At 40.7% G+C, this 72089-nt stretch overlaps 1 protein-coding gene and 2 long non-coding RNA genes across 3 annotated transcripts; 1 reads left to right on the forward strand and 2 right to left on the reverse strand.

Annotated features, from left to right (window-relative positions):
* The first annotated feature begins 1639 nt into the window (after positions 1-1639).
* Positions 1640-4601, forward strand: LOC148157981 (uncharacterized). Its single transcript, XR_015764087.1, has 2 exons — positions 1640-2075; positions 3927-4601. It is a non-coding gene; the product is annotated as an uncharacterized LOC148157981 (long non-coding RNA).
* Positions 4602-5025: 424 nt separating this feature from the next.
* Positions 5026-7668, reverse strand: LOC148157982 (uncharacterized). The gene is made up of 2 exons (XR_015764086.1): positions 7227-7668; positions 5026-5864 (listed from the first exon to the last, which is right to left on the reverse strand). It is a non-coding gene; the product is annotated as an uncharacterized LOC148157982 (long non-coding RNA).
* An 18101-nt stretch (positions 7669-25769) lies between these two features.
* Positions 25770-30012, reverse strand: nptx1l (neuronal pentraxin 1 like). Its single transcript, XM_014972196.2, has 5 exons — positions 29356-30012; positions 28926-29133; positions 28154-28398; positions 27556-27735; positions 25770-27157 (listed from the first exon to the last, which is right to left on the reverse strand). The coding sequence occupies exons 1-5, from the start codon at positions 29800-29802 to the stop codon at positions 26936-26938; spliced, it is 1302 nt and encodes a 433-aa protein (XP_014827682.1). The 5' UTR covers positions 29803-30012; the 3' UTR covers positions 25770-26935.
* Positions 30013-72089: the final 42077 nt, after the last annotated feature.

Here is a 72089-nt window from a genome sequence, read left to right on the forward strand (position 1 = left end):
TTGCTAAGGTGGCAGTTTATCATGATTCAGCTAAAGTAATGAAATGATGAATTGCAGTCTGATTTTTATTGTCAATGTATTTCTACCTATTAAGCAGTGAAAGTAAATAAAACCTGTTACATGTCTTTTGCTTTAAGTATTTATTTACCGGAGGGTTTCTTGTTAGTGCTGCAGAGCCACAGCTAACAGCTAGCTCCTCACTTTAGCGGCTGTAACGGAGCCTGTGTCGTTCAGCAGCGCAGCTTTGTTCTTTGTTTCTATTGCCTATATTGATATTGTTTAAATACAAGGGTTTCTTTTGTGATTTTCTTGGGGGGGACAATTCTAGAATTTTCCAAGATTGGGGGTGTCCTGACCCCCCATGCTCCTGGAATATACGATGGATGGTGGATTCAAAAGGGAAACTGTATTTTTAAACCCCTTTCCTGCTCCCGTTGTATTTTTCCTTAAATGTCCCCACCACCCCCCACGGCTCTTACGTTAGTTTTACTGCCCCCCTCCTCTGACAGTAGCCGGGAGACCAACAGGACTCGCTATGAACCCTAGAGGTCAGCCTGGAGACCAACGGAACTCGCTACGAAGCCCTGGAGGTCAGCCCAGAGAGCAACAGGACTGACTACGAAGCCCTGGAAGCAGGCCGGGAGACAAACAGGACTCGCTGTGAACCCTAGAGGTCAGCCCGGAGACCAACAGGACTCGCTACCAAGCCACGGAAGCAGGCCGGGAGACCAACAGGACGCGCTGTGAACCATAGAGGTCAGCCCGGAGACCAACAGGACTCGCTACCAAACCACGGAAGCAGGCCGGGAGACCAACAGGACTCGCTACCAAGCCACGGAAGCAGGCCGGGAGACCAACAGGACTCGCTCTGAGCCCTAGAGGTCAGCCCTGAGACCAACAGGACTCGCTATGAACCTCTGGAGGTTCATTTCTTCACAATCCTTCAATCCAATACCTTAGAGTGCCTGTTTGGTACATCTTCAGAAATGTATTGAAGCAGCCTCTGATCACACGTCTGAATCGCTGTGGCTTCTTCTGTGGCTGGTCTGAAACCGACTGACTGTCTTTGTCGGTTTCCTTTTCAGATGGCTGCTGGTCTTGCTGTTCCACTAATTCCCTCAGCTTTTTTTTCAGCTGTTACCCAACATGAAATGCTGGTCCTCGTAAGGTGCTGTACCCGCTGTGATGAACCTGATTCCATCAATCCATCCATTTTCTGCCGCTTATCCGGGATTGGGTCGCGGGGGCAGCAGCTTCAGAAGGGAGGCCCAGACTTCCCTCTCCCCAGCCACTTCTTCCAGCTCCTCCGGGGGAACTCCAAGGTGTTCCCAGGCCAGTCGAGAGACATAGTCCCTCCAGCGTGTCCTGGGTCTTCCTCGGGGCCTCCTCCCGGTGGGACGTGCCCAGAACACCTCACCAGGGAGGCGTCCAGGAGGCATCCTGACCAGATGCCCGAGCCACCTCAACTGGCTCCTCTCGACGTGGAGGAGCAGCGGCTCTACTCTGAGTCCCTCCCGGATGACCGAGCTTCTCACCCTATCTCATCATAGGGGTCTATGACCTGATTCCTGATCAGTCCATATTCTGTTTCGCACAGATAAACAACGTTTCATCTCATCCTGTCTCCTGTATGGAAGTAAATATGTGCCATCAGAATTTGAATAAAAAATGCATCCGAATTCAATTTTTTTTTAAATTCAGTGTCATTATTTGTACATGTTTGCAATTTTCATATGTTAAAAAAATTCACATTCCTATTTCAAAGATAAAATTTTCAATATATATTTTTTCAGTGTTAAAAAAAATTCAGCATATAAAAAAATTCAACTTTTAAAAATTCAAATGCAATATTTTCAGTGTCCTAAAAATTCAACTTGCTCAAATTCGCCGTCTCAAATTCAGCGTCTAAAAATTCGCTGTACAAAAATGGCAAGGTTACTTCAGGTCACAGACATTAGCAATCGTTGTCAGATTTCAACACCCAGCCAATCACATGACGCAGGTGTCATAGTGAAGAAATACCAGCATCACCGAGGCTAGCGACCATGGAGGCGAATGCAAACCCAACCCCAACGGTGAGTCTATGCTTTCATATTTCTGTGGTATATTTTATTTTGCGCATGAGGTTTGATACATTATCTTAAAACTTGATTTAAAACACGGGTTTGGGCCGTTGTTAATCTTACACCATGTAATGCTAGCATATTAGTTCTCGCTACCTCCTAGAGACCCCAGTCCCTCCCCCCTTCTCCTTCTCTTGGATGTCCCACACCCAATGTTCCTGTGTTTTATTTCAAAAAGAAATACCACTTGCGCCAAGTCTAGAATCTTTTAAGATAACTGATGGATGGCGACTTTCCGGGTTTTGTTTGTATGCTGTCTTAGGTGAGACCGAGACAGGCAGTCTTAGTAAAGTCGTAATTTTCCGGGAGATGCTACCGCTAATGACCGCAGTGAAGTTAGTTTCAAGTTGGATATTCGATATTCGAGCTCCGGGGAGTAAGCGGCGTTTAGCTCAAGGTTGATCCGATTTATGAACGCTACTGTCGGCCAGCGGTTCTCCACCGCTCCCGGCCGCAGCGCCCGAAGGTTGACTTAGGGACTGTCAACAAATTACCGAACCAAACATTCCTGTCAAAGAAACGTTAATAAATGCCTTGAATTGTAACCAACGAACTAATTGTCAGTGCTAATTCAGGCTTTTACATGAGCCAAAATAGCATCTATAAAATTTTAAATTCAATATTTTCAATAATTTTAATATTAAATAATATAATGGTTTCTTCAATAGCTTCCAGGTCATGTGACCTAATGACTCAGAATCACTTTGAAATAATTATACTAGTCTCTTTAGATGAGGCACATTTGTTTTCCATTTTTAGCCATTTTCCATTTTTTATTAATTTTTTTCGTCAAAATTTAGGGTTTTTCTTCAATATCTTCCAGGTCATGGGACCTATTGATTCAAAATCACTTTGAAATTGTTTTACTAGTCTCTATAGATGAGGCACAGTCATTTTTTTTTCCATTTTAAATAATTTTCCATTTTTTAGGAATTTTTTTCACCAAAATTGAGGGTTTTTATTCAATAGCTTCCAGGTCATGTCACCTAATGACTCAAAATCACTTTGAAATAATTCTACCAGTCTGTATAGATGAGGCACAGTCATTTATATTCGATTTGAGTCCTTTTTATAATTTGTAGGTATTTTTATATTGGCTTCTAGGTCATCAATCAATCAATCAATCAAATTTTATTTGAACAGCACATTTCAGCACCAAGGCATTTCAAAGTGCTTTACATAATAAAAATATGAAAACACAGAGTCATGCAACAATCAAAGAAATTAAGTTAAGAACTGTCATTAAATTCGTAATTGATTACGTTTCAAATACAACTCTAAACAGGTGGGTTTTTAGTCGAGATTTAAAGGCACTCAGTGTTTCAGCTGTTTTACAGTTTTCTGTACGTTTGTTCCAAATTTGTGGTGCATGGAAGCTGAATGCTGCTTCTCCTTGTTTGGTTCTGGTTCTGGATGCAGAGCAGACCAGAACCAGAACCAGAAGACCTGAGGGGTCTGGAAGGTTGATGCAACAGCAGATCTGTAATGTATTGAGGTACTAAACCGTTCAGTGATTTATAAACTAACAACAGTATTTTTCTATTCTAGTCTATGAGCTACAGGGAGTCAGTGTAGGGACTTTAAAACTGGTGTTATGTGCTCTATCTTCCTGGTTTTAGTGAGAACCCGAGCAGGAGTTCTCACTAAACTTTCACCCAATTACTCGAAATCAGTGTAAAATTGTTTTAGTAGACTGGAACAATGAGGTACGCTCATTTTTAATTCATTTTGACCCATTTTATTATTTTTTAGGCAATTTTGTATTTAAAAAATATATTTCCTATTTTCTCTTCACCTCCATAGGCTGCCACCTTATCGTGATGAAAGGGTTTGAGTGCTGAAGTGACTCTAGGAGTTATGCTGTCAGGGGTTTCATACCCCTTGTAGGGTCACCCTATGCTAGAGGTGATGAACCAGACAAAGAGCAGCCCAAAGACCCTTTATGAAGAGCACAGTTAATGGATACAGTGTCCCCTCACCTGGACGCAGGTCACCAGGGCACCACCCTGGAGCCGGGCCTGGAGTTGGTGCTCCGTGGCAAGCATCTGGTGCCAAAACACATGGAGTCTGGCCAGGCTCAGCCAACAGTGGGTTCACCTTCCCAAGGGCTCACCAACTGTGGGCCAAAAGGGCTGGGTGCAATGTGGGATGTTAGAAGGCCGAGGGAGGGGACCTTGGCCATCTGACCCTGGGTGATAAGACTTTTTATCAGTGGGCATCACCTCTCTGGTGGGAGCCTGAGCTGGTGTGTGAGGTTGAGAGGTTCTAACTAGAAAGTCTCATCTCATCATGACCCGAGATGAGAGCCATGCGCTAATTAATGGAACATTAATAAACAATCTGATATGTAGTGAGAAAATGTAATGTTTCAGTTGTTGGTCGTGTTTCTATGACTTTGTATGTTTGTGTTTTTATGGTGTAAAGCTCTTTGAAATGCCTTGTTGTTGAAATGTGATATATAAATAAAATTTGATTAGATTTTTGGATTTGGGTGTTTTCTGTCCGAGGCCACGTTCTGCACAACCGGGGTTCTGAAGGGATCCATTTTGGTGGCCTTGGGATCACACCTCTGCTTTTGGCAGATGATGTGGCCCTATACTGGCTTCATCAGGTCATGATCTACAGCTTTACTGGAGCAGGATGCAGATGAGTGTGAAGCGGCCGGGAGGAGGATCAGTACCTCCAGATCCAAGGCCATGGTCTTGAGCTGGAAAAGGGTAGAGCGCCTTATTTGGGTCAGGGAAGATTGTCCTGACCCAAGTGGAGGAGTTTAAGCATCTTAGGATCTTGTTCACTGTTGGAGTTCATTCATTTCTGTCTCTGTTCACCACCCATGTCCGTTAACCAGTTTCAGGACCCGACCAGAACCACTCATCGTAAATGACCTTGAGAAATAATCAGATTTGGTTATATATAAAAACAAGCTTTAATGCTAAAAGATGATCAAATTCCACAAGCCATACTTATCATCCAAATGGAACATCATGCTTCTTATGTTACATTCACCGTCCAGCGTTGGGCCAAGTGAGGCAAAGATTGTAGCAAGTTTAGCTTTTTATTCATCTCTGCAGTCTGTACCCTCCCTAAACGGTACTCTAATCAGTTTCAGTCTGTTTACATGTCAGCAGTCACATATAAACATGGTTATGTATGCTGCAGCGTGTTAAGAGGCTAAAAGAGATGGAGGAAAATACAGAATCCATAAGAATGAGGGCAAAATGGACAGGAGATCAATAGAAGGATTGGTGCAGTAAAGTGGGCGCTGTACCAGTCTGTCGTGGTGAAGAGACAGCTGGATCAAAAAGCAAAGTTCTTGATTTGCCAGTCGATCTACGTCCCTACCTTCATCTATGGCATAGGCTTAAAGGTCTTGACTGAAAGAACAAAATCACAAACTAACGGCCAAAATTAGTTTTTTCCATAAGGTGTCTGGGCTCTCCCTTAGTGATAGGATGAGAAGCTCAGTCATCTAGGAGGGACAGAGAGTAGAGCTGCTGATTTTTCACTTTGAGAGGAGCCAGCTGAGGTGGGTCAGGCATCAGATTAGGATGCTTCCTTGACGCCTCCCTAGTGAGGTCTTCTGGGCACGTCCCACCACGAGGAGGCCCACAGGAAGACCCAGGACACGCTGGAGGGACGATGTTTCTCGGCTGGCCTGGGAACGCCTAGGGGTTCCCCTGGAGGAGCTGGAACAAGTGGCTGGGGAGGGAAGTCTGGGCCTCTGCTGACCCCGCAACCCGACTGCAGACAAGGGGAAGATGATTGATTGATTGATTGATTTTTCTTCAATAGCTTATGGGTCATAAGACCCATAAGTTAATCAAAATCAATGTGAAATTATTCTACTAGACTGGATAGGTGGGGCACACTCATTTTTATTCCATTTAGCCCTTTTTATTCCTTGTCAGTGGGTCACATGAAATTTAAGCTATTAAACACCAATCTTTTTTTTTTTAATTAGTAAATTTAAATTATGTAAAACATTGATAAAGATCTAAAATGGGGAAAAATGTGGGTGCCTCATCTCTAATGATTTGTAAAACAATTTCAAAGTGGTTTTGAATCAATAGGACACGTCTTGGAAGCTATTGCAAAAACATACTAAATTTTGACAAATAAAATTGCTAAAAATAAAAAAAAAATTTAAATATGAAACAAATGACTGTGCCTCATCTATACAGGATACTAGAACAATTTCACACTGATTCTGGGTCAATAGGTCACAAGACCTTGAAGCTATTGAATAAAAATACTAAATATTGACAAAACAAATTGCTAAAAGATAAAAAAAAATATGTTAAAATGGAAAACAAATGTGCCTCATCTAAAGAGACTAGTATAATTATTTCAAAGTGATTCTGAGTCATTAGGTCACATGACCTGGAAGCTATTGAAGAAACCATTATATTATTTAATATTAAAATTATTGAAAATATTGAATTTAAAATTTTATAGATGCTATTTTGGCTCATGTAAAAGCCTGAATTAGCACTGACAATTAGTTCGTTGGTTACAATTCAAGGCATTTATTAACGTTTCTTTGACAGGAATGTTTGGTTCGGTAATTTGTTGACAGTCCCTAAGTCAACCTTCGGGCGCTGCGGCCGGGAGCGGTGGAGAACCGCTGGCCGACAGTAGCGTTCATAAATCGGATCAACCTTGAGCTAAACGCCGCTTACTCCCCGGAGCTCGAATATCGAATATCCAACTTGAAACTAACTTCACTGCGGTCATTAACGGTAGCATCTCCCGGAAAAATACGACTTTACTAAGACTGCCTGTCTCGGTCTCACCTAAGACAGCATACAAACAAAACCCGGAAAGTCGCCATCCATCAGTTATCTTAAAAGATTCTAGACTTGGCGCAAGTGGTATTTCTTTTTGAAATAAAACACAGGAACATTGGGTGTGGGACATCCAAGAGAAGGAGAAGGGGGGAGGGACTGGGGTCTCTAGGAGGTAGCGAGAACTAATATGCTAGCATTACATGGTGTAAGATTAACAACGGCCCAAACCCGTGTTTTAAATCAAGTTTTAAGATAATGTATCAAACCTCATGCGCAAAATAAAATATACCACAGAAATATGAAAGCATAGACTCACCGTTGGGGTTGGGTTTGCATTCGCCTCCATGGTCGCTAGCCTCGGTGATGCTGGTATTTCTTCACTATGACACCTGCGTCATGTGATTGGCTGGGTGTTGAAATCTGACAACGATTGCTAATGTCTGTGACCTGAAGTAACCTTGCCATTTTTGTACAGCGAATTTTTAGACGCTGAATTTGAGACGGCGAATTTGAGCAAGTTGAATTTTTAGGACACTGAAAATATTGCATTTGAATTTTTAAAAGTTGAATTTTTTTATATGCTGAATTTTTTTTAACACTGAAAAAATATATATTGAAAATTTTATCTTTGAAATAGGAATGTGAATTTTTTTAACATATGAAAATTGCAAACATGTACAAATAATGACACTGAATTTAAAAAAAAATTGAATTCGGATGCATTTTTTATTCAAATTCTGATGGCACATATTTACTTCCATACTCCTGGCCCTTATTCACACAACGCAGAACTGATTTACACTGATCAATCATGATTATCAAGGTTACGTAGGACAGCCTTTGGACTACAGCTCTGTGTCCTTTTGTATTTTTGCTTGTCATGTTTTTTTCTTCAAGGAAGTCAGATTATCCAAACCACTAAACCACATTAATAAAATAGCAAAATAATACATTAAATGACCACTGAATCCTGAATTCTTAAAATATAACATTTTCAGTGATCTTGCAGCTTTCAATAAAATATAAATAAATAAAAATTAATCACAAAGGGAAAGGAAATGTAACTCGGCTAATGCTAATGGCTACTTCCGTTATTATTGTGGCGCTGGGATTCCGTTTTTAATCTTTTAAATTTAAAGCACTCATTTCACGAATAATTCTCAATATTTAGTTTATTTTTGATCAAATAAAAAGATTTTTGCCACAAAGCTAAATAGTTAGTGCCCTGTATTTAAAGAAATGACGAACAAAATATAAGCTGACAGCGAGAAGGATGGCAGCATTCCGGTCGAATGGCAGGGAGCATCAAAGATTCTAGGCACACCGGGAGCCATTGAAAGGATAATAATTCTGCTGTTCGGACACAAATGGAGGAGAATGAGCCACAAAACCGAGACAGACCAGCCAACTGGCAACATAACCAGTATGTGTTCTTATTACTAGTAGCGTTGGCTATTTTTCAAGACGACATTAACATGTTGTTGGTGTTTTTCTGGGAAATGTATTTTCTTTGATGTCTTTATGTGCAAACACTTCATTATTGATTTAACTGGTCATTTTTCCTGGACATGGCAAAGTTAACGAACATAGTGAGTCACCTGTTCTTTAAACAGAGGACGGTAGAGTACCCAAAAAATGTTCTCAAATAAGGGTAGCGTTACTTCTACATATTTTTACTCAAATACAAGTAAAAAAAATAGTCGTCCAAAACATCACTCAAATAACAGTAAAATATATTTGGTAGAATGTTTTTTTTTTTTTTTATGAAATACTGACCAGACACAGACAGGAATGGGGTATATGCCAGGAGTAATGGTGATGTACTTCCGTTTAAATTATTGCCACACAGATTGATTCGGGGTCCCGCTTGCTCCTATTGTTTTAAACCATAACTGCAAGAGCTGTACCATGATCTAGACCAGGGTCGGTCTCCTGCAACTTTTAGATGTGTCTCTACTTCAATACACCTGAGTCAAATAATGAGGTCGTTAGCGGGACTCTGGAAAACTAGACTGCACTGAGGAAGTGATTCAGCTGACGGATTCAAGTGTGTTGGACCAGGGAGACATCTAAGAGTTGCAGGACTACTACTGGTACAACAACTGAGTTTTGTTGTGTGCCGTTGTGTCCAGTAATTAGCCGGTACCGTCCGGTGCTTAAGTTTTTTTTTTTTGTTTGTTTTGTTTTCCATTTCCCTGCTGTTATCAAGGCGACAAAACGGACCGTAGCCAAAACTTAGCCACTACAGCTAACACACGGTTTGTAGCCGCCTGCTATTTCAAACTTGAGGATATTGAAGATCTAGCGTCAGAAATGGGAAAACGGAGATTGAAAGGGAGCTCTACGTGCTTCATTCAGTGCAATAACTTGTTGGAGGGAATAATGAGGGAATAATACGGGAATAGGCTGAGAACAGAGGCAGCGATTCAGCACAAGGTAAGTCAATGTGTGTGTTGATGTATGCGTTTGTGTTAAAGTCATATTCTGTGCAGGAAGGTCACTCTACTGTAAAGCAGCTGACTATGAACTACTCATTTCCGCATTACTTCATGTCCCTGAACAGCTCATTACTCTGCAAGGTATTTCTGCATCTCCACTCCTGTCACAGAGGGACCATAATTGTGCAGAAACCAGAACTTTTGAGAATCCCACATATTATCCTTGGCAAATAACGTGAAGACTCAGGGGAACCTGAGGCCAGACTAAAGCAAAAGCCGTTCTCATTAACATTTTCTTGACAAAGTCACTTGGTTGCCCCAAATGGAGAAAAGAGACAGAGGTCACGGTGGAGGGAGAGGATAAAACTAAGTGAGTTGGAACTTATTGAAGGACACTGCCACTTTTTAAAAGTTCACAACTGTAACCAGTGGTGGATGCTGTCAACTATAGTGAGTGTTTGTTTGTTTTTTTCTGGTTTATTCCCCTTTAGAGTCATGACATTGTTCATTTCTAGAGTTTAGATTTAAAGCCCAAGGCAGACCCGTTGAGTATAAGAGTAATCTCATTACCAGAACTCAATTATATTTGTGTGTAGCAGGTAGTTAGTTATGTTAGTGATATTTTTTGCTACAATTATTGACACAACATAGTTTTTTCCACTTTTACATTAAAGTAAAAACGAGGCCCAACCCCGAAGTGACCAGAAGCATCTGAGGCTTCAGCCTGTGATTGTGACAAGAAGTTAATGTTTGGGAAATTTACATCTGTGGGACTGTCTTGTCTGTTGCCCATTAGTGTTGAAAGCAATCATTGTCTCAAGCGTGAAATTGTCTCACTTGGTCCGCATGGAATATTTGCAGTTACATTGATCTCTTCGGCTTAACGTCCAGTGATAATGAATACCAAGTGTCGGTTAACATGGTGACTGTCGAGATCACAGCAATTCAGAACCGTTAGACTTGTCATCACACATTAAATAGAAGTTATTTTCTCAATCAACCACGAGGCATAGTCAAAACTGATAATACAAGTGCTGATGTGGTTTGACTGAACCAGACAACATGTGTTGTTTGTAAAGTATGAAAGTGGTTTAGTGTTGCTAAGCAAAAGCACGAGCAGTTTCTGACAATGATCAGAGTGTAAACAAACTGCTCAGTGTACTGTGAGTATTCATTTTTAGCTTCATGTATAAAATTTCTACCCTTCAGTGTCACTGATTGTCTCTGCTGCTAAATCGTTGCTCTAATGTTGCACATCTGCCATGACTGGCAGGCAGATGTAGTTTAGTATAATGTTCTGTCAGGATTTTTGTTCACATTTTATAATTTTTTTCCCCCTTTTGTCTTATCTATTTCACTTAGTTCTGCAGCTCAGTTTTATATCTGCTCTATCAGATCAGACAGAATTTTATACACCCTGTGTTTGCCTTTTGCTGATTCACTCAACTCAGTGTGAGTCTTCAATCAATATCAGATTTTCAACTTTCCATCTGTGTAAAATGCATTTGAAGTGAGAGGGAAAATCAGAAAACATGTATCTTCAAATCCTTTTTTACACAGTTTTCTAAACTAACAATGAATGTAGTAGTAACAGACAAATGGTTACCAAACTTTAAAAAGAAAGCAATTTAAAACCATTTACAGTTTCTAAATACTGTTGCTTTGATTTGAAGTCATTTAAATGAAATCACAGGTTTCTAAAGCTCATCAAAGCAAATGCATTCTATTTTCTTCACTTGAGAAGAGACATATTCAGCTGCTTAAAAATTTTGAAATATCAGCTCTACATAATAAAATGGCTGAAAGCATAGGCAAATAAACACTCGAAAACCACTAATCCATTTAATAGGCGCTTATTCTATAGCTGAGTTTACGCACTTGAATGAAAATAAATGCTAAAGATAATGTTTTTATACTAACACAATAGTGTTTTAACAGCAGTAAGAACGCCTCCTGCTTTTCTGCTTTAAGTAAAATCAGTCAAATCTTTTTACATATACAGAATTTGCTTAGAAATTTTGGAAAGGCGACATAAAAACGTGATCTATCGTCTACCGAATCAGGCAGCCAACCGTCATCAATTATATGGTGTCAGGGTGTTTAAAGAGTCATTATGAGCTGAACATACACATGACTCATGTTATCCTGTGCTGAAGGAGCTGCAGCTCTTCAACAACCGTTTCACAAATCAACACAGACGGTGTTGAATGATCTGACACAGTTTGCAAACAACCAGGAAATGTGTTGGAGAGTCGGCGAAGGAGGCAGAAAGACGAACCCAAAGTTTGCGAGTTATGCCACACAGATGTGATCCCTGAACTGCACTGCTGTGGTGCAGACTACATATAAAAGATGGGGCAGTCGTCACTGGAGGAATGTTCTGCGGCAGGTGAGGCAGATGCTCCTGCTATTATAGTCTCCCTGTCAGAGACACTATATCTGGAACATCGCATCACTTGGAGGTTTTATTCTTTCCTCTGCAGCAACTAAAAAGAGTGGGTCCTGATTTACTGCTCCTCATCCATTTCACAAAACTGTTTCCTCTCAAAAATCTGTACATTGCAATTGTCAACTAATGCGTGCGTTGTAAAATTTAACCAAGTGTATTTGGTTTTGCTCCTGTAGTCTTCCTTTACCAACAAACACATCCTCATTTGCTAAGACACAAAGAGAGGGAAAAATTCAGTCGACCCTAAATCCGCTCTCTCGTGCAGAAACAAAAGCTGTGTGTTGAGGAAAACAGTTGCAGTCGTTGTTGTTGTCCAACTTCTCCTACCTTCTGGCGAGTAAATGCAGACACTGTTGTCTTTGTCTTGACAGTTTGCTTTAGAGGAAGCCTCTCACGAAGCACCCAGCTCTGCTCCCGGAGCCTCTCAGGTCATGGATTATTCATGGGATGTGGAAAGGGACGACATAGTCCCAGTGTGTAGCTCATATGCCAGCAAGCCTGACAGCACTGGCTGCCTGAGGTCAACAGAAAAAGATAAAGCAACATTTACTCGCATGGAGTTCATCATACCGAATGATTGCTGATGATTAATGGGACTGACTGTGGTAATGTTATACGTTCATGCATCATTGATGGTTTTAATGGATGGAAAGCATTAGCATAAGTACTTTTTAGGCAAGTCTCCATCTAAAGACTTAAGTTGAACGACAACAGAAAACAGAAGCATCATGACCCAATGACAGGCCAGCTTAGGGAAAAAAAAACATGTTAAGTTGCCTGTTCTGAGACAAAACAACTGTTCACTTTGTGTGGATTACATAGCAGCAGGAATTAATAATTTTTATTAAGATGGCAGGAAACTAACTTTTGCTCTCTCAGGGTGGAGGGACTTTGAAAACCTAAAACTAGTTGGAAGTACGACATATCAGTAAGCAACAATCGGTCTTTGTATTTTGTTTCTAAGCCAATAGATAACTTAACATTTTATAACACAAAAAGATAATTTCGTATTAAAGTTGGGTATACACTTGCATAAATGGGTGGTGAGGTAACTAGATTACTGTTTATCTTTACATCATCTGCAAACTCCTAACCGTTATTGAGTAACAGTTCTTAAGTAAAACAATAAAATACAAACGACATCTTGAGCAGGTAGTCAGTAGCCGGTCCATCAAGGTGACTTGGAGTGTTGTTTGTGAGCACAAATTCATAAAGTCAGGTGAAAAAAAGTTTTCAACATGTCTGGTCAGAGAAAAAAAGAATGATGAATTGATTCCGACTCAATTAACACACATCAAAACTGTGTTATTTCAAGATTAATGTATTACCTAATTTAAGGATGGGTTTTTATTTGGAGTCTAATGAAAGAACCAGACAAAAATTTCTAAAAAAAATTGCTTTTATCGATAATAGCTGAATGAATACAGCTCAAGATGGAGGTTTATTCTTGCTTGATGACAGGGTGAAATTATTTTTGATGAGATTTCCATAGATGAGATATAATTGCTGGGTGTGTGAGTGAACCGGCTGATAATATTGAACTTCCATTATTCACTGCCTATCCTTAGGTGGTATGAAGTTGACAGACGAAAAGGGTTTTGTGTCGATTGTGTTAGGATGTTCACGGTTTGCTCCAATGGAGGAACAGAGCAGCGGGTCACCAAAGACCTGAGATTAAGTGAGATGTTTCCATAATACAAGAAAACAGAGATTTAACGACAAGAAATAACTTGAAGGAAAACGATTACAACTGCTTCACGTCTGCCAGGCTGGCAGCTGAAGTAAGTTACCAATGGTCCTTTTAACCAGTGTGGCTTGACAAGCGGATGTAAAACAAGGGTGGAAATCAGTGCAGCAGGAGCAGCTCTGCCCTCAAGGAGCACGAGGAAGGAACAGTGAAGAAACGGAAGACGGATACAAAACACAGCTTGTACTTCCATGGAGCAGTGAAGCAAGCAGCGGAGGAAAGGCATGCAGATCCTCTGGGAGTGGAAGCTGCTTCTCAAAGTCACCTTTAATGTCTTCACCAGGTTAGAAGAGAACTGACGGACTTAACCGTGTGGGCTTTGAGAGGTGTCCATCCTGTCCTGATTAATAAGCACAGTGTCTGACTTTGAGTTTTGTCAAAAGTCCATAAAAGTGAAAAATTCAACAAGTTGATGCGTTCAATTTACCACAAACTTATAAGTTGGAACTTCAGGCTCAGAATAAACATCATAATAAATTTTCAGTTGCAAGTTGTCAACCAAGTGGAGTTTGCTGATTTTCATGCTGAGTGACCAGGATGACTTCAGTTAATAATGCATTTCCTGCAAACTCTGAAGCGACTTGTTGCCCGATACGGGCTGTGCAGACACATGAATGTGACTGATTTAATAAGACACAAAGAATCAATAGTTCAAATAAACTGATCATTATTGTAACTACTTTAACCTCATGGATTGCTTCTATAAGTTTTCCTAACTTTGCTAGGGATTTTCTCATTTTGTGTCTTTGTTGATGTTCTTTTCCTTTTATTTCTCAGTTTCTCTTGACAGTGCATGACCTGTTTTTGAATCTGTCTCAAAGGTTTTCAGTCTATTACTTCACAGACAGATTGGTCTCATTAAAGTAGAATCTTTTAACACGCTGTCATATATGACTTCATAATAATGAGTTCTTTTATCTCTTACATGGTTTCAATCCTTTATTTCACACACTGCATGATGGTGGATCATTTCTTTGTTTTTCTTTGTTCATGCGATGAAACTGTGTCTTGGTTTTCTTTGGTTGAATCTAACTTCTAGTCATAGTCCAGTCTGGCCATTCAACTTCCCTTTTTGAATTGATTTCAGTAGCCATGCTGCTTGGACTTGACCATCATCAAAGTTTTTCTCCTTTTTAATTTTCCTAAGCTGGCGGCATGCAGTGTTCTTGTTTTTCTGGTGATATTTTGCAGCAAAAACTGCTTGGGGTTTGCAACTCTGCATATTTTTGAATAAAAGAACAAATTTTTTGTCAAAATATTAGCCACTATTTACTGGAGTTTATTCAGTTTTTTTGTTGTTGGATTTACATTCACTGAGCAAAAATCTACAAACCATGGAATACTGTCACTTTGTTTTTCTTCTCTTGCTTTCTTGATGATGGAGTATTAATGCCATTTTTGCCCCAAAAAAGAAATTGCACAGAGGAGAAAATATTTGCCAACTAACTAAAAAACTTGAATATTCTCTGAAGTTCAAATGTTACAAATCTGCAAAAAAGGGAGAAATTTCCATGAAACCAAACCAACTTATTCTCTGACCTTGTAACTTCTGAATTTTTTGGCAAAGATTTTCTCCTCTGAAGCCACATTTTTTCTTTCTTTGATCTACCATGGCACTAATACTCCGTTGTGCATTTTGTAAATTTTTTTTTTTAATGTAGTGCAGAGATTTTTTAGGCCCGAGCAGCTAAGCGCTGCGAGAGCCTATTGAAACTGTGCTGTAAATTATTATTCTTCCGTAAAATAAATTGGCTTTTTGGGGGCTTTATCATATTCAAAAACTCACCAAACTTGGCGGGGGCATAGAGCCCGGTGAAAATTTACGTATTTTAAGGTCCTCGGAAAAATCGCACAAGAAACGGCTAAAGGGCGCCACCTAGCAACTTTCAAAAGACCCTTTCCTATTCACTTGCTTCATCGTAGAGACTTGAAACTTGGTACACTTGTACAGCTCCCCAAAACACTCAGAATTTACAATTAATGTCATAGTGCAAGTATCACAGATTGTCGGCCATTTTGGATTAAAGTTCCGATTTTGACCCGATTTTGGGCGTTTGCAGGGTTCGCATTTGATCGAACTTGTCCTAGGGATTTCGATCGATCGGCTTCAAACTCGGTCAGATCGTTCATAAGGCATGGCCGATCCAAAGTTATCGTAGGTTTGCGTTTTCGGGCTTGCTGAAGGGGTCTTTCCGGGGGTCAAAGGTCACCGATTCGCCATGAAACATCAAACTGTTATAACTCTTTGAAAAAAACTCATAGAAGCACCAAACTTTCAGTGATTGATCATCATGGGATGCTCTACAATACCCAACGGTCAAATGATGACGTCACTTAGGCCACGCCCCCTGAGAACAGGAAGTGTCATTTTTTACGCTGAACGGTCGCTATCTGACCCCTTTGACCTAATCGAAGTGAAACTGTGTCCACAGACAGAAAACATGTTGGTGTGTTGAGGATTCCAAGCCAAGCTCATTTGAATCCAGCAGGTGGGCGTGGCGGCGTGGCGAAGTGACCCTAAACGCCGTGTCCTTACGTTTGGCTGTGGATTCCACAATTTTGAGGCCAGCTGCACCAAACTTGACATGAGTGATCCTGGTAGGGTCCCCTACGATCCTATGTTGTCATAGTCTGACGTCATCTAAGCCCCGCCCCCTCAGAACAGGAAGTGCTTTTTTTTCCATGGAAAGCTGCCTTTCTGGCTCACTGCACCTAATCAACATGATTCTGTGTTGGATGACAGATAACATGTTAGTCTCACTTGCTTTAAAGCGCCAAGAGTCTTCTGTAGAGGGTGTGGCCGTGGGACCGCGGCGAAGCAGAGGTAACGCCGCCGCCATACGTTTGGCTCTAGATTCCACATCGTTCAGCCTAGCTGCACCAAACTCACTAGGATGCATCCTTATCCATCCCCGAACAGGAATCCATAACAGTCGTTGATGGGCGTGGCCTAATTTCTCTACAGCGCCCCCTAGAAATTTTTAAATGATCAGCCCCAAGCCATGCTTTAACCTAGAATTATGAAACTTGGTACACATGTGTATCATGTCAGGACCTACAAAAAAGTCTCTTGGAGCCATGGTGCAAACCCAACAGGAAGTCGGCCATTTTGGATCAAAATCAGCCATTTCCTCTTTTTCATAGACATCGCATCTGATCTATCTCCTCCTGCAGCTTTTGAGATAGAGACTTCAAACTCAGTCAGCAGAGACTTCAGACATTAAAGATGAAAAGTTATCGTAGGAATTTTTCTATGTCAAAGCATGTGGGCGTGGCTAAGTCCCAAACTTTGACTATTCGCCATGAAACATCAAGATGCAATAACTTCCACAGAGAAGGTCACAGCTGCATCAGACTTCCTATATCTGACTACAGACCACCCCTCATCACATTGAGATGGTCAGTTGATGACATCACCCTAGCCCCGCCCACTTCCGACAGGAAGTAACCTCTTTCTTCAATTGTATGTCTTACTTTTACTCTCTAATTCTTATGGGTTTCATCCTGTGCAGGCTGACATGAAATGACATGATGATGAACTCTCCCATGATGAACTCTACTGACCCGTGGGGGCGTGGCTAAGTCCCAAACTTTGACTATACACCATGAAACATGAATGTGAAATAACTTCCAAATGCCAGGTCAGAGCTGCATCAGACTTTCTATGTCTCATTATAGATAAGCCCTCATCACAGTTATGTGGTCGATTGATGACATCACCCTTGCCCCGCCCACTTCCGACAGGAAGTCACCTGTTTTTTCTACTGTATGTCTTACTTTTTCTCTCTAATTCTTATGGGTTTCATCCTGTGCAGACTGACATGAAATGAAATGATGATGAACTCTGCCGTGATGAACTCTACTGACCCGTGGGGGCGTGGCTAAGTCCCAAACTTTGAATATACATCATGAAACATGAATGTGAAATTACTTCCTAATGCCAGGTCACAGATGCATCAGACTTTCTATGTCTCATTATAGACCAGCCCTCATCACAGTTAGGTGGTCGATTGATGACATCACCTTAGCCCCTCCCACTTCCGACAGGAAGTCACCTGTTTTTTATACTGTATGTCTTACTTTTACACTCTAAAACATGTTGGTGTGTCATGGATTCCAACCCTGTGCACACTGACATAACATGAGATGATGATAAACTCTGTCAATGCCTACAGACCCGTGGGGGAGTGGCAAAATGGCTGTCCCTCGCCATATGCATACGATCGTCTCTTATTCACAAACGCATCATCCTATTTGCACCAGACTTTTTATGAGTGAAACTTGTGAACCTCTGAGGAGCCCAATACAGTTTAATTGCAATTTGACTCCACTGCGCCCCCTAGGTTAATCAAACAGCTGTATCTCCTTGCCACATGGCCCAATCTGCTCCAGATTTTGGGTGCATGGCCAGTGAACGCTGCCGAAGACATCGAAGCGGATCGCATGGAGGATGGCGCGCGAGCGTCGGCGGTGGCCAGCGGGAGGCGGTGCTGGAACATCCGCGGTGGCTATAGGCTTGAGCGGCGCTTGGCTGCGAGGGCCGCTTGAGGCTCCGCGGAGCTTTAATTTTTTATTATTTTCATGGTAAGGAATATGATTTCTCGCCTAAAATAAAGAAACTTAAGGATATATGCAATGGGGAACTTCAGCACCAGCATACTAAACAGCACTTTCAAATAAATTGTTTCATAATTCCAATATTATAAAAAGTTTATTACTACAGCAGGTCCTGTAAAATTATATATTTTTAAAAAAATATATGCTTCTAGCTTACCTTGCATAGCTGTAGTAAAAGTAACTTGAACTGTGGTGAGTCACTTAATATTTCACATTTTCATCTTCGAGTATATAGGAGCACAAAAAGTTTGTACACGTTCTTTCACAATGCATTTTGAAAAAAGTATGGCCTTCACTGGCTTGACATGGCTGAAAAGAATGAGACACTTTGTTTTAGATGGTATCTCCAGTGATTGTAGATGTAATACAGCTCACCTTGATGAGAAATTGCATTGGAGCTTTTCACCATTGCCGTAACATCTTCATGAACCTCTGAATGGAACTCGGAAACGCGAGGACAAAAGGTGAAGTAAACACCTGTGGAAAGTCAACGTAGCGCTGCCACAAAGGCAGAAGGGGGAGAAAGAGCTTCCTCACGTTATAATGTAAAAACTTTATTCTAATCCTTTTTATGTTTGTACAAGAAAGTTAACAGGTTGACTCTTAATCAAAAATAAAAGCGTTTCATTGCGTACTGTAGCAAATAATTAATTACTTTTCAGGCGAGACCGCAGGGCTGTATTAGCAGCATGAACTGTAAGTTCAGCACTGGTTTGCATCTGACCTGGGCTACGTCTGTTGTCGCTTAATTCAGTGAGCAGACCTCCACGCCGAGCTCCACCTGAAGCGTGCTGAGGTGGATGTTGGGGGCAGGAGCGCTGTGATGTGGGTGTTTGTGTCTGACCTGATTATGGAAAACAGACTCTGGCTCCGAGAGAGAGAGAGAGAGCCGAGTTTGTGCATGGCATCTCTGTGAAAAGTATCCCTGTTGTGCCAGCTTCTGTCACAGGATGCCTGTGGATAAAGACCAGCCGTGGCAGAATGCCAAGAGGGAGTGTGTGAGAGGAACAGGGATGAGAGGAGAGGAAAACATTCTGCAGCTTTCACACCGAGACAGATTTCTTCATTATTATTCATGTTGGTAAACTGGTGTTTAAAAGTCGAGCCGTGGCTGTTGCATACTTTTCTTTTCCCTCTTTCTCTTAAGGTACAGCTGGAGTGTATCAATACTGAGCTTGACAATCTACTCCATGTGACCCTGAAGGGAATGAATGTGAAAATATCCAAGTGTAACTACTTCCAAGCTTTAAGATGCTTAAGTTCAGACTTCAGATGTTAATCAAAAACTGATGCGTTGGTGTGCACCAAGAACAATTTTAACATCGAACCCATTTTGAGACTTAATGCTCTGTTGTTATAAACGCATCGTCACCATTCACATAATGATGTAGCGTTGCACAATGCATGGTTGCAAAGGCTCTTTTTGTATCAGAAAAGTGCATTTCAAAATTATTTAGTTTTAACCCTTTCATGCATAGTGGTCACTACAGTGGACAGCTGTCTAAAAGCCATTGTCATGTGCTGCTTGTAGATTTTTATGTTATAAATGCACACAGACCACTGAAGTGGACACTAATGCATCATAAAATACCTATCAACTACTGGCCGTCAGTTGCAAATGCAAAAGATTATTTTTGTTAAATCCAATATGGCCGACATGGGGGGGGGGAGAGAACAGTGATTTCTTAATGTACTTTATCATTGTTTAGGCTTTGAACATAAGCATGAACAACTCGTATTTAAGAGGGAACTGAACAACTTTTAGCAGTGACAAAAAACTGATCACCAAAATATTTTTAAATACTGAATTATTTTTTTTCTTTTGCTTTCCTTTTGATAAAAAAAAAAACAACAAAAAATTTAACATGTTTTCTTGTGGTATAAAAAAATATATTAAAGTTTGCTTTGAATCAGAAGCCTTCGATATCTGCTGAGCATTACTTTAAGACCTCGAGTTTCCTCCAGGAGCACTCAGTGGGTCACCTGAGTGAAACCGATAGTGAGTTCAAGATCTTAAGAAGCGGTGACCTTTGAACTTTAGTCTTGAGACAATCTAGAATAATCCCCCCCTCCCCCGAGATGTGATTATGTACCAACTCATCTGGCAAAGTATCGTTCCAGGTTTCACGTTTCCCCCTGGAGAAGGTGCATTTATGCGTACTTTTGAGCCGAGGACACACTGGGTAATAATGCAGATGGAAATTTCCCGTGTTGGATTGAAATCAATTATTCATCGAGGACTGCTGCTGAAGTAGCTCTGAGATTTAAGGACAGCTCTGTGTGTTTCCTCTGCACGTTGTGTTTCCTAACACTCTTGTCTGACTGGTCACTCAGACCCCTTTTATAAACGAAGAGGTTTGAGGACAAATGTTAGATAACTCATCAGAAATTATGCTTAGAAGTAATCTTGATGACATTGAATGAAGAGGGGGGAGGGGAAAAAAAAGCAGCCTCGTATTAATGAATAAATATCGTTAGAGTTTAATTTAAATGGACAGCAGACCTTCATGCATCAAAGTTTCAGCAGTCTCAGTGATATTGTACTCAAAATAGCAATAAAGGAGCTAACAGTTTATCCAGAATGTAAAAAAAAAAAATATATATGATATTGGGTTTTCAATATGTGCAGTAAATCTCTTGGCCATGAGAAATGTTTTCCTGCAAACAACATTTATCAACAGATGGCCTACGCCATCAACGTTATACATTTTTTATTAGCTTATTTTTTTCCAGTTCAGTATCAAACGAATATTTACAATTCTTTCATCCCTACTTTCAAGGTTTGTTTTATCCGACTAATTTTTTTAACATTTCAGAGAGCATTTAGCATTTTCTTGAAACTGCAAATGGAAGAAATGTATACAAATTACACATAGCACAAGTTATGTGCTAATGAATCTTGGTGTGTGTGGACTTCTGAGTTTAAATTAAGTCGAAGTAGTTATCTCTTTCATTATCTTGGAAGAAATGATTTTGGTGGTCCAAACTGACAAAAACTGGAAGAAAAAAAAAAGTTAGCTTGAATTAATATCAGACTGTGAAGTAAAACTGGTGGCTTCATTTTATGAAGTGGGTGTAAATTCCTGATTTCAACTGTATTGAGACTCTTAACTGAGTTCTTTTTATTTGTCTGAAATTAAAAATAAGCTTTTGTGACAACACGCACTCCAAGTGGGTTTCTGGCAAAACAATCAGTGGATCCTGGAACAACACCTCATTCCTGCTCTCTTGGCACGGTGGAGGATCTGTGGCCTTATTGTCTTTCAAATTCCCTGGATACGTTGTTAGAATGGCTGACATTAACTACTTGGAAAAGGAAACGAGAAGAAAAAGAGAGCATGATGTGACATAAAATAAATTATTTTGTGAGGGGGAAAAAATGGTTAAAATGCAAGAATTTCTTGCATAGGTTTGATGTGAAAAACTCAAAAGACTGGATTAACAAGAGAACTTGTGCAAAAAGTAGTCGGCAAAGATTTCTCTCTGTATTTCTTCCAATCTTGTGAAATGTTAAAAGTTTCTATCATTGGATTTTTCTTCCCCAGCAATAGAAACATTGTTTGTATCACTGGTAAATAAATAAATGTTTACCAGTGAGTCCATTAAATGTGACCGACAATGTAAGGTCTCCTTCTGCTGTCACCTGCTCTCCGTTACCCTTAAAGACGCACCGCCAGGACCTATGATCTCTTCAAGCCTATCAGGACATCAGCTTATTTACAAGAGTTCATAAACATGCCAAACATGCATAAGATTGTCTGAAAGTTCAGCTGGGTGTTGAGATTATTAAAAGAACATCAGAAAAAAGTAGATGTGTACTTCTCAGAGTTGAAAGCAACTCCAAATCATTAAAAGTGGATGACAAGCAGCAGCATTCCCGGTCCCCCGAGTCTCCCCTCTGTCTTTTATTTCATGTTGTTATCAAACATTGTTTGTTTTCCGTCTTCGTTGAAACAGCTAATTCCTGTCTGTGTTCCCCATTTGTCTTGTCATAGAAAACTGAATTTAAAAATCTGCATGAATTGATGAGCATACGGTATTTTAATAATGCGGCCGCTTATCTAAAGCGATATGCTAGATACTGTAGACAAAAGTAATTGCATATTAGACCTTTTCTTCTGAAGCATGCGCAGATTCAAACCAGTTAGAGTAGGGATACCGAGGCAAGGTCAAAAAGACCGGTTATTATGAGACAAGTTCAGGTGAGTACTTTGCAAGATGGAGGGGGGGCAAGATTTGGGTCAATTAAAAGACCTTAATCCAGCAAAGGTGGTATGAAGGTCAACGAGACTAGAAAGAGGAAATTTACTTCCAGTAAAGACTAAACTGACGTATCAGGAAACCTCCTTGCCCTTAGCGTGTATTTGTGCGTTGGTATGTCCCAACATGATGTTGTGAGGAGCTGCAGGCTATAAACAACATGAGAAGCCATCCCCAGGTGGGTTCCTGCACCTATACCTCCTCTGGTAATGTGATATCCATGAGCCGAGATGGATTTGCTGTCTGGGGAGAAAGGTTTATTGATCTGAAGATGTAGAAGAAAGGAAAACCAATTTGCGGGACATATGACCCGACTGCTGGGGAGACCTAACAACCTGTTTAGCAACAGAGGTGAGACCCTCACACGTGGGGTACGCTTGCAGAGCTGTTGACTTTTTCGCACAGAAACTTTATGGATTGTTTCCTCTCTGCGGCAGTCCTTATTAACTTATTTAATGAACCAATAGAGAAAGAGAGGGTGTGTGTGTGTAAGTAGTGGGACAACTATAAATCTGAACCGCATACCGTGTTGTATAATATACGACCTTGTTGACTATATATGTGATTTAAAAACTTGTTTTTGTATGTATATACTATACAAAGTGGCTACATTTTATATTTCAAAATATTTTTTATAATCTTAATCCGTGCATCTATCCATTTTTCACCCATAACATTTTAATTAAATTGGTTTATTTCATGAATTAAATTAAATTTATTTTTAAGATTCTGATTCAAAACAAGACATTCAACAACAACAAAAAATCAGTTTACATACATTAATTCATAGTCAATCCAATCACATATTAAGTCAGTTGCCTCCATCAACATTTCACACCAAGTATAAAAAAAAATTCACTCACGTTCGGTTCATTATGTCAACTGGTAAATGCTTTCTGCATAAGGAAATCCTCTCGTCACTTACTTTGCAGCAATCCCCAGCTTGTATGTTCATCCTGAGCGTGAGGCGGCGGAGTGGAGGCCAACTCCTCTTCCAGAACATCCGGGACGATCTGGCTCAGTGTGAGCGGCCATCTGACGTGACAAACTGTAGGTTTGAGAAGGCGGAGTAGGCCCGCAGAAACACAAGAGCACTTCCATGGGTGTACTTTCTCTGTTAATGAAAAAGTAATGAGTTCATAGCAGGAACAAGCTCCCAAGAGTAGCTGCTTTGTAATGGCTTCATCCAGCAGAGAAACAAAGCTAAACGGACACACTCTGAGCCATTAGTGGAAAAACTGAGTACATGTGATTAGTCGCAGCCAAACTGCTTGTGTTGTTTTGTGCATACGAGACGAGATTAAACCCAGAAAGATGGCGGCAAGTGCATCGTCTTATAGAAAGGCAACAGAAAGCTGTTGGCAGCAATAGCTCAGGCGATAGCTCCCTGCAGGAAGATGTCACAGCTAAACAGGAGCGCCAGGCCAGATGAGACTTCTGTGAAATTTAAAGAAGAAAAGAGGGAACGAACATAAAGTTAATGGCAGCAATTACTGGGGAAAAATCCATAACTTAAGAGTTATAGGAGAAAGTAGAGCAAGGAAATGTGGTCAGTGTGTCTGTCAGTAGCCTCAGTCCTTCGCAGCATATGGAGATAGTTTAGGACAACATAAGCCGGTCTAGCTATATAAACTTTATCCAAACTGAACATTTTAAAGCTACTCTCAGTATTTGGCAAGGTTCCACAGAGGAGGCGTCTGGTAATTAAGATCTGTGTCCCATTCTACTTTGTAGGAATCACCAGTAAAGCTGTGGTCTGAGAGTGAAGTGCTTTGTTCGGGACGTGTAGAACGATCACATCTCTAAACTAACGAGGGAATTTTACATTATGTTCTGCATTTAACAGAGAGGCGATAAGGAAAGCTAGAATTGATTGTAAAGAACTGCAAGATTCCAACATTGAAGAGGCAAATCCGTGGTTATATTTGATATTTACTATAACACACAACCCTATTTTTATGTTCTGTTTATCATACCTGCTATTGTCCACAGCTGGATTTGTCAATCAATTGAAACATCATAATCGAAACCAACGTAAAAATATAAAAGCATATCTTTCTTGTCAGCAGCAACTGCGATAACGTCTTTAAGATGGTTGAGTAAGATTATTTCACTGAAGTGTAAAGCCTTATTAAAATCCTGCTACTGCATCTCAGCTGAACTTTGACTAGGCCTATCCAAAAAGTTTTCCTTCCCTTGTTGTTCAGTTTTGTATGTTTTTATCATTCAGAGGAGGTCTCATTGCTGTGTTTTGAAATCATTGTCCTGCTGCAAAACTCAAGAGTTCTTGAGATTCATTGGTGGATTACAAATCTCAATCTTCAGGGTTTTCTGCCAGAGATAAGACTTGGTTCCAGCAGTCATAAAATGGAAAATGATCCCAGACCATCACAATACCTCCACCGTGTGTGTATTATGTCCTTTTTTAATGAGACGCTGTCTTAGTTTTACACCAAATGTAATAGGATGCAAACTTTTTATAAAGGTTGCTTCTGGAAAATGTTAGTGTTTCAGTGAGCAGAGGCTTTTCTCTTGGAACTGATACAACTCATGATTGTTGCTCATGTTCAGCTTCTTTCTCATCATTGAGTCTTGAACACTGACCTTGACTGGAGACGGCTGAGGCCTTCTGGGCTTCCTTTGACATCTTGAATGAGCACTGTTTGCAGTCTTGGAGTGATTTTGATAGGCTGGCCAGATCGGGCAAAGTTTAGCACTGATCCATGTTTTCTCTATTTGTTGGTAATACAGTAGCTCTGACTGTGGTTCTCTGGAGTCTAACCTCTGTCCAGATGGATAGATTTCAATAAAACATTTTCTATACGTTTGACTTTTTAAAATGGCCTACTTTTAGGTGGTCAGACACATTAAGTCTTAAAGTCTGAAACCCAGTTTTCTGTAAAACAGAATCTCTTTTATTTAACAAACGGAAAGGCAATTACTCTTTCACTTACGGCCAGCTTTTCCCGCCATAAATCGTCATTTGAAAACTGCATTTGTTTTTTACTCGGATTCCTTTTGGATGTAAGTTTCCTTGGAAATCTGGGTGGAATTGAGTTGCTCCCTACTCGGGATAGAAATTACGACGCCGCCTCCTGGGGCTCTCCCCTCAGAGGGTTAGTGAGGAGGAGCAGCTGAGCTGATTCCTGGCTCGACCCAAACTGGCGCTCAGTGGAGGAATTATTTCTCCCAACTGGTTGGAAAGGATCTGGATATTATCCAGCACTGAGCTGGAAACACAGAGCGTAACTCTACTCCCATCTTTTGCCCCACTTCTTCCCTAAAGTTGGACTTTAATGGTTCGGAGAATGGAATGGAAATCAATGAGTTTGATAATAACCGTCAACATTTGCATCAGTAACAACTTTATTCTGTTCATCATTTTTGCACCAACTGTGACCCAAAAAGAGCTCTGACTTTGTCACATTTGGTCAACTCATTCGACATACCAAACATGTGCAAAAATAATTATGTATATATCCACCTGCCTATGGTTCAAGTATCACAATTTATTACAAAAACTAGATTTTTTTGTTTTGTTTTTTTTCATCATCCGTCTGTGTCGCCATGCTTTAAGCATATAACAATACAGTATAAAAGCTCAACTTAAAGGTAAGGACAGTAAAAGCAAAGAATAGAGATGATGTTGCAGCATCGCAGAAGTTAAGACATGCTTGTTACTGTACAAAAAAAACAAAACATTTCCACTCAAATTCGAGCAACCAGGAAAAAAAATAAAAATAAAATGCAAAACGAATTGCATTTTACAGCATTCAATCTGGTCCGACTGCATTTCAAAGCGTTACAAGAAAGACTGCTTTTGAAAACGTTTTACAGGAAAATTAACACAAATGATAATGGATATGCTGAGATGTTGTTTTTTTCCACAGCCCAAGGCACTCAGGCTCATATGTTGGCAATGATCAGAGTCGCTCTTTGCACAAAAATCACGTCAAGCGGGTGGTTTTTAGAGAAAGGAGAGTGGTCGAGAAACGCTTTTGTCTTTTTCAAAGCCTCCAAAAGCAAAACTTGCTGCTAGATGAGTCCACCTGCGTGTCCTCCACAGTGCAAACCTCTGACAGTCGAGACAGAAAAGACCGCTGGAGATTCATTTGTTTTCTTTGAATTGTGTGACATCAGTTTTCTAAAAAAAAAAAAAAAAACCTACGCGACCTTTTCCTGCTGCACGCTTGAACTCGGCCCGCTATTTGTTCACCTTCACGCTGCGACTTCTTCCTTTCAGAAGTGCCACTGCCTACTTTTTTCCCCCAAATGAAGCCACATGTGCTGACGAGCAACGCCGGATGCCAAAAGTTGACCTCTTCAGTGACCTCCTCCCACACCAGAAAATCGCGCAAGAGCCTCTCACAAATAAAGTTTTCAAAACACCTATGACAAAAAATTCCAGTTCGTCTTCACTGAAAAAGTCTCCTCCTGACCCTTCAGGCTGGCTGACTAACCGCCGTGGCAAAAGTGATGTTTGCAAATGTTTTATTCTTCATTCGCGGCTCAGTTCAGTTGAGATGGCGGCAAGCTTCGAATGTCCACTTGGAGGCTCCGCCATAAATGTCCAGGCTCGTCTCCATCCACGCAAACACGTTGCCCACTTGAGCTTTGCTGCTGCAGGTTGCCAGATTGTAAATCTCCCCTTCGGAGAGCTTCCGATCCCAGATGTGGAAATTCGCCAGGTCTCCGACGAAAGCCTGTGTGGCGTCGAACCCCCCGCCATAAGTGTCCTGTGGTAAGGAGAATCCATTTTTAATGAGGCTGATCACGAGGTTGTATGAACACAAAGTGAAAGAAAATTGTGCATCATAAATGGAATTTAATTGCCTTTTTTTTTTTTTGCACCATAATTCTGGCTTATTATGATGTATGTGCTGCTTTCATAGTGGTAAAACTTTTGAATCCAATGAAAAATTAAGGTCACGTAATTGCATTTCAAATAAAGCCTTAAAACACATGTGACCAATGTTTACCAGATTTACATTCAACTTTAAATATAAGAGTATATGCTATTGTTTGATCAATGCTTTCAAATCAAGAAGATGACTTGAAAAATTATTTAATAATATCCAAGACGGCTGCACAGGAAGAGCAGGGAAGCATTAAATCCACACCGCTTCTTGTTTACCTGCTCTTGGCCAAGGATTAGCAATCCCTGGGGTTTGATTGGATGATACGGCGCCAGATTCTCTCCGCCTCCTCTTTTGACGCCATCCTGGTAAGCTTCCCAGACCCCGTCCCGAGTCGTCCAGGTTACGCAGATATGGTGCCACTTTCCGTCATTGATGAGAAAGGGCAGCTTTGCAACCTTCGAGGAGACGCAACACATGATATGTCAGAACCATACACTGTAAAAAAGAAACTTTTAGAGAGAGCTTTCTGTTAATCAAGCAAATTTAAAAAAAAAAAGTTCAAAATATGCCATCAAGTATCGTTCTAATGCTACTTGTGTGGTTTGCAGTAGAGGACAGTAAGGCTTTGCTTTCTAACAGGGGAATAAAAAGTTACAAAAATGTGAAACCATTTAAGTTTTCTTCTAGCTTAGCAACAGCGCTAAGGCTAACGTCAAACTTGCTAACCAACCCGGCTTTATAACCCTTGAGTGGCGTGTGCTTCTTAGCTGTGTGTGTCAGGTATACAATTAGCATATTTTGCTTGTGCACAAGGTGAATATCTTTGACTAAAATCAGTGAAGGTCAAGAATTTGACTTCCGTCGAGCCCATACCTTGTCGTTTATCAGTATCTCCATTGGGTTGTTCCCCCATTCTATGAGGACCAGCTCATTGGCCTGACCCGGGACCGCGTAGGAGAAAGGTGTCCCCACTCCAGGCGACGCATTGGACTTCAGCCACATGCACACGGTGAGGGCGTACATCTCAGGCAAGCTCTTCTTCACTTTTGCATACATGTAGTTGGTCCTCAGAGGGAATGTGAGCTGGAACTTATCCAGGGGCCTGTTTTCTCTTTGACCTGTTGGCATCAAACACGAATTGGTGACCATTATACATGCTTCCTGTTTCTCTCTTTATTGTTTTTTTTTTATTATTATTTATTTAGCTTCAGTTAAACACCTATAATTTACTCAGTTTGCACACAACCTCGGGATTTGTATTGGAATTATGCGTTACACAACAAATCCACAATATTAGGGCTCCAGATTTGCTTTAATCTCGTTGCAGATAAACCCATCACTGGAGCAGTGACGTTGGTAACTGAAACATTTCTCTGCTATACGCAATTATGCATGTATGCATGTCATCGCAGGGCTCCCAAACAGATGATGCATGGTAGTATTACCATTTTTATTTTTTTTATTTTTATTTTTTTTATTTAATCTGCAAAAAGTGGAGCAGGATGAGATTCTGCTCTGATGGCAAGAAATAATCATCTACAGAGTTCGTTTCGTAAACGATAGAATATAAACTAATGATTAAATCACTTTCCATCCTGAAATATTACTTGTGCATGGAAAAGATCAACCCCCTCGTCCCATATACCTTTTTCTAAATCCGTGATCCTTTGGTGTAGGGAGGTGAGCGTGGACTCCACTCTCCCACGCTGCTCGGTCTCGTTCCTGAGACCGGGCTTCCCTTCCTCGATGCTGTTCACCCGGGACAACACCTGCTTCTCCAAATCGTCGATTTTACTTTGAAGCAGGTCCTTCAGGCTGTTGGTCTGCACCGAGTTGTTGCTCCTGCTGAATTGCTGTCAGGGAGCGAAACCTCATTAAGTTCAGTTATACAATTATTATTATTTTATTATTATATTATTTTAAAGTGAATGTCTAAGCGCAAACTGTATATTGTGTTTTTAAAATACGAAAAGAAATGTTTTGATTGTTGCAATGACTTATAGGTTATTTCTCTTCAAATTGAGCTTTTGCGCAGAGCTGATGCGCCGAAAACGTCTCCAGACGCATCACCCTACCTCCAGATTCTCTAATCTCTGCTTCAGCGACTGTAAAGTCTGAGAGAGCTGCGTCAAAGTCTCCGCGGGGCCTCTGGACACGTCCCCCATGGTGTTTTTGGTCCCCGCTTCTTTCCTCCTGCCCCCGGGCCGCGCGTCCCCGGGCTCCACGCCGCCGCTCTGACTCTCGCACCGGGCCAACTTTGAGGTCAGCTCCCGTATGGTCTCCTTCTGGTTGATGATCGTCTCCTTCTGCTGCAGCACGGTCTCCCGCAGCTGCATTACGGTGGTCTTCAAGTCCTCCCCAGGTACGCTGTTCTGTAGCGTGGCCGCGCATATGTCCACATCCTTGGGCACGGACGTGCATATGAACTGCGTCTGTCCGACAAAGTCCTGGGATAAACTCTCCAGAAACACACAGGAGAAAAGCAAAAGTCTCCAGGAGAAGCCGCTCCTCGTCGCCCACATCCTGCCGTAGTGTGCGCCCGCTTTTTTTTTTTTTCCTTTCTGTTTTTAGTTGACGAGCCGCAGTGAGTGTGCTCCTGTTGTGGTACTCCGCCTGTGCGAGCGCAGCCGCTTTTATACGCGACGTGCCCGGTCGGTTCTGCGCAGAGCAGCTTCACTGCATCACAACCCGGAGGGGCGGCGGGAAGCGCGCTGCCCCGTTTAGAAAGAGAGAAAGGGAAGAGAGAAAAAAAAAAGAGTGGCTTTGGATTCGAGGGATGAAACCCATTTTCCTTCCATAGTGCCACATGTTAAATCTTTGATCACTTAGACTGTTTGTCATTTCTTAGCTCTGTATTATTCATCTGGGGAAAAAAACAAAACAAAACATGGATTTGTTGGAAGGGAGGAAGGCAGGGACTTGAGTGTGGCGCTTGGCCAAAAGGAGCCAGCTGTGTGCATATGTATATGTGTGTTTATAATATATATATATATATATATATATATATATATATATATATATATATATATATATATATATATATATATATATATATATATATTGTTCTGCATGCTCTGGGAACTGTAGGTGGATGAATCCAACACACAGCAGAAGTTTGCGTTCAGAAATCTCAGCACCAAGGACAGCTCCAGCTACCAAGAGCCAATTTTCTGTCTTTCTTTCCAGATCATAAAAGATAAACTGCATTAGCATAGAGTACTTAGCAAAAAAGAAAAAAAAAAAAAAAAACACCCGTACTCCCTGAACTCTTCTCTATGTTCAGACGAATTTAAAGTATAGTCCACAGTCGAGTAGTGGAAGCAAAAGTGTGAGGCTTCCATTGATTTACAAATAAAAGAAACGACATCCGCCCCTTTACTCCGATACAGCTTAATAAAATCCTGCTCTAACCTGTTGCCTATGAAAAGTCACTTATAAAGCTTTTGTACTTGTTGCAGTCAAAGCAGAGTTGATGCACATTCGATCATAAAGTGTGAATTACTATTAAGATTGTATTTTTCATAAAACCAAACAGGCCAATTCATGCATTCAAACCCCCAAACACACACACACACACACACACGCACCCACGCACACACACACACACACACACACACACACACACACACACACACACTGTCACACGAATGAAGCCAGAATTCATCTGACGCAAGGTCGACTAGTTCTCTCTAAAGCTCTAATATTTTAATATGTAATGAAAGCATGCCAACTCTCAGATTAAAACTGGCTCAGGAGATAAAGTGTGTGCATGTGGGGGGGGGGGGGTAGGTCTGCATGTGACTGTTTTAATAGTAGGTTAAAAAGTTCTCTGGATAATTACTCCCATCTATAATAGGTCAGTGAAGCCGAACGCTTTGGAACGCCTGAATGTGGAGCTGAATGATTAAATGGTTCTCCGGAGGGATTATTTCACATGAAAGCTTTAAAATAAACCAAAATGATTATTTTATGGCCAAAAAAAAGAAAAAAAAAACCTTTTATCTGCTATACCGTGCTGGTTTTTAACCTGTCTCGGTTTTCTTTATTTTCAGACCTGTTTTTCTCAAACATTGATGACTTTGATCAATGTTTTTTTTTTTTCCAGACTTTCTGAAGATCGTTATGATTGCCAGTCATTGTCCCCTATCTATGTGTGTTTTTAAAAAGCAAAGAAAATTGACTATTGGGAGGAAAAGAGTGAGAAGCTGTGCCTACAGCAGATCAATGAGACACAGAGAGACCAGATGCCTAATCACTCACTTTATCATCGAATGTAGTCCAAGTTTTACCCAACAGTTGTTGTTTTTTTCTTGGGGGGGATAAACTTGTTGATACACGAGGTTCCTTGAAAAACCATTTATGATCTTTTCAGCTTTTCATATTTTGTGTCATTACAGTCACAAAATGCCATTAGTTTTTATTATTATTATTATTATTATTATTATTATTATTATTATTACTATTATTATTGTTGTTGTGTTTTTTAGCATTTGGACTAAAAACAGGAAAGAAAAGGACAGCACACCTGTCACTGCAGGTACAGGCTGAAATGTTTTCGCCAGTCTTTCCCAGCATTTTTTATCAAATTGGTATCTGTCCAATGAGTAAAACTGCTCTGATATTAATAATCAATGTTTATTCCCATGTCGTTCCTGTTTGAACCGCCTTCTCATTCCCAAGTCTTCCTTCAAGTCTTGGAGTTTTTAGCTCCGCCCATCTTCCTGTTGAGCCTGACAAACCTCCCTCTTCTAGCCTGAGAAAAACACTTCCACAGAATAATCCTCCAGCCACCATATGTCACGCTTAGGGTGATGTAATTATACTCAAAGTTTTGCATATAAGCCTATAAGTTGTGTTTTGGTTCTCCACAACACTTTTGTTCAAACGTTTCCCGTGTTCACTATCTACATGGCTTCAGGCAGAATGTGAACAGGGCTTTTTATACGGATTTTTTCTTCCCAAATATGTGGACACCTAATAGTTGTCGAGTCAGCAGATTCTCCAACCTCATGTGAGAATCTCTGCAGCTCCCCCACAGTTACCATGAGTCTACCATTAGGCTGCTTTCTTATCGATGCTGTCCTTGCCCAGCGTAGGTGGACGTTCCTGTCTTGGCAGGCTTGATCTTGGAAAGTTCAAATAATATTTTATGAATACAGTTTTACCACATAAGCTGCTGTAGCCTTCTTCTCAACAACTTTCTCCCCTTCCCGTCTTGCTGCGTTTACTGGTTTTTGTTTGTTCGCCGCTGTTCTCTAACAAACATCCGAGGCTTTCGTTCACACAGAGGATGCATTCCAACTCCATTTACAGTCATGACTGATTGTTCTCTGAAAGGAACGTATTGCACTGGAGTTAATTTTGGGATATCACTATTTTTCATTTTTTTAGACTTTCATATATGAAAAAGCAAATGTGTGTTTTTCCCCCTCATATCATTATGTGCTCCTTTGTGTCTATCCATCACATTAAGTCCCACTAAGACACACTGAAGTTGAAGATTGTAATTAGTTAAAAGGGATATAAAAAGCTTTGCAAGGTGCTTCAGTGTTTTTCTTTTTTCTCAAACAAATTCCTTCTTGTACTTTTTCTTTTTTTTTCTTTTAGACTCAGCTGAAGCAATGGGAATCATTTGTGTCTTAATGACAGAGTGCTAACAAAGTGCTAAAAATATTTTTTCATTACTTTCACTACTGTCGGAAATGAAATCTTTCTTTTCCAATATGTTTGTGTAAAGACACCAAAGGTTTTCTTTTGTTTGTTTGTTGTTTTTTTTACATCCAAGTCTGGAAAAGCTCAAAGATCTGTTTATCAAGACCAAAAGAGACGATACAAGAACCTCCGATTGCTTGGAAACAAAAGGTTAAAAGGTCATGGACGACTCCTATTGATAAAACAGCATTTATGTTGTTGGTATTGCATAACAACTTCGATAACACAAGACCGAATCGATGTTATGTGTTTAACATAACATGTATTAGAAACGTGTTTTAACGTGTGACATAACTTGCTGTCAGAACTTGTGTATTTGTTGCTTTACTGCCCCCTGAACACTTTGTTTTCCTCTGGATTACAGAAGATTTGAGTGCTGCAGCCCAATCCAAGGGAAATGAAATGGGACAGAGGGAGAGCTTTAGCGAGTTTCCTCCCGGTTCTTTATCCAGAGTAGTTGAAAAGTCATTGATATTATTATAAAGGCAGATCAAAAAGGTGTACAGAAGCACAGACAACGGCTTTTTGAGCCAGACATGAAAGTGATAAAAATAGACGTTCGGGTGATGTAACAGTGCGAGATTTGCAGGAAGGCTGCTTATAAAGGAGGTTTTCCAATAAAAAATAAAAATGGATCGATATATAAAAAAAACATTGGTCAAAGATCGAGAACGGCTCGGTTCAGCTCACTTAGATCTGACTTCAGTAAAACCTTTCCGTTTGTCTTTTCGTTTGGTCGCAAAAACAAACAAAAAGCAGCTCATGATCTGCTCCACTGGAGCAGAATAACTCAGTTGGATGTTTCGTATTTGGATAATGTAAGACAAAATGTTTTCTCAACTCTGAACCGTTTTGCTGGTGTCATAAATCAAATTAGCACTTTCTTTTTTTTAAAACCTCCAAAAAGTAAAAGGAAAAAACATGAAAAAAATTATGATATATGCATAAATAATGAAAGTATCAAGCAGAAAATATAAGTATATGAACAATATTTTTGCTGTCCATGCTCTGCCACCTCTACACCTTATTATAAATTATTGGTGGGTCTTTAATCCAGAGAAGGGTTTCTTTTTTTCTTTTTTTTACTTTTCACAGGAGTAAAACTGATGCATCAATTGCGTTTCTGTAAATTAAATTTCACTTCATTTTCCTGCGCGGTCTGCATAATCAGTCACAATAGTCCGGTTCCAGTCCACCCAGAAACAAAAGAGAAACGCACTCAGTCTGTCAATATAACATAATTATTCAAGGCCGCCCACACAAATAAATCTCGGAGCCATATGCCCGAGGTCTAAAAAACAATCGTTGCTGCCGCAGAAACAAGCTGCACCTCGGCACGGTCACCTACTCCTCCCAGACGCGCTTGGCTGCCGTGTCTTCATAAGGGCGAGTTCAGCCCAAAAGCAAACTTGAGTTGTGCTGCAATTTAAAAAAAAAAAAAGAAAAAAACTGTGACAACTGTTGAACTTCTAAAGCATTTAGCCGCATTGCTCATGAAATAATAATAAGCTCGGATGAAATGATGATTTCTTCTGCAAGCTGTTTCTGCTGAATGTGGCAGCGCAACAATCGACGTCGATGAAGCCGATCTTACAAAACAACAAAAGCAGCAGTTTCGTAGCTCCTGTTCTAATCGCACCCTCGCCGTATTGCTTCGGTTTTGTCAAAACTTGGCCGCTCTCCGTCTGTTGTGTTGAGCACTATTCTCTCAATAATGCATTCATACACAGAGGAAATGCATTGGCCAGCACCAGAGATCAATAGCTGTAATTTCACATGCTGGCACTGCGCCCCCACTGGATTTCTCTCCCTGATTTATTTTCCCCTCACTTCTCCAGAGCAGATCATTTTAGATGGACGAATGTTCTATGCGACTCTGTGTCTGTTCAAAAAAGACGAGAGCAGACGCACGTCTTTAACCCAACTCCATGAGCCTCCGCGTTCTTATCCAGATACAAAGTAATCGAGGCGCCCCATATGGTATATCATAGCACTTTATTTCAGTAACATAATTCACAAAACTCTCTGTTTGATCAGAGGTGGAATGAAAGTACAGCTCAGCTCAAGTTATTCATACTCAAAGCAGATTAAAACATAGAACAATAATTTCAGCTAATAATATTAATTCTGAATCAATTCAGTTTACTTGGCACAAGTTCACAACACGTCATCTCAAGGCACTTCACTCATATAAAATGATACAGGTATCTACTAAGATAGGGTTTTCTTTAAATTACAATTTATCTATTATTAGTATTATTAGCAGTATAGTAGTATGATTATTCTCTTTTTTGATGGAAGAAGCTTGTTAACTTGCCTGTTTTGCCCTGTATTGTAATGCATATATATATATAACAACAAAAAACGTCAAAAAGCTCTTCATTGTGTTGACGGTATCAACACATCTTGTATTTGCTTAACTTGGCTGTTTCCACGGTTATTTTTGATTTATATTTACTGATGAGCACCAAGTCTCTCTGAGGCTGGAAGGTTATCACTCCCATCACCCTAAACGCTCTTCATCGGAGTCCTGTTAGTACTCCGAAATGTTCATGTTACTCGCAGTCAACAGAGATGTTTTCATCTTTAACTGGTGTCAGATTTATTACATCACTTTATATTTAAAGCTGTTGTTGGCGTGAATAATTTGGGGCTTAGTCTTTCCAAAACACTACTCACTAATAGTTGCAGAAAAAAAAAAAATAGAATGACACTCTTTTCTTGAATTGCATGTTTTTCTATGTACTGTAGTGGGGAAAAAAAAAAACAACAAACGCAAATTACCACAGTCTCACTGCATGTAGTAAAGTTACAGAGCTGCAGCAGAACTGGAACCTGGGGAACTGCAGTTCTACTGAAAATATATGGCGGTATTCAAATCATCAAATAGTGTTCATTTAAACCTCCACAATATGTTTGATTTTTGCAACACGTTATTGTTTTTTACTGTCTTTGTGTGTTTCACAGCAGAAAAGTAAAGGAGTCAGAGTTTGTTACATGAACGTTTTTAAAACTGGGATTTAAAAAAAAAAGGATGCTATGAGGAGTGAACCTTAGAATTTAGCTATAAATGCAAAACTATAGATCATAATCAGTGTAAAAAAAGAAAAAAAAGAGGCTTAAACAGATACAGAGACGCTGTTTAAATCAGCATGTGAACCATCACAGTATGCAGATGTTCAATGCGCTGCACGTCCGAAGAAGCTTTACTGGCTACTCCAAATAACGCCATGTTTTACCAGGCCAGCAGCGTGTGCTATTTGAATAATTAAGTTATTTATAAATTATGAGCAAAACCTAATTAGCTGGTATTTCGGGTCTTGGGCCACAGCCACCCCGTCCGAAACAAAGCAGGGGAAGAGGCTGCCAGTTTCAGGGTTGCTGGAACTTGAGTATGCAGTGGCTGCATGAGACGAGGGAAACGTCTGGCAGTGGGTCGTGAAAAAATAAAAACTGCCCAGAGAGGCTCATTAAGACAAAACATTTTACTTACAATTCCTCACTGTTTTCTTTTTTTATGTTTTTCCCTTGCGGTCCACTAATGGACTTTCTAATATTGTTTTTTGATATCTTATTTTTTATTAAAATTTATGATTTTTTTCTTTTTTTTCCCTTGCTGCACAAAAAATCTGAAATTGATAACATGTATGAGTTGACTGGAGTTTCTTCGTAGGCAGTCCTTACTTGACCCTCTCCCCCTTTGCCCTAATAACAATCATGTCAAATAAACATGAGGGGGGGGGGAAATGCCTTTTTCTTCACAAACAGCATAAAGGTTTTGTAAACATCGAGATTATCCTTGAAGTTTAGAAAAATCCAGTTTAGATTTGATCAGTGGAAGAGCTTTAGAGTCAACGATGACGCATTTCTCATAAATATAATCACATATTGTGTTTCTTTTGTTTGTTTTTTTTTTTTTTTTTTTTTTTTCTTCCTTTTTCAACTATAAATAACCACAGCCAACAAAACCAGACCAGAGAGAAGAAATATGAAATTCCGCTGCAGGATTCTGCTTTGTGTTTATTTCTGTTAATATCGCAAGAGGCACAGGATTGGAGTCGATAAACTGACAGCAGTACAAACATGGCAGAGAAGCTAAACTATTTACAGATTCCAGCATAGATTTGATTTGGGTTCCAGTCTTCACTGGTCCTCCTTACAGACTTTCAGTGTGCCATATTACTGCTTAATTTCCCCCAACTCAGCGCAGTGTTTTCACATATAAATAAGTCATTTTACTGCCTCTGTACAGATAAGAAGCAGGAATCTGAATAGAACATGCCAGGAAAATTTAGAAAATAAGAAAATACATGTGCACATACTCAAAGACCCAGACTGCTAAGCTGACCATCTGTCTAATACCTCATCAAATATCTAACACGACATTGATTGATTTTACAGAAAAGTCTGAGTAGTAACTTTAAAAACACATCTCGTGCTGAAATGCTAAACCTGTTTCTTGCAGCGCTTACACTGCGCACGACGCAACAGCTTTAGCGATGCGTCAGAACGAAGGTTTGGTGTCCGCGACCCGTTGACTGGAAATGCAAAAATGCAACAGAAACTTGTCAGGGCCAAAGATGACTTTGGCAGTGAGCCACATCGGACACCACCAGCAGCTAACGTGGTGTTATGTCACTGCTGAAGTTCACTAAATATATGCGCATAAATCCTGCATTCTTTTTGTGCTTGTGGTTTTAATAATCTTTCTACAAAATCTCTCAATGTCTGGACTAATCCACTGTGAAATCTTGCATATTCATAGAATACTTTGATATGTGTGCAGAACAGAAATTAAACATTTTTCTTATTCCTCTCCCACCACGCAGTGTTTTCACTGTTTGAAGTTTTTTAGCGCTTTTACTGCCGACTTCATTTTTTTGTCTCTTATTGTGGTTCTACTCTGGCATTAATGCATGTTTGTGATTTGTAGTGGGCTGCACTTTTGCACCTCGACCTCTTTGAGAATTTTTCAATGAGTTGCTCATTTTCTGTGTCACGTTAACAAACCCTTCCATCATTCAGTCGGGTGCAGGAATGCACACAACTTTTAATTCAAGCTCCCGTTAAAATCTTTTACATCTTCTAACATTGTAGTCGCAAACTTGATTGTACTTTCTTTGCATTTCGTGTGGCAGGACAACATATGATGGAAGTGAAGAAGTGGAAGGGGAAAGGTTAAATCGCTCCCATTTAAAAAGTAAAACAGGTTCGGGGAGTGGGAGATGGATGACGCTGAATATGAGCCATTAGTGAAAGAAAACCTGCTAGACGTTGTAAAAGATTCTAGACTGGAGGAGGGAAATCAAGTTTCAAAGTGGCAACCGTTTTGAACATTTAGCCAGAGAAACAATAGAATGATTTAGGTGAAAATGAGACTTAAATCAAAACTGAAAATATGTGACAAGTCTTGAAAATCGCTGTTCCCTCCATCTAGTCAGATTGAGCTTAAGCTGATTTGCAAAGAAGAATGAGCATCATTTTCTGTAAATAAATGTGGTAAAACTGAAGGACACATCATCCCAAGACGGATACAGTTGCAGCAAAAGAGATTCCCATGACAAGTTTTTTAGATTTAGTTGTACTTAGCAACGTGACACTACTTTGTTGTGCTCGATCACAACAGAAACACACCGAAGTTAGTGGCTGGGATGGGAAAAGCATGGAGAGATGAGGCCTCTTTAAACGTAATCACTTGCTTCGCTCTGCCCAGTGATCATTCGTCGTCCTATCACCGCCGCTGCTGCTCTGCGTGCCGTTTCGATGAATTCACGAGGCGCCGTTCTCTTTCGGCACCTGAAGGGAACGCTACATTATGAATTAAGCATCAGACGCTCTCAGGCTCACATCACAAATCGCCCTGTGGATTGGATTTCAATCTCGGCTCTGATTCTTGCAGCACTGTCGAAGGCTGACTCCCGGACTCTTCATTACTTTAAATCAAACCGTTCTTGTTGGCTATCCTCCGGAAAAGCTGCTCTCCCAGACACGCATCAGGCGAGAAATTTGGAATGATTTGCCACACGAGGCTTTCCAAGTCATTACAGAGCTGCTGTTAAAAAAACGAAAGAAAGAGAATCCAAACAGTTTGGCAGAGATTTGCTGAGGTGTAACTATAAATGCCACACACATGCAGAAGCGAAAGTTACAAAACATCCAGATACGTTGCTCAGTTTGCACTATATTTAGTTGATTTCAGCGTAACGTTACATGGAGACGGTTACTATATGCTCCTGGCATGTGTTCGTGACGCAGCGCAGCTCGCCATGCATGAGCGGCGTGTAGGTGGGGGGCTTGCGCACCGCTCAGCTGTCAAAGAAGCTGTGGAGGCATGAAGCGCTGTCAAAAGATGCTGTCTAATGAAGAGACAGATTCTTGCTGTGCAACACAAAAGGAAAGTGAGTGACTTGCTCAAGGCCTCTGTCTGGCATCGTTTTTTTTTTTGGTTTTTTTTTTTTGTGCAGGAAAGACTGAAAACATCATGCTGAAGCACCCAAAGTAGGAAAGAGAAAAAAAATAAAAAATAAAAGTTGAGGGCTGGTAAAGAAAAAGTTGAGCCTTAAAGCTGCAAAACTTGAGATTCACCGCCACCTACACTTCACTCGCTTTGATCAGCATGAAGTTAAACAGAGCCCTTTAAGACGCGGTGAAACCGAGACCCATGCTTTAAGGCCTTCTTTGGAGGAAGCAGATGTTTGTTAGTTGTAGTGTGACATATCCCTAAACAACAGAGGATTTCAAAAGTGTACATTCACACACACACGCACACACACTCACTTCGGTTAAAATGGCAGCCGGCGCAATGATGCAATAGCCAGGTTGTAATGCAGTAAACGTGCACAAGCTGTGAATAATAATTTAGAGAAGGACATTTTTATACAGTAACACCATTCAATCCAATTGGGTTCAGACTTGGATTTAATTTATTTATTGTTTTTAAATAACAAATAGTTTTGTTGTCCTGATCCTAAGAAATACATTCAAATCAACAAAAGAATCAGATTTTCTAGAGAACAAATAAAAGAAAAGAAAAAACCTGCAGCCAGAGTTACAGGAGATACTGTCGATACACACACGTGTCCTAGTGTATGTGGTGTGATAACAGGTCTCGACTTTAGCAATCAGATGCTTTGTTTAGTCACTTTTGACATAAGCAGGTCAGCCACCTTGAAATATTTACAACCGTGCATGTAAAAATTAATAAATAGCTCGGGGGAAAAAACCCCCTAAAGTATTACAGTCTAAATAGGTCAAATATGAAGCGATTCTTGTTTCGGCGCCTCTAATCTGATGCTAATCGACGACCTGTGATAAAACACCGCCGGTCCCAAGACGTTGCATAAATTAGCACTTCACAGTTTCTCGCACATATCTGCGCTGGAGCCATCAAGCTTGCACGTCCGGAAGGCGCGCGTTCGTACAGGAGAGCTGCCCTCCGCGCGTTCGGCGAGGAGCAGACTCGGTGCCTCCTCTGTGATTTCTCTGCTGGAGGAAAGCCAGCCTCACATCTGTAAGGAATACTAAAACCGTTACAGAAAGTGCTGGCAAATATTTCTGTGCACCAGCTCGGTCCCTGTGGGGAGTTGAGTCCAGACGACTGCAGAAATCCCCTTCTTCTTTTTTAGAACTTCCTCCTTTAATGCTTCCGGGGTTTCCTCGGTCTCTCTGGCCAGATTCAAATGTGATTTAGTACTATTTTCCCCAGATAATTCACCTTTTTCTGCCCATTATGTCTTTTTAATGCATTGGCCTCTCACCAGAGGCAACTACCACTACACACACACACACAATCGCACGGTGCTTTTCTCTCTGCCCCCCCGCCCCCCCGGAGGGAACCAGAAAGCCCCCACTTGCACAACAACATCAATAATACAACCGCAACACCCCTCACCATTTGCTTCTAAAATAAGACCTCCATTACTGATTAATCTTTCATGTGCTTCTTCAACCTCTCCAATTGGACTTCTTCTGTGTTCTTTGCCTCCAAATAGGTGAGGATAAAAGATAGCAACAAATACGTCCGCACTCCCAACTAACTTTAGATCAGTCAAATAACAGGTCTTTGAAAACACGCAAAAGGAGTTTGTCCTCGGTTCAATTGTCTGAGGAGTTCTCTCGAGCCTAAAGGGAGATAAATATTCTAAAGGTTGCCGGTCGAAACAAAGATAAACATGGCAGTTTATCTTTAGCACAAAGGGAGTGGTTTCTTCTGAGAAAGAAGCTTTCCGAAGAAGACGCCACCCTGTCACCTGAGGAGATGACGAGTCGAAATAATTAATGTCACTAAATGAAGCGATGCAAATTTCATGCCTCAGATTCCCGAAGGAAAGAGCAAGCCTTTAGTTTGTGTTGCACAACGGTCTGTTTTCATGTTGAGTCCTGAAAGTGCTAATATCAGATCAAGTGAAGATTGATCTCCCTCCATGTCAGTGCTCTTTTTGATTAGCTTGGTTTCCACTCACAGTCCAGAAACATGCATAGAAGTTTCGTTGGCCTTATGAGATTACGTCTAGGTCTGAGTTGTTTGTCCTGTGTGTCCATGTGTTGTCCTCATGTTGGAGCTGGGTTCAAAATGTTTAAGTCTTGAACTTTGTCCATGAATTATTTTCAACTTTTTGTTAACCTAGCTGACCTGAATTTAGAAGCAGGTCTTGCAGAGAATAAACTCTGCACAGAACTGCCCCCACACACACCAATGCAAATGATCCAAATGGTTTAAGTTCCACAAACACAAGTTTGTCAGGACATGTGGCGTCTGCATGTGGAGGGTCGGTGTCCGTCAAACTGAATTTCTTCCTTGGCGTTGGCAGGTTTTGCCATACAGCATTCATTTGATTGATTCATTTGGATGGACTCAAAAGTTTGCAAGCCACTCTGGCCCTTGAGGACCAGACTTGCTAAGCTCTGCTTTTTGGCATTTGGAGGGGAAAAAATAGCAAAAAAGGAAAATAAATAGCTTAAGAGAAGAGGTGAAAGCCAAGCAAATTTTGTCATGATTAATAACGCAGTTCCTGAATCTAAGTTAATGAGCTTTCAGAATAAACTGTATAAATGTTTCATTCCAAGTAAATTATATATTTATGTGCTACTGTTCCCATCCTTTTGATGTCTCGTAAGTTCAAACCACTTTAATGTCATTTTGACTGCGTTCTTCAAACATTGCTCAACTTTAACATATGCCAACAAGCTTAGATAGATGGATATTTTGATTTAATGTTAAAGAAAGAGAGAATGTAGATAACGAATGACAGGAGCCCCGGTCCAGAGCCCTGTGGGACGCCACAACAAGTATGTGTAGCCGGCTACATGGGATATTTGTGTGTATAATTTTGAGAAAACAGAATTTAATACAATTTGGAATAAGGCTGTAGCATATTGAAATTAGGAAACGTGAATACTTTCCGGATGAGCCGTAACTTTGACGTTCATTTGGCTCTGTACCGTCACGTTCACCTTTGTAAAATCCGAGTTTAGCTATCCACCATGTTCATTACTCATCTCCTTTCGGCCGCCTGCTGCGCTACACCAACTCCAAAATACTACCAGCAGCCAGTGATTTAATTTGCGTTGTTTGAGCCTCATAAATCATCTGAGATTACGGTTTTAACATGCTCACAAACAGTCGCAGCGTAATGAGATGTGCAAATTGGTTTCGGCAGCTTGGATTTCAGCAGCGTCTTTATTGTTAATATTGTTCTCTCAGCACGAGGTGTGACTGAGCATCTTAGCGCGATGATGATGGACTTTATTTTACAGCAGAACATTGGCTGGGCAAGTTTAACAATCAGGTGGTTTTCAGAATCGTGAATGAGGCAGGAAACATTTCAGTGTAGCTCATCAGCCTCTTTTGTGGGGAATACTTTGTTTTTATGCTCCGTACCGTTTTGATGAAAACAAATATTTAAAGTCCAATCAGTTCAAGGGGCTGAGACTATAAATACCACTGAGTTGCAGGAACTGACTTGCGGTATCAGAAGAGACTTTTCAGAAGGGATTGATTGCGACCTTCTACCTACATTAAAATCAATCACTGCTTGAAACTCTTTTCTCAAACGACTAAACTCCTCTCTTCGGTTTCGCCTCAGATGCATCTCGCTCTGTAAAGTTTCAGCACGTTTCAGTTTGGAAATCTAAATCTTTTGGGGGGGTGGAGGGGGATTTCTATTAAACAGTTTAACACCTTGTAAGATTTGGAGTGAAATTCTCTGACGAACCTTTTCCAGAGTAGTTGAGCGAGGATTAATGGACGGATCCGCTTACGGACGGCGCCGAGTTCTGCTGCGTTCGGTGTCGCATGAGAGCCAGGGAAGTGGAAGCGCTTCAGTCTGAAACTCTTTGTTTCAGCAGTCAGATCTGATCAGTGAGCACAGAACGAACGCTCCGAGCTGCGGCGCAACAGCAAGTGGGCAGAACAAGCTGGATTAAATGCAGTTCACTCACTTCGGCGAGTAGAAATTTGTGTCTTAGGTTGTTTATGCACGGTAAGAGGAAAGCAAAAAACACGTTGCAAGAAAGTAACGTTTTAAACTAAACCGAGTCAGCCGAAGGGGGAAAAAAGAAAATGTTTTATTGACGAGAAACAATTTCGTTTTCGTTCTCATTCTCACTTCGTGACCCTATTATTACTGCCTGATTTGTAGTTATAAAATTCACATAAAAAGTGGTCTATTTCTATTATTGGCAAGCATACTGAAATTAATCCAAGAGTGCGATGATGATTCGTCCAGGAGATCATAATGAAACAGACACCAGCATCTAGAGGGCTGCAGGCCTTGTTGACCTCGGTTGAGGTCAGTGTTTATAATTCAACAACAACAAAGAGAGATTATTTGAAATGACAAAACTAATGTGAAAGTTATTCCAATTCATGCACGTCTTTACATTTTGGGTAAAATTAACTGACAACTTTAGGAGACCCTCCGGTGTTGATGCAACAAAAACAATCCTGCAACTACGAGTGTGTCAAAGTTTTTTTTAGCCTTAATGAGAAAAACGAATTGCCAGTTTTTGCTGCTGATGGCAACACAGCTACATGTTCAAGAAGGACAAGGTGGGTTTGGCTAACCTTCATCTTAATACATTTTGTATTTACTCAACTCTTTCTTTCGTTGCCGTCCAAAACTGTTTGATCATAAACCTTTCAAGTGTGAAAAGCAAAAATAAAGAAATTTCTAAAGGTCCAAATGCATTTTCACCGCGTTTTATCTGCAGTTTCATCATCCATAGTTTTTCCTAATCACGATTCTTACCTCTTTCTCTGTCCAAATTAAAATCAAATATTTATAGTTGATTGAGTTCACTGGACATCACATTGTCCATGAAGATGAGGGGCACACTGAAGAGTTTTAAGCTTAAAACTTATGTCTCTGTCCTGTATACTGAACTCTGTTTGTCACTTTGCGTATATATTTTCTGCAAACTCTTGTCTGCATTTCCAATTATTGCAAAAATAAACTACTTTAAAAGTAAAACATAAAAACTAAAAAGTATGTCAATAAACCATTTTATGGAGGGCAATTAAACAAAATGTATTTTCAGGAACTGAAATGTTTTACAGTTGCATGTTTAGTTGTTTGGATCACAAACTTTTACTCTTGCAACCCAAAGCTTGTAAAACTGACAGAAAAAAGGATAAAAATTACAACGCAGAGCCATATTAAACAATGTTTTGACAAAAGTAAAATGAACCAAGCTGAAGAGAGAATGAACACAGTGCATCAGGGGAGGCTCCCTTAACAGCCTGGCTCTATAAAGAAAATGACCGTCTATTCTGAAACTAATCAAAACCTTTGAATGTTGATGACCACCACTAATCGTAGCTGAATACGCCAAGATCCGACCGTCGAGATGACACAAATGTCTGTTCTGCTCGATACAACAAAAGAGCATACTCCACATATCTGTGGAATGTGCTCACAGATGAACATACTCCACAAAGCAATTACGTTTCACTGAAATGGATTTTTAGGAAAAGGAGAAATGTCTTTTTTTTGTTTGTACAAAAAGAGAGAGACCCCTTCCCTCCTGGCCAATCTTAGTCATTTACCAAGACATTTTTTTCCCCTCATTTTCATTCATCTTGGGTCATCTTCAGGTTTCTGCTTGTAAATCTTTCTTCTGTTTTCTGCATTAAGCGTGATTTGTTGCAGCCGTGGGATCGTGTAAACACAGGGCGGCGGCGGGGTGGGAGGTTGGATTTCATTAGCAATCATCCCTCTTAGCTGTGTTTCAGGCTTGCAAAATGTGCTCAACAAGAACATGAATTACATCAGGAGTTCAGAGGCGCTCAGGCTGACTGTTTGTGGTTACACTAGTGGAGTTTCATCACTGTGTGTTCCTGGATATTTGTGCCCAGGCGAACACTAAAAGCTGCGTTTTTTTTTCGTTTTTTTTTCCCCAGTAGACTTTCCAAGGCCTCGCCATATGCTGCGGCGGTGCATCCTCGCGAACGGCCTGCGGCTGCTCTACATGCACATAAACACTGCGCCTCTATATTTACTCTTTAAAAGCCAAGCTCATTGAGAATTCAGTGTACTTTTGGACCCAGCCTTGCAAAAAAATAAATACATTTAAAAAAAGGAAAAGGGAAAAACATCTTTTAGAGAAGAAAGTCTTCACTTGTCTGTGTTTTTGTGAAAAACATGTTCTTTCCATCTGCATAAGCAAGAAACCTTGATACTATTTTGCTCAGGAGAGTAATTATTCTCGCTGCAGACCCAGTACCTTGCAAAAGTATGCAAGTATTTAATCATGTTCTTGGGATTTTATGTAATAAACCAACACAAACAACTGCATAGTTGTGAAGTGGAAAGACGGAAACAAGCTGGGAGGCGAACCTCTGCTCTGAAGTCTGTTGCGACCACCAGCAGGTTTCCTTCCAGGGCTTCACCGTATTTACCGTACATGCCATACGCTCAACAGATGCCGCTTTGGCTTCAGCTGAACCTAGCTTACTCAACGTCGTACAGGAATACGGGATGTTTCTGAGGCTCTGCCTGCTTACACTTGAGTCACATCCCTGAGCCGAGAAGCTGTCAATTCGAACTCGATGTGCCTCAGCTCCACTCTGCCTCTCATAAGTCTCTGTGCATCGATCAAAGCTAACCCTCTGCCTGGGATTTAGAATGCAGTGCTGTGTATCTCTGCAAAGTCAAACTGACCAGCCTTCCAACTTACTGAGGAGTTACTGAGCCAAGATGAGATGGCAAAAAAAAAAAAAAAAACATAGTGGGAAGTTCAGACATAGTGTACATATCCCTTCATTACCATGCACAGTCAGTGTGTGTGACTGGTACATGTAGTGTGTGATGACAGTCAGAAAGCAAGTAGAAAATTAACATAATGCTGTGCAGTGCAGCTTTATTTTTTGACATTTTCTTTTAAGAAAACAAGATTGCTTTGCAAAACTAGCCATGCTTCTTGAATCTGCACACATTTTATCAAGTTAAAACCACAAAGTTCAATCAATTTTGTTGGGATTTCTTATGATTGACTAACACAATACGATAGTGAATTGGAAGGGAAGAGCTCAGCTGGCTCAGCAAGAGAAATCTGACCGTCCTCAGTCGACCTGGCTGAGCTTGCAACTTTGCTTGCAAAGAAAACCTGTAGAAAGTACTAACAGAGGAAGCATGAAAAGAATCGTGCCACGCTTTTCAGATTTTCATTTCTACAAGAAAAAATAAAGAACGAAACAAAAAAGACACGGCCAGATATGAAATCTTATTTCTTTTGTTGTTGTCATGGGGGAAATATGGAAACAGTCTAGGGAATATTGCTGCAGACATTATTGATAAATAGCTAGTAAGAAGTCTGAGCTGCTCAGCGTATTGATCAGACGTGACAAAAGTTGGTTCCTAAGAATAATAATGACATGGCTTGCGTCTGTACCAAGTGATTCATAAAAATAAGCCTTTTATGATTTTTTAATTGCGAGAAATTTAGTATTTGAGGTGAATGAAGAGTAAAAGTTCAGGGTATTAAGTCAGAAAGATTGCAGGAAAGTTGCAGGAATGCAACTCGCAGGTTCTGGAAAAGTTTGAATTATGTTCAGTAACAGTAACCAGGAAGTTCCTGCAAGATGCCAGAAAGCACCTGGTAGTTTCTGGGAAAGTTTATAGGAAGCACGTAATACTTTCCAAAAATGTGTTTATGTTCCGGAAAGATTGTGGGCTGTGTTCTGCTGTGCTGGTTTGAGTTTTAATGAGAAGTCTCAAAGTTTTAGTTGGTCTCATTTATTACCCCAAACCCTGAGGAAAAAAAAATTCATCCACTGAGCATCGTTCAAATCTTTCTGAATCAGTCAGAAAGATTTGATGATCCCCTGGCTTTTCCTCAAATCCTTAAAATATTTTTTTCCTCCTTTAACTTGTTAAATATTTATCATTGAAATTCTTTGAACCGATATTAGGATTCAGCAGACTGTTTCTTAATTGCCTTGTCATAACCAGCATGGGGTAAGTCTTGAAACCCCAGACAAATTTCAGGAGGGTAAAGTTATCAGTGAAAGGCAGAATAATTAAAAACAAAACAAATATAGCCTGCTGTGGTGATAATCAGAGATTTCTCCAAAAGTAGGAGGGGAAAACATTTCTTTCGAAACAAACAGAAAAGCTTAAACCATGTCTCCATTTCCACGGCGGCTCAGGATGCGTCTGTTTGTTCTGTTTAGCGGGGAACAGATGCGCCGCGTGGCTTCGCGTGTCCGTCTGATCTCTGCTGGTAGAAGGAGCTCTTGCTACGGGGTCGTGACCCTCCCACGTAGCGGCAGAGGTGTGGTGGATGTAAACTGCAGACAGAATAGTGCGGCGCACAATGCCTGGTCTTTCATCGCAACGCCTAATGCAACCAGGTAGAAACACCTGCCACTCGGAGGCTTTCATCTCGTCGGCCCGAGTGATCTGGCAGAACGTGTTCGAGTCTGTCGCATGGAGACTATTGTGAAAATGTTTTGCGTCTAGTCAAGCACGGCGTATTTAAATTTACATTTTCGGGGTTTCATGAACGAGTGCAGCGCTTTTAGAGAGTGAGCAGGCAGCTAAAGAGACCCAGTTTGAGTTGCTTTGTTTTGTTTAAAACCTTATCAGGTCTGACACTCTCTGACCGTCTTTATCCCCAGCAACTCTTGACCCGAACCCACTCTTCTTCTGTCTCTTCTTCTCTGTTTATCTGACCCACACTTGGCTTGAGTCTCTGCAGAAACTGGAAGACAAAAAAAAGAAGGTTTCCTTCATATTTATCTGCAACAAAACCATCTTGGGAAAATATTCTAATTTTGGTTTTGCATTCATGGGATTTTGCCAGAAATGTTCAGTGAGCAAACTTACATTAGTAATTTATCATCAGCAGTGATTGCTGCTCTTGTTTTTCCCTTTAATTTGGCCTTTTATTGCAGGTTAGCCGGCGCCTACGAGTTAAGGAGTGAAGCAAAACTGACACAGTAGAGGATGAATGTGTCCATAAAAGTGATCCCGACCTTTTCTGTGTTTTTAAAGGTCGTCCTCTGACTGGGAAAAAAAAAAAAAAAAAAAAAAGCTCATCAGAGATGTGGATTTTAGATAAATCTAACATGTTCCTATGCACCTCACGTCACACTGGCACAGAGCAAAAAAAAAAAAGTCCTTGAAGCAAATTGTGTGTCTAATTAGAGGATAGCTGAAGAAAGGCCAAAAGTTAGAAATGGAAGCTCTTCTTGATTCTTTGTGAATGTGTGTGTATCTGTCAGTGTTGAACTTATCATGAATTATTATGAATATGTTGCAGCCGTCCCGACATATTGCTTTTTTCTTCTTTTTTTTGACAGCAGGCTGCATCATAATCAGTTTTCTTTGTAAGGATCAGAACAGTTTATTGTATTTTTGGGGGGAACTATGTAAAACACCTAGTTACTTATGAGCGTCTTATTTTATACTCTTCACATGCTGAAGAGGGAAAGTACTGGGTTTCGTATGAGGATGTGACAAACTGAGTAAAGCCGCACGTATCAGTGCTGCAAGAGGATAAACCACACTCTCAATATTTAAAGTTGGAATGCAAACTTTTGTGATCGCTTCACTATGTTTTCACCAAGAATGAGTGATCTGTAAGAATCAATTATGTTATGAACTGCTGTTAAATATTAAGCCCACCTGCCTTTTCCTCTCGTACGTTAGTGATACGTTAGTGCTGATGTAAGAAAAATAGCAGAATTTGTTATCATTTGTTATATATTGAAATGTACAAGAGAGAAGAAAAAATAAGTGAAGTCATTCTTCAGGTGTAGAAGATCAAATATAACGTGGAGGGCAGCAGCACCTGCATTTTTTTTTTTGATGCATGTTCAGGAAAAACGTCTTCTTATCAGTTTGAATTCAGTCTTCATGGTAACCAGCCGTGGTGCTGCTAACTAGACAGGTTTTCTCAACTGATTTCATTTCTACACTATCAGGATATGATTTTCAAAGCGTTGTCAATTGGATGGAAGATTGTCATCTGAAAAGCCAGATGGTTCAACAAACTATGTTTAAAGATGCTGCTAAATGGAAACAAATGAAACGGTAATATCATACTTGCAGGTTTTACATGCAAAGTGTGCAAGCGTACACAGCTGCGGATCGGCTCCAACGGTGGCCGTGCTGTTCAAGCGTTCCTAAAGTATTCTGTGCTTTCCCAAAAAGGTCAGCTCAACCGGCTGAGTTGCATCCTTAGCAATTTGTCATGCAGTCCCTCCCCCACAATAAGCTGCCCACCATCCATACATCATTTAACCCTGTGAGACGCAGAGCTAGATTACTACTTCTGTAGTTAAAAGAAAAGACAAAATGACAATTGTTGACTTTTTCCTCTCTCTCCCTTTTTTTTTTTAGCCAAACGTGGAGTGTGAACATTGCTGTTAAGTCTAGGGAGGCCATTGGATGGAAAATTTGCATAAAACTTCCTCCCAGAGGGTCACACAATACCACAACTTGGAATAAAAAAAACCTAGGCCGTGCAAGATCTCTGTGACTCCCTGTACTGGATTAATCAAAAAGAAAGTAAAACGTCAGTTTAAAACTTTTTGGGTGACCATTATGCAACATAATGAACAAAATGCAAAATGACTTTACGTTACATTAACCGCTATGTTTTCATAAAACCCCTCCAAAAATCTGAAAACATCTTATTTTCATCTCCAAAGTACTTTTTGCAAAACCATCTAAAAGGTCTTCTCCACCTTGCAGGGACTTTTTCCCTCCTTCACAAACGAGAAAACTCTCTGCCAAGGCAGATGAAGCAAAAACATTTAAGTTATAAAACATTTTTTCCGGAGGCCTCTGCAAATATGTGTGCATCCATATAAGTACTTAGCAGCCGAGTACTCTGCAGGGAAATAATGCAGAATAATTTGCAGTTACCCGGCAAAGGGAACCGTGGCTGAAACGAGCAGCAGCGATGCTTCGCTTTGGAAGCCACTTGTTTGCATTTCATATGCTGTGCCGTACTTTGCCTGGTGCAGCACTCGGATTTATTCATCAATGAGTGATATATAAATCATGACATGAGGATCATCGGGGTCATTTTGTAGTGGAAACAAAACCATATTGATGTTTCATCGTGAAAAGAGAGGAACTGCAGATCTTTCCTGTAACGGCCTAAAACGCCACCGTCTAAAGTCCTAAAGCTTTAGATTGGAGACTTCTGGTTTGAAACTTTGCAAAAACAAGGAGGTCATGACTGAAACAACCAAATAGACAACTATCATGCACATCTTGTCCTCCTCCTCTTCTTCTTTGGTGCAGTAATATCACAAACTGCAAGTTTGTGCTTTCTTATTATTTTGTTTTCAGTAATCCGCCATGAAAACCGCAAAGCAGACAACACAACAGAGAGAGAGAGAAAAAAAAACTATTTTAAATCAAAACATTATATTTGTGCAGCGTCTAAAAGCTTCAAAGAGTTTCACCACTGGCCTGGCAGTGCAGCTGCACAAACAGCTTTGCAAGCAGATACACGCCAATACAAAGCACAGAGAGAGCTGATCCAACATGACGCCATGTGCACCCTGTGCACAATTTGATACAAGCAGATCAATTAAAAATTGACTTAACGTCATCAATACACCTGTAGAGGGCCGCTGTAGTCGTGGTAGAAAAGCGCCGAGCCTGAGTGGTTCCCATGGAAGCGCCGGTGACGGACGGACGAGAAACTGCAGAGACGTTTGTCAGATTCTGTTTTTAGGAAAGCCTACACGGAGCATCTTCAAAGTTCAAGCATTTGAGCAGAGGCGTCTAATGCACAAGAGCCATGTGCGTTCTCATTCACATGCGCCGTCCCTTTTGTTTATTCATGAGTTTATGTTTGAATCCAGGGAAGGAAGAAGTTTCCCCCCAAGAGACGGAGGAAGGCCGAGCAAATGGAAGTTTAAAGTGCTCATTCACCAAGACGTGACAGACTCTCTCTCTCTCTCTTGCTCTCTCTCTCTCTCTCTCTCTCATTTTCTATCACACCCTGGGCCGTGTCCGTCCAAATTTAAAGGACCGTGTCGGATCATAATAAGGGATTCTCCTCATCAGCACAGCTGTGAGTGGGCTGCTCACTGCGGCTCCTTGGAGACGCAGCAGACAGACCGCCTCTATATCACCTTTTCATGTGCGCTTTCACGTACAGCTGGAGGCAGAATATACAGGCAGCCGAACTTCCACCCCGGTGACATCATTATTTGAGAACTTCAGAGAGGCACCGGTGAATCAGCGCCACACTTGACTCGTCATTTTGTCGGCGGTGCGGGTCGGCGCTCGCGCACGAGGTGACAAATCCTATAACGCGGCTGGATCCACCCACAGCTCCAGTCATCCATACAGCACTCGGCATGTAATTGGTGTTTACCCACAGTCACGATGCGAAGCGGAGACAAAGGTGCACCGTGACTTTTGTTTTTTTCTTAATTAGTTTTTTTTTTTTTTTTTTTTTCTGACTCCTTCAGCACATTTGAAAACACCCGCTTCAGCTTCTGTTTAACGTACAGAAACTGTTCATGTTCCCAGCAGATCTACCAGTTTCTGAGTTTTACAGTTTCCAGGAATTCCTGCAAAATGTGCAGATGACGAGGGCTTTCTCGTTTAAAATATGCAATGAAAAATTGAGCTTCTGCTTTCCTGGGAGATGTCGATGAAGCAGAGCTTTTCTTTCAGATCTTTTGCGATCAATCACCGTCAGAGAGGGAGCAACACCTGTTACATCTCTGGATGCCTAAGCCGGAGGAGGAGATGCCTTTGAAATTACCGTGGCACCTTCGGTCGGTCACGCCTCGTTCAGTCGCCATCGCAATTAACTGTTCACCACTAGAAATAAATAACATAGCTTCAAAATACCCAATTTAGGCAGAAGAAATGCTCAAAATCTTTTTTTAAAAACAAAGATTTAAAAATATGATCAATTGTCCACAACAAACTATAACTATAGTTTTGCTATACTGTATTTCACCAAAAATATCTCAAAAACACAACAAAACTGTTCATTTGTTTACCAGAGGTTGTTTTCTTTGCTATTCCATGTTAACAGGTCAAGAGTGAAATCACACCTACAGTCAGCGAAGATGAGTTGCAGTTTAAAATCTTTAACCAATAGTGTAAAACCGTACTTTATGTATTTTTGGTGGGTGTAATCTATGTTCCTGTGTACGTCTGAAAAAGTATAAAGAACAGGAAACGGAGTAGGACGAAATAATGAACAACTGGATTAAATTATATATGTGGTGTGAGCCTTTTGTGGTGTTTTTTGTTTTTTGTTTGTTTTCTCCAGAATTTCTCAGAATATTTAACTTCACCAGAAGTTGGTGTTAAGATATGAATAAATGCATGACTGTGAAACACTTTATTTGACATTGGCTACAAAATGGCTTGTTGCAAAGCAAATCAGCAAATCAGCAAACCAACCTGGAATAAATTTGAAAATGTTCCAAGGTTTGGCAACAAAACAGACCTAAACTGGTTATGTGAATTTTTCACCATTTGTATTTACTTTGCACAAAAAAGGGCAAATTTTAGCATTAACCGTGATTTCTACTAAAAACAAAAAACAAAAAAGTTGCGTTTTACATTAAATAAGTGAAAATATTTTTAGCTACAAGGTCAGTAGTTTATGGATTTATCCAAGTAATTTTGGTGATTTTAGACTCCAGTAATATGGATATATGAGTCTGTATTGTAAAGAAGCACAAAGACCTTATAGAAATATATGTTGATGCCTCCCAATGATAAACCTTTGCATTTCAATAGGCCTTCATACAACCTTCAGTCGCAGTATGCTTCATAATACGATGCTTTATAAAACCATGCAGTCATGATGCGTCGTCCTTGTGAGTCTTTTGTTTTGGTTTTCTGCAATGTGAGGGAGAGAACTGAGTTTATCATGCAATGGTCTTTATTTAATAGCACTTTTACCTTTACTTTATAAGCTTGTGAATGGGTGAATGACTGAATGTAATGTGAATCGCTTTGGGGTCCTCTGGGCTTGACAAAGCACCATACAAGTAACCATATATCAGAAGTTAAGAAGGCTGACTCCCAAATAATTTGCATTTTAATTTGGTTATTTGTTGTACCTTTTTTATATACATATACATGTTTAACACTTCTCTTTTCCTTGGAAAAAAACAAAGCAAAACAAAACATCCAGACAGAGGACAAGATATACCAGCTTGTAAATGAGTTAGCTCTAGCTTCCAGGTGCCGTTGAAGCTGTTGGGTTTTTGAAGGAGGAAATACCAGTTTTAGGTTTGGGTATGAAATCTCCGTCCTTATTTATGTCCATTGCAAATAACAGTTAACCGGGCTTTGGTTATGCAGTTATGCTGCAGAAAAATCCAGATGATTCATTGGACTCATTTTTAGTTTCACCACTCTCAACGTCCACACATTTATATGCTATTATTACAAGTTAATAGCCTTATTTGTGTCCTAGCAACTGTTTGAGTTTTATTTCACCCGTTGCTTTTGAATTTATATCTGTTCCTCCAGAGTTTTGTGCGAGCTCTGTGTGTGTGTGTGTGTGTGTGTGTGTGTGCGTGTGTGTGTGTGTGTGTTTGTCCTTTGCTGTCTCCATCTCTGGATAGTTGTCCTGCTACCTACGGAGTCTGAATATTACTCTTTGTGCATGATTAAGTGAGTTTATGTTATTTCACAGGTATTTTTTCCCCTATTTATATATCTTACTCTTCTCTTGAACGACAGCACTTTCTGTACTGTGGAAGCGGATCAGCTTTCTTTCAGTGCCGCTGGATTCAATAAAGTTGTCAGCTTTGTTACCAAAAATCCATATGAGATGTACAGCTTCCAAAAAATGTTAGAACCATTGATCATGATGCATAAGAAACAAGTGAGCTTGCTGCAGAGGTTTGCTACGCCTTAGAGACGAGGTGACAGAGGTATCTCTAAGTAGAGCCTCTGTTTGTCTGCTTTTTAAGGAGTCAGCCAAGGTGATTTATGAGGACAAGATCCTCAGGAGACACTTTAGACTGGGAGCTGATTCGAGGGGAGACCCAGAACTTACTGGAGAGACTACATGTCCCCTCTGGTGTGGAAATCTCAATCCTGTGACAAGCTGGAGAATGTTGTTGGGAATGGCAACCAGTTGATTTCCCTCCTGGAATCGTTATTAGTATGACCCGATCTCAAACGAAGGCAGCACAATACGTGACTAAAGAACTCGATGAGCTGTTCACCATCATCTCTAAAGACCAGAGCAACCAATCAGCCTATATATCAACCATGAAAAATACTCTGAGATGATTAGATCCTGCCTCAGGTGAGCCCTGACCCCAATGAAGCAGTTCGACCCTTTCTGGTTCAGACCCACAAGTTCAGATTTAGAGGATCTGACGTCCATGCTGGTTGAAAACTGTACCAGCGCAAGCTGAAGGTAGAGGCTAAAGACGGCAAAAAGAATCACTTCACCTTGAGGTTCCCAAACGAGACAATCCCCAAGACTCTGTCCAGAAAAGACGCAAAACTAGCAGGACATGTTATGCAAGGCTGCTGAAAGTTTTATTGAAACTTTCAGGGCAGCAAAGTTTCAATAAAACAAATTGGACTTTAAGTGATTTAGGTAGCTTACGCTACATTGTGCATCTTTTAACAAATTTGATTTTGAAAGTCCCACACAGCAAGACTCCGATTCCTTTCTTTTTTTTTAAACAAAAATCTGGATACTCTTTTAAACTTTGAGCTGATATTTTAACCACGTTTGGACATCTGCTGCTGGAATTTCCTCAAACTGCCTCTGGTCTTAATACATGTAATCACTTTGAGGTCTTTGAGCTTTCAGAGAGTGAACAACATCTGGTTGTGATTTTACAGCAGCAGCAATAAATCTGAAAAATGTATGTCTGTAATTTTGCTAACTTGAGTCACATCATACATTTAGACCCACTGTTTACTTTTAAAAACATCATCTTGGCGTCGGACTGCGAAAACACAGTTCGCATATTTTTATATAGTTATAAAGAAATTCAGAGAAGAGAGGATTAAGTTGCAAGCATTTCAGTAGAAACAAGCAGATACCTGTATGGGCTTCATCAACTGTAATTGCCACAAAAAAAAATCTATAATTAGTGCATCAGAAACAAGTCTTGAGGCCGTTGTCTTCATTTTGTCTTTGTTTTGCCGAGGGCTTTTTGTCTACTTTACCGTGATTTGCTGAAAGGCTGTGGGGTGATGATGACAATGTTTCGGAAACGCGCTTTCATGACAAACATTAAGTTTTAATTAACCCCTTGGTGGATTATTCACAGCGTCACCAATAATAAATGAAAGCAAGTGTCTTGTGGTTTTGAGCTAATGGCTGGATTCCTTGTGCCTGACGCGGTGACTCACGCGTCGTCAGGAGCAAAGTCTTATTTTGACCGGCTGAGTCACACGTTGTTGTCATGCGGGTTGAACGGGAGAAAGGCCGGAGAAGACATCGAGGTAAAAAAAAAACTCTGGCGTCGCTTGTTTACTTCCAACGTGACGGGGTCTTGAGATCGGAACCAGGGCAACACCAGGCAGGGCCTTCGACATGGGCTGCTTACACATAAGACTCTCCTCGTTCAGAGGAAACTGTTCCGAGATGCTGAGGAGAAAAATCAATCAGCCGTTGTCTGCCTGCAGCAGGCCTTCATGCTGAGGACGTGGGTGTCGCTGTGAAGTGCTCATTCCCGCCCACTATCGCATGTATCAACTTGACTCATTCTTATTACACCCTTTCTCTTTTGCCGTGTCTGCAGTGTCGCCGAGGAAGACAAAAAAAAAAAAAAAAAAAAAAGCTTAATGCGATGCAAATGAGCTGAAATATCTTGCCTGGGATCTGCATACATTTCCACGCTCCTCCCCTGCTCTTACCAGGCTTTATGTGCACATGTGTCCTGCATATCAATGATCATGCAGAAACGCGACAGTTTTTCAGTTTGTTTTTGTTTTTGTTCTGCGTTGATTTTGCTGTAGAGATGTGCTTTCCGACTGTCCATGCAGCTGTCAAGCTCACACTGAATTATCACGCAGAGACTAGATACATACACACTTCATGCATTTCTTAGTTTTATTATTATTTCCCCCTGGAGCTTTATAGCTGTCAGCCTCTCCGCCGACTGATCAATCAGTTCTCGACTGTTGAAATATTTATTTTGTTATTTAAGATCGCCTTTTTGCTCTCCTTCCTCCTTATTGTGGAGGAACCGTGTAAATCATTACAGCCGTGCAGAAGGGGAGAAGGAGAGGGAAAGAAGAAAAAGAGAGGTTAGGGAAAAGAAAGATGGGGGGGGGAGGGGAACAGAAGAGGTGACATTCAGCAGCGGGAGAAAAAGGTAAAGAGAAGAATTGATGGGAGAGAGGTCTGACTGTCTCGGATGGAGAGAGGGGAGAGAAGGTCGATGGGATGAGGCTCCCTCGCTCGGCAAATTACCGCTCAGCTAGTCGCTGGTATTTCCCAATAATTTGCAGCCTCGGGGGGGAGTGGGGGCGGGGGGGCGAGATCGTTAGTGATTGTAGTAGATAGATATGAGAGGGGAAAGATATTGCTGTGGACTTTTCTCTGGATTTTAGTGTGAGATCCATAAAGAGGGAGGAGAAAGGAGAAAGAGCCAGGGTCACCGTTATGAGCTGACCATGACTGAGGATGGCCGATGAGCTGGCATCTACCGTGCAGTTAATACGCTTCTGTAAATGACACTTAGCGGGATAATTATCGCCTCTCTTGGAAATCAGCTAAGAGGAGTTTTTATTAGGTGTGTGGTTTTCCTACTGGACATGTTTCCCTGTGTGTATGGATGGACAGACAGTACTTAACACATATTAAAATCTGACTCTATTACAGTTTTCATGCTTCTTTCTTTTTTTTTTAATATGTACTCATTTTATTAGGAAACTTGAAACGCCCCCCACCCCCTGAAAAAAAAAAAGCATAAAACTTTTCCACAAACCAGTAAATATGTCATAAATGTAATTAGTTTCTACTGTCATTTGTATGGAGCTCCCTTCACTGAGCAGATGTAAACACCTAAGCTTCATTTTCCATTTTAAAATATAAGTAAAAACAACACATGTGGCATGCCTATTTGGAGAAATAAAGCAACCGCTTTAAATCGCAATTATGCTCTTGTAATTACTTCCATAATTACAGCAATTATTTCCTTAAAGTTTCGACGCGCCTTCAAAGACTGTGGCTCAAAGCTGCATTATTTTAGCATGCGACGGGACATTAAATTATCTTTTGCTTTTAATGAGTTGAAAAAGTGGGACATGGTGAATGCGAAAGCCTTCCAGGCCAGGCTATAAATATGCAGGACCGTCAGTCTCATTTTGGAGCGGCGCACCTGTTGACAGCCTGTTTCTCTCTCTCTCACACAACTGAGGGTGGGACAAATTGAAACAATGCCTTCTGCTCTCCAGGTTGAGCTGCACTTCGTCCACTTTAGCTCGCTTCAAGCTAAGTGCTGCTCCTAACCTTAATTTGTTTACTTATAAACCATTTATCTCTGATTTTTGCCTCCCACTAGATACACTTTCATAGATTTCTGCACAGGAATCATTCAAATAACAAACTTACTCCTTGATCTACTTAAGAAAATGCGATTGTTGCATATCTGAATAGCAACTCAAGCCGCGTACGTTATCGTTTTCTCTCGTACCGCAACGCAGAACTGTCCAAAGAAAGTTGACACGTTTTCGTCCCACATGTGAGCAACGGTGTCGATCCTGTGGCCGCAGCGGGTTCTGTCCCCGCTGAGACTAAAGAGACCGTGTCCAGAGAGTGACGGAGTGTCCATCTGCTCAAATTCATCGGACACGTTGACAGGCGGCTCACTCTGTGACTGGTACACGTCTGTTTGAGGACAGATGCCTGCAGTGCTTCACAAAGAGATGAATGTCAGCTGGTATGTAGGTCAACTCGAAGGGAGCGAGCATGTCAGAGCGACGTGTGAGCGATTACGTTCATGTGACAGATTATTTATCTCGGCTTGTGTTGGACCAATCTGCATTTGTGTCACCAAATGTTTGTCCATCGACGCAGGTTACCTAGAGTTCGCAGTGCCTTGTAAAAGTGGTCAAGACGGTTAAACGTTTTGAATTTTGTGTTGTGTAACATAAATTTTAATGTTTTTTTGTGCTTTTTTTCCACCTAACTGACCACTTCAAATTAGTGCATCGTGTTGTATAGCATAAGGTTTGCCTCATTTTTCAGCTCCGTTAGTTATCCCATCAGCCTTAACCAGTTTCACTACCCTTGGTGAAGACAAGCATCCCAACACCATGACGCTGCCACCTCCATGTATCGTAAGATGTGTTAGTGGGATTTCCATGAAGATCGTAAAGCTCGTTTCTGGTTTGTGGAAAACCTCAGACCAGACTTTCTTTCACATAATTTTAATTGTCTACTTAAAAAAAATGTATGCCAACAAAGTGACAGTTAATATAAATTAATAAATTTTAACAACTCCTGAGGCGGAAGTGTATGGCAATTAAAACCAAGGAGTTTCCATTACAGAATACACTTTGTGCTTGTGACTGTCTGGAAAACTTCGGAGACTTTGTAGCGGGAGCACGTAAGCTGTCCGTTCTCTCCGCATGCTCACAGCACAGGTACAAAAGACACACACACACACACACACACACACACACACACACACACACACACACACACACACACACACACACGTGTTTAAAAATCTCTCGGCAAACAAGGACATAAAAATGAGCCCCGAGATGTGCGAGCAGCTGAGCTGACTGCAGCACATCAGTGCACATCCCGGGTCCCTAATGTGTGCTTGCATGTTTTGTCACCCCGAGCCTGACTCAGCCCGTCCGCCTCACTGCACCTGGATGCAAGTCACAAAACTAAATCTCAACTCATTTCTTCAGTGGAAAATGTAATCAGCTCACATCATGGGGTTACTCTCTCCTGGAAAATTTGTTTTACTGTCTCATAGATATCTGCAGACCTGGAAAGACGGTGGGATTTTAATAGCTGTAACTCTGCTGGAGCAGAATTAATGTGTGCGTGTGTGTGTGTGTGTGTGTGTGTGGGTGTGTGTGTGTGTGTGTGTGTGTGTGTGTGTGTGTGTGCGCGCGCGCGCGTGTGCGCATGTGTGTGGTCATGTCTGCACAGCTTGATGTCTTCTTGTTTGTTGTGATGCTTGCTTTACGCCGTGTTTTCTGGCGGAGGCCTGAGCCGCTCTCCTTACAGGCGGGATGGCGTGCTACTGAGACATATGGTACCGACGGAGGAAGCGAACGCTGCCATGCCCTTGAACATAACAGGAAATCTCTTCCTTATTGCCTTCTTTCTTTATCCCCTCTTCTCATGTCATCTGTTGCCCATCTGTGACCACAACTCACCTTTATTTTTTCTGTGCTTTCTGTAAGTTGAACACATCAAGCCAATGTGTTCAAATAACCAAAACAAGATATTTGAGTTCTTTTAGGATATAATGAATGTTCCTTGCAAACAAACGGTTGTGGTGTCCTGCTGCAGAGCTTCTGACTTTTGACCAATGACCACGCGAGGCTTAGCCCTCATTACGCCCGTCTTCTCTGCACAAGCCGATTATTATTACTGCCATTAGTCAAGCCACAGCTGGACGTTTGACCGAACAAACACCTTTTTCCATGTTTCCTTTTGCTCTGTGGTGAGGCACCAAAACGGATGCATCTCAGAAAATGATTGAAATCTTCCACCTCCTTCCGGTGCTCCTGCTGCCATCTGCAGAGATGCGCTGCTCGCGGTCAAAAACAAGCAACAAGAACCAGGACGAAGGTCAATCCCGCTCGTTTACGCATCGCTCAATATGCTAATGGAAGAGAAATAACTTACAGTTCCAGGAAAACTGTTTATCCCCCCGTCTTTGGTGGCCATGCTAACTAGCCTTAGCACTCACGGCGGGCTCCATCGTGGTGAACTAGCTGCAACTTGGCAGAGAGCAAGAGGGAGGGTGCAAGCAGCACGTACACAAGAGTGTTGTACAGCGCTAAGGCTCTCCTCCAGGCTCTGATTGGTTGTTTCTGGACTGGACTACATGGTGCCTGAAGTCCTGAGTCTGTGATGATTTAGGTGGCTTTTGTTTGTTGCCATTTGTCCACTGTGTTTTATTAAATACAAAATTGTCATAAAAAAAATAAAAGTTGGTGCAGGGATCTAAAATCAGTATTACAGTGCAGTTCCTTACAGTACTCACAGGTAGGCCTACATAGTATCCCTCTGTTGTTTGTGTCACGTTGTAATCCAATTAACTGAGAGAAGAACTTTGGTGATTCCTATAGCTGTAAATCAAAATGGTGAGAAAAACATGCTTCAAAAATATCCCTCGGTGTGCATTGATCTTTCACCAGTAGCATCTGTCAATCTCTCTTGCTTTTTCTCTCGCGTCCCCCACGTTCTGTTTAGTCAACAAACCGCCGCCTCGCCTGTGTCCTCCATTTCCTTTCTGTTTACCAATAACTCGTTATTCATCTTCCCAACAACTGTAACCGGATGATCTCCTGTTCTTCCGGCTGTCACTGCCTGCATCCTATCAGGCATCATGTTTCTGCCACCATTATCCATTTTCCTCTCCCCGCCTGTCATTTTTAACAGCGGGGTGATTGACTTGACTCTCAGCGTGGACGTCGTCCGCGCTGCCTCCATCGCCGCCGCCACCGCCGGATGACAGGATGACACATTTCCGTCGAACCCGCTGTACGATATTTTTGTCACGTTGTTCTGTCTTGGCGCAAGATCAGTTTCTTTTCCTCCGTTGTTGTGCGGAGGTGATTGCAGTCATCACTCACGAGCATCCGCCGAGTTTTCATCATCTGATCGTACTCGCCTCCTTTCGCCCCTTGCGGGACCGCGGATGCGTTCAGCAGAAGAATCAAGAGCACAGCAGGGATTCCCCCCCCCAGACATGTTTAGGTCGACCTCGGCTGGGTCGGGATGTGGCTGGGATGTCAAATAGAAATGGTGCCGGTGGGCCGGAATAGTCAGAGGTCAGGATTATTAGTCTTGACGGATTATCTGGCTGAAATAATCCGAAGCGTTAGAAGATGGTAATTATAGGTCAAAGTTGGGATAAATCTGTAGATTAACTGCCTGGGTGCAGAGAATGCATGAACTTCAGATTATGCTTAGATTTAACGTCTACCACTAACTCAACGAGACCAGTTAACCCAACGGTCATATTTTTCCAGGCACGAGGCGTGACCTAATTGTACACCTCATAAATATTATTGTATTGCCAATAAAAATAAAGGACTGTTTGTGACGTTTTGATCGAATGCTCCCCTGCACATGAGAGTGCTGCTGCTGCTTACTTGTGAAAATTATGACAGAGAAAGCCTGTTATCACAGTACACTACGCAGGAGTGCAGTGTGGCTTTAGGTTATCATAAATCGTTCTCTGACTAATTCCTGGCATTGAACTCTTTCTCCTGGATTCAGCTTCTCTTCAGCTCTTAACTGAATTCAGAAGGTTTAGTATTCCTGTACAGCGCCCATCGACAATCCCTCTGAGAAGCTGATACAACACCATGCAATGATTTTTATTCAAAAAGACACTCATGTTTAAAAATTAAGACATTTTATTTCTGCCATTATTAGAAAATTCACACTGTAACGCCTGTGCTTTTTTTAATCACCTCTGAAAAAAAGCGATGGCGTTTTTTTAGCTGAAGGAAAAGTTAAGACACTTTACGTCTCACGTCAGTCCTCAGGTTTACCATATTTTGGGTTATGTTGAAAAGTCTAGTTCTGCTTCAGCTTTGATTTTTTTTTATCTATTTTTTTCAAGCACCCTCTAATATGTGTATGCATATTTTCATGCATGTGATTTCCTTTCTTTAAGGGTCTAAATTTTACTTCTCCTGGCAACAAATCAAAAACTTGGTCATTTACAAAACTCCTATCTTTTACCTAACAACAGAACCAGATCAAAGTATGTATAAAAATTATAATACATTTTTGGCTTCTTGGCTTAAAAAGAGGTTCTAAGTTACCGTACCTGAATTATAAAGTTACCGTACCTGAATTATAAAGTTTTCCAATTACATCCAGTCCTTTACAGACACAGCAAAACTCATTTTGGTTACTGATGCTTGGAGTTAGTGGGTGAAGTATTGAAAAGCTGACAGCAGAAAAATAAAATCTGAAGATAAGTGACGGAGAACCAGAGTCAGTGAGTCCATTTATACACAGTTGGGCAAAAAAAAAAACAAAAAAAAAACTAGTCAACATTTATGATCCTAACATCGCTGCAGATACTTTATGATCTTTAAACACCAAGCAGCTGAAATTGAGGATGAAGGTAGCTGAGCCATGGAAATATGACGAGAAGCTCCATTATCCAGGCTGAGCTCAGAGAACAGACACTGCATCTGATTAGGACGCCTCCTGGGAGCCTCTCTCGGTACGTTTTCCTGGGTAGACCTCATGGCGGACCCAGAATGTACCGGAGAGACTAAACCTACCTTTGGGCTGGAAACATCTTGGGAATCTGCAGAATGAGCTGCAGAGTTTTGCTGAGGAAAAGACTTGGATCTGGTTGACCAGAACAGAAGAACATTTAAGGACAGACTTTAAAATACATTTCCTAGCTGTTTTTTTGCATATGTGGTTATTAATTGTTTATCGCAGTGATGGTCATGAGTCTATCATGTCTTAATTTTCAAAGCTGAAGAAATGAAAACAAGGCAGACGGCATATTGTTCTGTACTCGTATGTCATCCAAACAATCTTGGTAATCATGACTATTTTCATTTAATTGTCTTAAATATGTTACATTTTTTAACACAACTATTTTCCCCTCTACTATACTCTTGCTGACGTAGTTCAGAGTATAAATCACACACTCACTTTGCAGTCCTACGCAGACGCATCAAAGTAAATAACAGTGTTGGCATCTATTCATGATTAAAGGCAAAATAACAAGGCAGAATTTGACATTTTGCTATGAACTCGCAATTAATTCAACTGTACTTAACTCTGCAGTTAGAGAGTTCAGGATAAGAAAATTAAAGTTCTCCGGTTTAGTTTTAAGAATACCGACATCCACTAATGCTTCGAAAATCAATTATTAGTGTGACCTTGATCTAAGTTTATTTTGGAAAATGAAAAGCAAACCTGTACTTACTCACTGAAGCTCAGGTTTTGCAAAAAAACCATCAAATGTGTAGTTCCCTCTACTAATCATTTTGCTGGAACATTTTTACATTTTAACAGCAGGTTATCTCACTTCACTTCCACCGTCAATTCACCTATAAATACTTAAAAGAAATTTTGAGGCCTCCCCTAGTGGTTTGTCATCTCACTGCAGCTTGTCACTCTTTGCGTTGCATAACCTGTTAAAGAGATTAGTGGCTGTCACAGTATCCAAATGCAGGAATGCTGATGAGAGGAAGCTGATGTCTCGAGGAATTCCTCCATCACTTGGATCCGGATGGCATGTGATTTACACTCTCTACCCACTTACTGTCACATTATGCAGTCTTTTCGAGGCATGTTTTTAAAGACTTTCAGGCGGTTTTATACTTTTCTTCCTCATCAATACGGGGTAAAGGCCTCTCTCTTCTGTTAATCACAGAGCAGTTTGTGCAGTAATATGCCGTTTTCATCCTGCCCACCCAGCCGTGAGAGTGCGGTCTTTGATTCAGGCGACACTCGTGATCCATATCAATTACAGCTCCTCGATTGGCGCAAATCACGCACGCTCGTTCTGCTCTTTCAAAGACGCAGCCTTCTCTTTGCCACCCGTGCTTCAAACGTTGAAAGACTGAAGCATAAACAGCAACGCTGGATCTTAAAAGTGCTGTAAATTGGAGAACGCTGACTGTGCAGAAAGGGGGAAGACTTCAGGGAGGAGACGAGGCAGTTTAGTTGGATTCTGCACTTGGCATTGTTGCATATGATCAATTTGGGCCCAGAAAATACTGTTTTCACCACCAGCAGCTAAGAGGAAACAAGCCCCTGACCACGATACAGTTCATACCAGTTCAAGTGAGTGTTTTAATAACGGATAGTTCAAATAACCCTGAAAATGCTCTGAATATCCAGTTTTGTTAGCGCTTAGTGGCAGCTAAGTGAAACACGGATAAAGGCAAAAGTGTTCAAAACCATCTATTTCCTGCAGGAGGAAACTGTGGTTGTTCACAAACAAATAATTATTTACAGTCCTTTGGACTATTATAAGCCTTATCAAGCAGGTATTTATAAATGATAGCTGAGTCTGGACTATTTGGCTGTTTTGTCGATATTCGAGTGGTGCCCCGACTAAGTCATTTTGATCCAAATTACTAGTTTTATTAATAATCATCCTTAGCAACTGCACATAGTTATTGATGGCAAAAACTGGACTCCTATCACACATAATGGTGGCGACTGCATCAGGCTGTGGGGATGCATGTATTCAGCAGGAAAAGCTTCTGACATTGAAAAGTGTAAGGAGGCTAGATACAGATGAATGCTGGAATATATTTTTATTTGTAAAACTTGTAGAAAGCCATGGAAAATCTTCCTTCCACCTCACAGTTTTGCACTGCTTTGTTTTTGAATATTGCATAATATTCAAATATGTTCGGTGGTGATGTGACAAAATGTCAAAAAGTTTAATGCGCATCTCTCAAGACTCCGCATCTCTAATTTTAAAACCACCAACGGGGCGCGGGGAGGTTGTTGTCGCCTATGTGTGCAAGTCTGTGTCTTGATACGTGTCTGTGCAACTCTTCTTCTCATAACTGCAATTTCTTTCAGTCTCAAAGCTGAATTGAATTTATAGGCCGATTCCAACCTGAATGCCAGGTGTGTGTGTGTGTGTGTGCGTGTGTGTGTGTAGGCCAGGCCTCTGTTGCTCTCAGTGAGGAGGCAGGCGACGTTTCCTTGTCAAACCTCTGACAGATCCCCCCAGCAGATTGTAATGGTTAAGGGCAGAACATGCTTTGACTGTCCTGCTTCTCTGAGCTGTTTGGATCCAGCTCTGCGTTTTATTTATTTTTTTTATTATGTGCTCCTCATCAGGTGTTTCATCTAAGATCATAAGAAACTGGAGTTTCGGACTAAAGCCGGTTTTCTTTTTTTCAATAAGTATGTGCATAATTTAGGCAAGTAAAAATATTTAAATTAGTTTTTTGTATCTCTTGTAAAAGCACCAGTTGACTGATTCCATCGTTTTGTTTTTTTACTACGTGGTGCAATTTACAGATTTTTTTTTTTTTTTTTTGTCCTTCTGTCAAATACCTACTTTCTAAGAAACGTGGTAATGCTATACCTCTGATGTCGAGACCTGACAAACACAGTCAGTGAATGAGAGATGATGTATGACTGGAACTGGGAGTTGTTTTTATTTTATTATGAGGAACTGAACGTTTCTTTGTAATGACTTTTAATCTTTGAGTGACTAAAACTCCAAAGGTGATTTATTGTTATTCCTGAAATGACCTGTGTGTCATCTCTGTGCTCATTATTTTGATAGTTAATACCTTACATGGCCAAAAGTATGAGCATTCGTCCCTGAGAGCATCTATGAAGTCAGGCACTGGCGTTGGATTTGAGAACCTGGATCATAAATGTCTGTTCTTCCATTCATCCCAAAAATCTCAACCGCTTTGAGATCTATGCCCTCCACACCATTTTCACTCATCCATGGCCTTATGAACCTTGCTTTGTACAGCATTACATGGTTATGTTGAAACTGGAAGGGACCATCTCCAAACTGTTTCCTTAAAATAACCATTAGGAAATTGTCCACATCTTCTCTGTATGCTGGAGTCTTAGGAGTTCCTTTTACCAAAATTAATGAGCAAAGCACAACTCCAGAAAAAAAAAAAACTATCCCACATCATGGTGTCACATTCACCAAACTTTAGACTTGACACGGTTCAGACATGCAACTCTGATTTGGCCTTTTCCATTTCATTACCAGATTTGTCTCTCCAGAGAACATAGAAGGACCACAGAGCTGCAGTCATTTCAGATGAGTTTCGCTCCAACATTCAACAGTGAAATCTTCAGTCTGCAAATTGGCTTTCTGCACATCATTGGGTCATCATGGGTCAAATTAATTAGGATACTAATAATCTTTCACAAATTTGCCTGGGTGATTTATTTTTATGCTTCTGTTGTTATGGAAATGACTGGAAGTCCTGAATTCAGTGATCTGAGCGTGTCAGTATATGACTATTGAGGAAAAAAAAAGAAATCTAAATCAGTAGGTGCAAGGTGACATAGGATCTACATCGATGGTTTACACCCAATGCACCTGATGTTGGCGAAAAGAAAACTCTACGTGCACAAAGTTAATCGTGCAACTCGATGTTCCTCTGTAAAATTTTAGAAAATCTATTGAAGCAAAGGATGAAAGGTTTACAGCTCCAGTATGAAAACAGCAGGAGTCCCAGGAGTGAGCTGCTGTTGGCGTGTCTTCCCCTTTCTTTTGCCGCTAAAGTTCCTGTTTCTTTCTCACTTCTATTCTCTTGGTTCAGTCGAAATCTGCCTCCACCAGCCTAACCTTCTAGAGGCCCGACATGGTGTTGTAGCATGAAGATCGAGACGAGCCTCGAACACACACGCTCACACACGCACACACACACACACACACCTACACACACACACACACACACGCACACGCACACGCTCACACACACACTCACACACACACACACGTTTAAGACCTCTCACCACCCACAGACATCCTGGAGAGTGCTGACAGTGTGCTCCCAGGTTCAGTGCTGTAAAAAGTGCTATGGATGGATCCTCAGAGCATTCTGCTTAATTCCTCGAACGATCCGCATTCAGCTTGAAATGACGAAGGTTTGAAAAAACACATGGATTCAAAGGATGAATAACTAGATATTTTTTGTAAAAATGTAAAAGAGGGATTCATTTTAGATTAAAAATACATATATAAAGGTGCTCTTTCATGAAAGGATCTGGCCTCATTCTGTTTACTCAGGGGGTCAGAAATGGGATCTTCTTCCTCATCAGCTCAACCGACTGTAACCGAGTAGATTCTGCTGTGAAGCTTTTAGGTTTGAATCAGTACCTCTCATTATAAGCTGTAAATGCCAGAGCCAGAGTTTCTCACTACAAATCATCTCGGTTCAGTCTGAATTTTTTATTTATTTTTTTTCTCCAGCACACTTCTCATCTTCTCATCTCTCTTGCAGCAGTCCACAGTCTAAGAAATTAATTCACACCACCAGAATCATTTCCTCCTTTTGCCTTCTGTGTGCAAGGATATCTTCCTCTCTGGTGTTTCTGCTTTTTAATCCCCCCGACTGTCCGACTATATCGTCCATGACTTCCTGCGTTCTTTCACTTCCCGTGTGTGTGTGTGTGTGTAAACGAGCATTTGTCCTTGCTAATCCTTGCAGGATTAACAGGCTGTGCATTGTTGTAACCTGTATCCACAGCAACATGATAGCTGGAGGCGTTCTAATAAGATGTGACAGCCTCTAGAGGGCTACCTAGCAGGTGTGATACAGAGATAGTCCCCACATGTTGTTGTTGTTGTTGTTTTTCTTTGTTGTGTTGCAAATGATCAGTTTTAAAAGATATTTTCGTTTTAGCTCGGCTAATCTTTCTAACTCATCAAACATTTCATGAATCACACCTTCCCAGTTTCTAATTATTTAACTTTAAAAGTCATAAAAAAGAGATACTTTTTTTAATTTTATGTACATCTACGATGTTTACCAAAAAAAAAAGTGGAAGTAGCTCACATTAATGCCAATCAATCTCTGCTCATCGTTGAATTAAATTGCAGAAGTTACATAAATTACTAGCTACAAGACGGATAATTCCACTTGTACAAAACTGTTTATTTTTTTTTATTTTTTTTTGCAGAAATTAGGTTATTGACTTTATATGTTAAATGTCTTTTTGAGCTTTAAATATTAAGAAAGACTGTTTTTGACAGTGCTGATAGGATTTTTATGACCTGTATGTAATTTCATGAGAACCTCCAGAGATTTTCTCACAAAACCGTCCCAGGCTCACAAATAACGCGGCTCATATGTGGCCAACGCTGCTACCAAGTCACTTTCTTTATTTAAATCAAAAACTTTAAATTCGAAAATGAAAAAATGACATGCTTGGAAAGGGTTACTGGAGGTTTTAACAGACATCCAACTTGTGGGGAAAAAATGAAAAAAGCTCCTCGCAGTGATCAGTCCTGGTTGGCTTAGTTGTTTTTAAGCAGGTGTTTCAGAGAATAAAACACCATTTTAATTTTGACGTAATGAGCTTTCACCACCGAAACCTAAATTGATTAATTATGGAATATAAAATGGTTTAGCGTCATAGCTTCTTTTTTTATATATATTTTAAAATCCAGAAGCTACCGGTGGATTCAAACTAAACAATGCAACAAAACCTTAAATGCCAAACCCGACTATTTGGAGCAGCTAACTTCTTTGAGACAGATGCTTAATTTCAGCTAGATTAAGGATTTATTAAATAAATAACACAATCGAACGCTTAAAACTCAAGCATGGTCTCACTCTAGGATTCTCTGAAACCCTCGGCGACGACCTTTTCAGATAAGCAGTGCAGAAACGGTGCCGAATTTTTAATATGCAGTTGTTTGTGGGAATCTTCCTCTAATCTATATGTAATTTGTCGGCGCCCTGCATAAATCACAGCTGCAGTTGTGGCTCTCATTATTACTCAGTTTTATCTCTTTATCTTTCCTTATCTGCTTGTTGTAGGAGGAGCTCTCCAGAGCTTAACGGTTTCCTCTCACTTCTGAGCTCAGAAACCCTCAGCCTCTCATAAGACACGTGTCCTTTGCCTGACCTCTCACGCCTGCTTTACTTCTATATGTTCAAGAGTGATTCACAAACACACACCCACACAATCCACTTGCATCGTTTCTAAAGCACCAATGGCAAGAACCTGCAATCAGACACAAACGGTCTTACATTTAAGAAAGCGCTTCTGTGCATGGGGGATAATAAATTGTAGCCATTTGCTGGTTTAATGACGTAGGCATGTAACGATGGAGGATGTATAATGAAGATTATTTAGGAGCACTGAAGGAGAATGCTTTTATGAACATAAGGTGCAGCTTTAAAAAGTAGCAGAAACTTGTTGACCCAGGATTCTAACAGCAAAGTGCAAATGGCTTTACCCAAACCAGCGATTTAATCAAAGCGACACGCTAAAGTCAAGCGTCGCAGGCTGGTTCTGCACTTTCATTATTATTGCTGCTCTGGATGCCATACATGTTGGCAGTGGATTAGGAGACCAAGTTGTCCATTAATCACTGCACTTGTGGATCCAGCCACAACATCTCCAAATTGCTCTAAGATGCTTTAGAGCCATCAGGGTGTTTGAAGACAGCTAAGTTTTAGATCTGTATCAGGCGTCCATTGTCTATGCCGGCTTATCTTTGCAGGATCACGGAAGGGCTGGAGTCTATCTTCAGCTTTCTTTGGGGAACTTGGAGTACCTTTGACGGAGTTAGCATTTGCTAACTGAGGGGAAATGAGCCCCTGACTGCAGGAAAAAAAAAAAATCCAGTTTCATTTTGGGTACATGTCACACACTGCAACTGAATCCAGGAATTAAAGTTAGTCTGATTAAAGCAGCAGACAGGCATTGCAGGGACGTGTGTTACGATACATTCAGATAAATACATGCACTCCTTGGTATTGCAAAACAGCAGGCACCTGTCAAGTGATAAAACAGACTAAAGGGACTTAAGTAAGCAGAGATTTTTGCACCGAGTCATGAAATCTTTAATTGGCACCAACATCCGTGTGGAATGATGTTCCTGATTCAGTTTAATAGTTGGACCCAGAAGTTATTGATAAGTAGACCATCTGTGGGCCACATGTTGATTTGAATTTGTTTGTCTTATCCGACCCTTTTATTATTTACAGTACATTCCTAAAACATGAACACTAGGGGGCGCTCAACAGAGTTGATCCACACCAGAACAGACCACAGTGTCATAGCAAACTGTTTTATAACATTAAATCAACTTTAAATACGGTGTTTGGAAGACTAAAGTATTAGTGCATGTAGTTACCTTACCATTAATTTCTGTGCGTTCATGTTTTGGGTAAAAATGACTTCATGACGTCTACACAATTAATTTGATATTTTCATCAAAAGATGATGATTGTGTGTGAATGTGTGTGTAAAATCAACCTAAATATGACAAAGCAAAAGCAAAAATAGATCCATTCTACCTTATTTTTTGATTTACAGAAATAATTCGACAAAGGAGGCAAGAAATACAGTTTTGAGTCATTTTTTTGGCACACACACACACACACACACACACACACATTGCACGTATTGGTGAGCATCATTGTTCTAATTGTTTAGAGCAAGAAAGAAAAAAACAGTCTGAGAGTCCTAAAGTTTTGTCACAGATTGAGGTCTGCAGCACACAGTTGTAATCACCTCACATCTCAGCCAATAACCACTCTGCAGAGATGCTGCCAATTTTACAAAACAAAGAGCCACCAACTGTTCATTATGTAAAGAGTGACTTGGTGCCATGTTTTCTGTCACTTCCTTTCAGTTTGGTGTTTTAAATTAAAGTTCTGGAGGCTCACAGCCTCTCTAACTCAACCAATCGGTGATGAAGTAATTGTACAAGTTTCCTCAATGCATCTTTTTTCGATTTGAGATTTCGTCTCCCAGATTTACAGTTTTAACTTATGATGATCATCTAACGGCGAGCACTTTTAGAGTATGTGAGAGTTGTCCTTCACTTCTGGCTCAACGAGCATTTCTAACATTCAGCAGCAGGTTGCTAATTAGTTCAGCACACTATACACTCCATCATTTGAATTGCTAATATTTCCCTGTGAAAGCAGCAACCCAACACAGTTCAACAGTCGATCAGCAGATGGACAGCATTTTATTGCCACGTTTCTTGTGTTGTTGACCACCCAAGACGAGTCCGGGGCAGCAGCAGTGAGCTGATCAAGCGCATTCAGAGGACGTGTTATTCGGAGCTCACTTCTCCACGATATGGATGCTTACACTTCTGATAAATAATTTTAGCATTTCGGTTTGACACGAGGAGAACCGATAGCCAAGACGCCGGCCCCGTCATGAATAGGATGCCCACTTTCACTACCGCCCACACGTCCTTTAGCAGTTTCAGCTTTAAATGTTGAGAATCTGAGAAAAACTCCTACACTTTCGACCTTACGGAGGTCCACAGCAGAAAATCGTTTAAAAGAAAATAAAAACTGAAGGATAACACTTGCTTTCATTAACTGGACTTACTTGAAATCAAATATTTAAGTATGTTGTATAAAAAGGCATGGTCAGTCAGGATTGCCACATATTAAGAAAGTGGTAGAATAATGAAAAGAGTGTGTTTTAGAGTTAGTCTTTTCAAGTTTAGACACTTACTTACACTACCTTGCTTGGGAAAGCCCAGAAGAAGGTGGAATAAGTAATTCACAAGATTTTAGATAATTGGAGGTACATAGATGTACAGCTCTGGTCAATGTAACCCAAGCAAATAGCAACAGACCCATCTCAATTATCTCATCAAACCGCCTGGATCTAAGGGACATACCAGATGGTTTTCCTTCCACCGAGTCCTGATAATTAGCTGTAGTATCAAGCCAGTTTTCTCAGAGATCAGCCTGTTTTCTTTTTTTTTTGGTTCCTG

Source organism: Poecilia mexicana, unplaced genomic scaffold, assembly GCF_051168715.1.
Source record: "Poecilia mexicana isolate PSO_F unplaced genomic scaffold, ASM5116871v1 scaffold_8, whole genome shotgun sequence".
NCBI classification, from domain to species: domain Eukaryota; kingdom Metazoa; phylum Chordata; class Actinopteri; order Cyprinodontiformes; family Poeciliidae; genus Poecilia; species Poecilia mexicana.

Bases quoted from the DNA above. Each gene is read 5' to 3' on its own strand.
- nptx1l (XM_014972196.2), bottom strand. From the start codon at position 29,802: ATGTGGGCGACGAGGAGCGGCTTCTCCTGGAGACTTTTGCTTTTCTCC. The intron at 29,134-29,355 runs GTAGGGTGATGC...GCTCCCTGACAG, and splicing joins AGAGATTAGAGAATCTGGAG to CAATTCAGCAGGAGCAACAA. The intron at 28,399-28,925 runs GTATATGGGACG...TGATGCCAACAG, and splicing joins GATCACGGATTTAGAAAAAG to GTCAAAGAGAAAACAGGCCC.